The sequence below is a fragment of the Lynx rufus genome, unplaced genomic scaffold, assembly GCF_022079265.1.
Source record: "Lynx rufus isolate CCGP_SWC_20201006 ecotype Redwood Valley unplaced genomic scaffold, mLynRuf1.p SCAF_7, whole genome shotgun sequence".
In the NCBI taxonomy this organism is placed as follows: Eukaryota; Metazoa; Chordata; class Mammalia; order Carnivora; family Felidae; genus Lynx; species Lynx rufus.
Genome location: NW_025814889.1, coordinates 93,011,120 through 93,083,208, shown reverse-complemented (window position 1 = coordinate 93,083,208; position 72,089 = coordinate 93,011,120). Strand labels below are relative to the sequence as shown.

Sequence of the window (72,089 nt, the reverse complement as noted above, 5' to 3'; positions counted from 1 at the left end):
TATATACATAACATATATATATATATGAAGGGTGCTTAACCTCATCACTAATATGAAAAGGCAAGTTAGAAGTGTAATCAGATATCATTTTACTTCTAATTTGACAAAAATTAAGAGGTCTGATGGTACTAAGTATTAGAATGTTTATTAACACTGTATTGGAGGAAGCAGCGTAATCACTTTGAAAAGCAATTCTGCATTGTTTTGCAGAGGTATGTATATTCTTTGACCCATGAGTTATACTCATAGGCATACATCTTAGAGAAGTGCTTCTCAGGTTTTAATGTTCATACAGATCATCTGGTGATCTTGATAAAATGCATATTTGCATTCAGAACTCAGAAAAAGATTATGTTTTAAAAATCCATAATTGGACATTTTAGAGAAACTGCAAAATACTATTAATTCATTCATTGAACAAATACTTATTGAGTTGAACACTTGCTATGTGCCAGATAATTTTACAGCATTAAGGACACAACAATCAAAAGAAAAAAGGAAAAACAAAACCCTCCGTATGGATCTTATATTCTAGTGTGTGTGTGGTCGGGGAGGGAGTGTTAGACACAAAATAAATAAATAATTAAAATATACAGTATGTCTGAAGGTGATAAATTCTATGTAAAATATTTAACAGAGAAAAGAGGTAGGGAATGCTGGAGGGGTAGTCGTTGTAATTTTAAATACAGTTATCAAATAAAGTGTCCATGAGAGCCTGAAAATTGAGCAAAGGCACAGAAGAGGTGAATAAATGAGTCATGTTATTATCTGAGAGATGAATGGATAGATACAGGCCCTGAGGGATAAATATGCTTTGTGTGTTGGATGGATAGCAAGAAAGTTAGTGTGGCTAGATCCAAATGGTTAAGGGGAAGAGAAATAAGAGATAAAATCAGAGAAGTGCAGGGTGCCAGATCATCTAAGAGTTGTGTAGACCATTGAAATGACTTTGGCTTTTACTCAGAGACAAAAGGAAAGCCACTGGGGGCTTTTAAGTAGATAAGTGATATTATCTGACTCAGAGATAACAGGATAACAGCATCATTATTTTTAAAAAAAATTTAATGTTTATTTAATTTTGAGAGAGAGAGAGCTCAAGTGGGAGAGGGACAGAGAGAGGGAGACACAGAATCTGAAGCAGGCTCCAGGCTCCGAGCTATCAGCACAGAGCTCAATGCGGGGCTCGAAACCACAGACTGCGAGATCATGACCTGAGCTGAAGTCAGACACTTAACTAACTGAGCCACCCAGGTGCCCCCAACATCATTCTTGTTACTATGTTGAGAATAAATGCATTGGAGGGAGGTCAAGTATAGAAGCAGGGAGAACAACTAGGGAGCTATTGTAATAAGCCAAACAAAACATGATGGTAGCTTGGAGCAGTGTGGGTGGCAAGAAGTGATTGAATTTTGTATAAGTTTTGAATGCTGAGCTGATGGAATTTCTGGAGAACTGAATGTGGGGTCTAAAGAAAATTATTACTTTCTGTTCTAAGATCATGGAAAAGTAGTGTTGCTGTTTAGTGAAATGGGGAAGACTGCTGAAGAAACATGTTGGGGAAAGGGGTGAAAATAATGTACTCAGATTTGGGCATTTCGTATTTGAGATATTTTAAGAGAAGCCGTTCAGTAGACAATTGGGTATGCCAGTCTAGAGCTAGAGAGGTCTGGATTTGAGGTATACTTTTGGGGTCATCATCATGTAAGTGCTATTTGTGGACATGAGACTGGCTGAGATCTCCACCACAGGGGGTGACAGGAGAAGGGGTCTGAGCCCTGAGCATTCCAGTTTAAAGTAAATATCTTAAAGACAAATATAAAGAAAAGACAATTTATCTACAAATGATCAACAGTTGGACTTACAGACAGCTTTTCAAGAGCAACAATGGAAGCCAGAAGAAATGGAGTAAAATCTTTAACGTGATACAAGAAAGAAAGGAAAATTATATTTTTAGAATAAAGATGAAATAAAGATATTTTCAAGAAAAGCTGAGAGAGCTTACCACCATTCGACCACTCTTAAGTAAATGTCTAAAGGATGCATTTCAGGAAGTAGGGAAGTGTTTCTCAGAAAGAACATCTGAAATGAAAGAACAATAGAATGAGTGGGGAATAAAGGAAGCCCCCAGTGTGGCTGGCAGCTGTCTCAACAATGATACTTTAGGCACCAACCCATTTGGATGAAATTGGAAATTGCTTACATGGTGTATTAGAACTGGTCATTTTTAGAGACTAAGCTGCTGAGAATGTAGATTTCTAATTGATCTTAACATCAATCCCCTCTTACTGTCTATCTTTAGCATGATAAGCAAAATGTTTATGCGGCCTTTAGATGTTATTACTCATTAGCGTTACTTAAATAAGAAAATATAATTTATAGGTGTTTTTCTTAATAAATGGATGGGAAATTTAAAATAGAATTTTTAACTTAAAATTTTAACTAACTTAAGCTCCCTTCAAATCACTTGCCTGCTAGGAAAGAATTTTTTTTTAAGCTTATTTATTTTGAGTGAGAGAGACAGCGCATGAGAGAGGGGCAGAGAGAGAGAGAGAGAGAGAGAATCCCAAGCAGGCACCTTCTGCCAGTGCAGGGCCTGATTCAGGGCTTGAACTCATGAACCAAGAGATCATGACCTGAGCCAAAATCAAGAGGGGGACGCTTAACCAACTAAGCCACCCAGGTGCCCTGGGAAAGCATTCATATAATAAACTGTGCGCCTATTCCAAGGGGGAATTTGGAAAATTCCTGCAAGGCAATAAATAAGAAAAGGCAAGTAATGATCCATACATAATTATCTACATGGATTAGATAATGATTTACTATTTCAGGAATGCGATGTTTTGGGTAACCATTTAAATAGACCAGTAATGCCAGGTTAAGATCTTGAAAAAAATTGCTGATAGATTAATAAATTGTATTAGTGTTTTTGTCAAAAGAAAAAAATTACTAGTGAAATTCCTTACATTGACTAGATGAGAGGAGGAAAACCATTTAATCAATATTAAACTTTGTTAAACTTCACCACTGATCCAACTTTTCTATGTAAAAACTTCTTAGCTAACTGAAAACAAAAGAAAATTCTTAGAGAGTACACTAAAACCTTAAAATTAGTATAAGCTTAAGGATACCACATTCAACTCATTTCTATTATAGTTAGAAAAAATGTCAAGATGCCTTGTATCGTAGTTCTGGTTAATTCTGTACTGGAGAGCCTATGCAATGTAATACCAAAGTAAAAATTTAATGTAAGACACATAATTGTTATCAAGAAAGACACAAGGCATTATTATTTATATAATATGTATGATAGTCTATGTAGAAACTTCTAGGGAACCAATAAAAACATTATTAGAATAAACTGGAGAGATTAAGAAGGGGTGTTGAGTCAACATATAAAAATCACCAGCTTTGAAAAATTCCAGCAGGGAACCCTGGGTGGCTCAGTCGGTTGAGCATCTGTCTAACTCTTGATTTTGGCTCAGGTCATGATCCCAGGACCATGGAATCAAGCCCTGAATCGGGGCTGAATCTAGGAATAAACCCGATAAAGAATATGCAAGATATTTAAGAAAAAAACTAATAAAATTTATTGAAGAAGACCTTATATACTTAAAGTAAAAAACATATACAACGTCTGAGAGTGGTAAAAGATGTCATTTCTATCCCCGTTACATTGCGAATTTGAGAACATCCCAATCAAAATCCTAAAAGAAATTCATCAGCTAATTCTAAAATCAATATGGAAAAATAAATGCACGAGAATAGCCAAGGAAATTTAAAAACAAGCAAAATGAACAAAAAAATCATACCCCACCAGGAATCAAAATGTATAGCAAATCTCTGGTAGTAAAAATAGTATGGTATTCAAGTAGGAAAAAACCCAAGATCAATAAAACAGGATTGAGAGTCCACTAATGAGCCTGTTGTATATATGAGACAACTATTCATTTAAAAAAATACAATAAAATTATATCAACACCTAATACTATTTATTAAAAAGTCCAGGTGAATTAAATAATGCTGAAAACTATAAAATATTAGAAGAAAATAGAGGAGGATATGTTTATGACTTTGTGGTAGAGTGAACTTATTAAAGTAAATGTGTAAGTGCATTAAGAATAAAATATAAATTATTTTTCAGTGCATCACCAAACTTTTGAAGAATACAAAAGACCACACCAAAAAAATCCCATAAAAGACGATGACAAGGAGGAAAAAGTATATTCAGCATACCATAGACAAATGAACAATATTCAGAATTTATAAAGAGCTAATGATAATATATAAGGAAAAGACAAATAATCCCACTGAAAGAATATGAAAATAATTCACAGAGGAGGAGTTACAAATGGACCATAAACATACAAGATGACTCTGGTAATCAAGGAAGCGTAACCAAGAATGACATTCATTTACTGCATTGGAACATGTTTTAAGTTATGGATAAGTTAACCCTTTTTCCCCACAAAATAATATAATGCAGTTAAAAAAACAATGGAGAGGTGCCTGGGTGGCTTAGTTGGGTAAGTGTCCACCCTTGACTTCGACTCAGGTCATAATCTGACGGTTCATGGGTTTGAGCCCTGAGTCTGGCTCTGCACTGACAGTGTGGAGCCTGCTTGGGATTCTCTCTCTCCCTCTCTCTCTCTGCCCCTCCCCCCAAATAAATAAATAAACACTTAATAAAATGGAATAAATCTATGCATATCAATACAACATCTTTTCAAGAAAACTATTACTTAAAAAACTATCTGATGATAGGCACATTATGTTAACATTTTGTAAAACTTCCTCTCATATGCATGTATGGATATGTAGAAATACACTGTATTAGTTGTGGAAGCAGAGCGTGAGATGGTGATTTTTCTTCAAGCAATTCAGGGAGAAGAGGAGTGAGAGGAGCATGGTAGGACAGGGGGAGAACGTGACTGTGGTCCTGAGTGGAGACCAGTTGCTGATTCTGCAGGGGTGCTCAGAGCACAGAGTGCACCAAGGTGGGTCGTACCTAGAGGCCATTTGCATACCTGTGTCTGTCCATTATTGACCAAACGTGGCTTCCCCTGATCCCTCAGTCTTCTGGGGAGTACTCACTCACAGCATCTGTTTGGCCAAGGGCAGTTGTCCAGAGGAAAGGGAAGCTGAGTTATTATCAGCCAGCTCCAGCAGCAGAAGGAAAGGGGATCTAGGCTGGGCAGCAGTTGCATTTATCACACATGTGCACACATATACACACAGGCACACACATGTACACACACACACACACACACACATGCAAGCAAGAGACTCAAGGAATTCACACAAAACTGGCCAAATGGTGACTTCTGGTGACAGGCCCCAGGATTGAAGGGTGTTGTCAAGGTGGCTTTATGTTGTTGTTGTTGGTGGTGGTGGTGTGTGTGTGTGTGTGTGTGTGTGTGTGTGTGTGAGAGCGAGAGAGCGAGCAAGCATGCACATGAGAGCGGCAGAGGCAGAGTATATTTGTGTTTTTTTAAATAATCACAATATGTTATTGTACCCATGCAGTTAGAAAATAAGCTTTTTAAAAAGAAGCATTTTACTTTCTCACATAGAAAAGGACTCCATTGTCCCACTCCTTCAAGCCTTCCTTGACTTTTTTATACGTACTACAAATAGAATTTATTCGAGGGAACCACATTAAGATGCCAGTGAGCTTTTTTGATTCTTGAATTTCGTAAGTCAAGACAATTACATAACAGTCTTTCTTAGGCAGATGTCATCTCAATTTTCTATTTAATAATAATGTGATCATTGACAGACTAATTTGTGAACTGTGAGAAACATATGCATGTATTTAATGAAACAGAAATCCAGTGAATATACAGTTCCATTCTTCTAGTTCTCAGTGACTTCAATCAGAGTTTCTTTTTTTTTTAAGTTTATTTATTTTGAGGGAGAGCTTGTGCATGTGAGGAGGGTGGGGCAGAGAGAGAGGGAGAGAGAGAATCCCAAGCAGGCTCCACACTGTTAATGCAGAGCCTGACGTGGGGCTCAATCTCACGAACTGAACCGTGAGATCACGACCTGAGCTGAAACCAAGTCAGATGCTTGAGCAAGCCACCCAGGTGCCCCTCATTCAGAGTTAAGCCTTACAAGAGTAGAGACTTTGTACAGTCTATATGCTCAGCCTGTGTCAGAATGGATTCTGACAGGCTCCCAACACACGTTAGTTGAATAAATGGATGAATAAATGCATACAAGCATGGCCACGTCTATAAAAGAATTGTGGGAGACACACAATAACTGTAACAGTGGTCTCTGTCCCTTATGGAGCTTCCAGTCTGCTTGGGAGCCCAAACAGAAGAGGCCTGCATGGGAAAGCAGTAAGCTGTGTGGTATTGACCATAACTGAGACAGGGGTTCAGAGAAGAGTGTGGGAAACACAAGAGACCTCAGCTGGGGGCCTCTGTTCCAGTATTTGCTTACTGCTCCAGTATGCAAATCATTTAACTGAGTGCACAGAATTTCCATTCCCATCAGTGCTGTTGCAGCAGGAGTTGAATGGTGCTGACACTGTCCGGTGATCATTGGTACCTCAACAGCCTCTCCGGATAACTTTTACCGTGCTGTTTCATTCGAGTACACTTTTGACAGAAATATTTTGAGTAGGTTTTAAGCCTTATCCAAACTGGGTAAATAATTGAGCAAACTTCTGCCCTTGCCAAACAAACTTTGCAGGCTTAGGAAGACCTTAAAGACTTTTTATAGTAATTCTCAGACAGTAAGGAAGCACAGTTAAAATCTCATGGCGTTAGCGTGCCAAAGAACATTTGGCTATTCCTCTTTTTTTTTTTCTTTCACTTAATTGGCTTTTTGGGGCCTTAACTGATTACACTACTCTGGCTTTTTGAAGCACAGCCTAATTCTTTTTAGAGTCTGTTATTACTCATTTATTTAACAGACTATTAGAACTAAAGCCTCAGTGGTTTGGTTAGCCAATTCATTCTCCTGCCATTGGTCCACGTGGAACTTGCACTCAGGTCCCAGGGAGTTCTTCCTGTTTTATACTGTAGAGATAACCATGAACACAATTAAATGCGTACTCCTAAAGGCGAAAGTCATTGCCTTAATTTTATAGGTTCCTGTTGCAAAGTAAGGAAACAAGGTTTAAACAATCTGCCTGGGAGAAACAAGTGAGCACGTAAGACACTGGAAGGGGAAGCTCAGTGTTTCTGTATCTTCTCTTTTCTCCTGGAGTGATCCTAACATAGTGAGGGCTTCAAGAATTTACTGCTTTTGCTTTTCAAATAAATGACGGGTGTGAAAAGCACATCCGCTCTGTGGTTGAGCTTTTTTTTTTTTTTTTTTTTTTCTTTCTGTGAGTGGCTTAGCTCTGAAATTCTCTGTAGTGGTGGGCTGGTGGCACTCCCCTGGCCTCTCTTGGAGATTCCTCTCTCATTTTGTTACTTTCAGTTTACTGACAGACCCCAGGATGGCTGGAGGATGATCTGCTGGTCTCATTTTCTAACTTCCGACTGCAGCGATCACATCCTCAAAAATAGAATTCTGTACTTAGGAAAGCATGTTTTATTCTATGAGGAAGTAAGATCCCAGGTTATTGCACTTATAACTTGTTACAATGAAATCTCCAATAATAGAACCCACCAAACCCAAATCTTGCATTAACCAGTATACCCTCCACTCTAACTCTACTTTCAGGGAAAAAAGCAGATAGCAACTGTTTCAGGAATATATTTATTTATTTTTAAAGTATTCTATTATATGTACCCATATTATAATACATGTAGTCATATGTAATAGTTAAAAAATATAACTGCAAACAGTTCCTTTTATTTGTAATAAAGTATTATTAGCCATTTCCTTCCATCCACCAGGGTTCTAACTAAATAGGGTAACATACACCCAAGGATCATACTTGGGTAAAAAGTCAAAGTATTACTTTATTAATATTAGCGAAAGCCCTGTAATGCCTACAATGGAAGAGCTTCTCATAAATAAGCAAGGTCCTCAAAAACTGGTGTTTAATATATACTTTCTTTCCTACAAATTGATGAAAATAGGCCTGCAAGTTTGAACTCCCTGACTTACCCATCTGGGTATAAGAAGTGAAAGATGGTGGCTGCTTCCCATTTCTACTCCTAATCCAGGAAGGTCCTGACCAGGTGTGCAGAGACTTGAGGAGGACTTACTGCTCCTGGGTAGAAAGAGGGCCTCCATGAAATGGACAGTGACCTTCTCCAGTAAAATATGCAGTAATAAGTATTAGGCTCCAGCTGATTGCAGCAGGGTAGGCAGGATTCCTAGGGGTGGAGGTGAGAGGTCTCACACAAAAACTTCACCAGGTGCAGAAGGAGGAGTCGGGTCGCCAAACATAATGGCACAAGTCGTGCACCCCATCACTGTAAGGTGCAGAGGGTTCTGTTCACACCGAATATGATGTCACTGTATCCCTGAGGGTTGTGCGGCAATAGACCTATACAAGAAACTGGTTGTTTTTACCTTGGCCAAGTCATTTAATTCCAATTATCCTTGACTTCCTTAACTAGAGATTACTGTTTTCCTACCCAATTGTCATTCTCCCTTACTTCCTTGGCAGTAGACCTTTATGTTGATGGGGATAGATTTGTGTCCAGATTAAGAAAAAAAAATTCCAAGTACATTTCCTAGCTTTCCTTGCAGATGGGAGTGGGCAATGGAAAATCTCTAAATGAAAACTCAGCTGGGAAATATACCCTTTCTCCTTCCTTCTACCCGGAGCAAGATTATGATAACTGGAACCCCAGAGACCTAAGGTTGCCGTGAGGTCACCTTGAGGATGGAAACCACCCACTGAAAATGATGAAACAGAAAGAGAAGGAGTCTGGGTCCCCGATATCAATAGAACCACCAGATCAGCTTTGCCTTCACAGGCTTCTTGTTTACACGAGATAAAAATACATTCCTATTTTGGTTAACCTAATGTTGATTGCGTTTTCTCTTACATGTATCTGACGTAACCACAATTGATAGGTACTTTACCTGTAATAATACTTGTGTGGGTATAGAGGAATAAGAGAAAATATCGGGAAACATCTTGTGAACAATCAAATGCCATATTAATGTAACAACCTTGTGAGTATCTGGGCTCAAGCACTGTCACTTTGGGGCACCGATGACAAAGATTAACACTGAGCTGTGTCATGTGTCATTCTCTTCCTTCCCCCCATTTGGCCCCAGAATGTGATACAGCTTCCTGAGGGCTTGGGATGGTCATTCCCTGAAAACAGTTCTGCTGGACCCGGTGGTGTTTTCTGCACCTGCAGCAGAGTCTGCTGGGAGGCCCTCAGCAGGAGCCCAGAGAAAACAAAGTATAGGAGTCGGCAGGTCCTGAGAGCTGGGGATTCCTTCCTCGAGGGTTCCTTGTAGTAAGAGTCAGAGCTAGGGTAGCTGACAGGAAGGGTCCTGTCAAAATAATCTCAAGTGCGCAAAGGAGAAAGACATCTCTTCCTGGAGATGCCAGGGAAGCCTCACTCATCCTTGGTCCTAGATGGTAGTCAGTTAGTCCATCTGCCCTTGTAACAAAAGAAAGAGGGTATTCTGGTGTGGTAGAAGGTTGGTCCCCAAAATATTGCCGAGGACAGGCCATCAGGGTGCCCTGGAGACAGTTAACAGGAATCTCTTCTGCAGTATTCTCAACAAGCTGCCGTCTAACCTGTTTGCATACCAACAGAAGCTAAGAGGTTCAGGTAGTGGAATTTACTACCCCTTTAAAGAGAAAATGTGCTTTTGAATTTCTTTGCTTTTGGTAAAATGTTTCTCCTTATGGTAAGCCCAAAGAGCTTCTCTGCAGCTTTTGCTCATGGGATTGAGTTTTGTTTTTGAAGGCAACAAAGAAAGTCTAGTCTCACCCATCTGTGAGCTTACCCTTGAAACATCTGCACATCTTCTGCAAGTCTTCCCTTAAGGAAACATCAAGCAAAGAAGAAAAATACAAAAATGCAAAACCTGGCTTCTAAAATCAGTTTGGAGCTAAAATACGAGTTTTTCTTCCTAATGGCTATGTGACTTAATTAGTTTATCTAACTTTTCTGAGCCTATTCTGTCTTCTGAAAATGGAAATAATGATTTCCAACTCCTAGAATTATAAGAATGATGATGTTGAAAATAGTAGCTAACCCTCAATGGCTATAGGCTGTATGTGAGGCATATGTATTGTTTCACTTACTCCTGACAAGAGCCCCATGAAGTGGGGACCACTGTTAACCCCATTTTTCAGATGAAGAAATTGAGGCAGAGAAGTTTAGCAAGTTTCTGATGGTCATACAACTGCACTTAACCACTAATCCATAGAGCCTTCCTGTGAGATTGAGTTCCCATCAAGGATCAGGCAGGACTAATCCTGCTAAGCTTCAGAGATCAGATAAAATGAGGCATTCTAGGGAGGTAAGGCCATAGAAAATCAATGAGTTAATGACTATTGGTGCCTACTACAGAGCTGGGCACATTAATACACATGACTTCATCTTGCCTTTCTTTTCCTCTAGCGTAAGAAGCCACAGTTCCTCCGGGTCAGCATAAAGGGTTAGTACAAATTAATTTTACTTACCTTAGTGGGGAGAGTCAGGAAGATATTTCTTCCCTTAAGGCCTCATAATTACTCCTAAGTAACTTCAACTAACTATGTGGAGCCCCAATTATGGGCCAAGCTCTGTTCTACGTGTTGTTTGTATATGTTAACTAGTTTGATCGTCACCCCAACCCTAGGAGGTGGGTAATATCATTATCCTTGCTTGCCACTGGTCCAAGAGGCACATCAACTTTTCCATCTTTGCGAGACCACCATTCACTCAGCCTCCAGAGATTCTTCACCCACCCCTCAGCCTCTTCTCACCATGCTGTGAAGGGGGATGTAGTTGCTCCAGTGAAAATCTCTCTTCATTTTAAGGGTTAACTTTAATCACAATAGGGAGAAGTTGGAGGATAACAAATAAAACATGGGGCAATTAAAAAGCTTATGAAACTCCAGCAGACTTTTCCCATTATGTGCCCTAGTGTAATGGAGCCCAAGAGTTTTAACAGAAGCTTTATTGGACTCTACTCCTTGATTTGATTCTGGAGGGTGGAGATCTTGAAAGTGTCTGGTTAAGGCAGTGTTCATGGAGTTCTCAGGGGCAACAGAAGCTGAACCCTAGATGCTCCCCTGTCTCAAGATGTGACTTTCATTTCTGGAAACCTCCAAATAATACCCATTTCACCAAGTGCCCTTTGCACAGAGTAATGGCCTTCTTTAGGTATTTCCTTACGTTAAGAGAGTTTTTGTTTTATATTGTGTGTTTTTTGTGTGTGTGTGGGCTACCCAGGAAGCCACTAATTAACATTTATATAATGCTGTTTTCTCAGAACAAAAATTTTGATGTCTAAAAAAAATCAATTTTCAAATGAATGTTCGGAACTCGAATTGTGAAGTCACGGCATTTATATATTGATTCACTGTGGACGTTACAGACCTAGCTTAAAAAATGCCTATTTTAAGTTCATGTATTATGTAAATACCATCATTTTATTCTATTTATTTTGTAAAATTAGCCAGGACATTTGGATAATAGATGCCACCTTATAAAAATGACAGTTTTCTATCAAGTTAGTTCATAGCTTTAACATCAAACAAGATTTTTCACATTCTTTTCGTAATTAGACCAACTAGTTTTTTAAATTGCATTGGAAATTAAACAAGAAAAACATCAAGACATACTTCAAAGAAAATTAAAAATAATGGGAGAGGACGATTCCTAACAGATAGATTATGTTGTAACAATAATAGTTAAATAGTATAATATAAATGCTAAAATTATCTAATTATCTAAAATGTTTAGTGAAATATAATAGAAATTCTAATCAATTTAGTTTATAGCAATAGATTTATGGTCAAGTTTAGACTATAGAAAACTTGGTTAAATGTTAAAATAAGTAGATAGTAATGTGGAGAAAAATTAAGTTAGAGGTATGTGCCAAAATACAGCATAGGAGATAAAAACATTAAAATTTTTTTTAAGTAGAAGGAGAGTAATGCCCAGACATGTCAAAGAGATAGGAGCTTTTGAGAGAGAATTAAAGCAATAGAAGAAATCATGGGGGGAAATACAGACAATTTTGATGAGGTAAGATTGTTTGTAAAATTAAAACTGACCAAAAAAAAAAAAAAAGAGAATTTGATAAAATGGAAGAATGGAAACTGATAATGGGAAGGAAGAAGGTCTAGGAAGGGTGGTTAAGGCAGGGGCTTTGAAGTCAGTCCAGTGGGTCCAAATCCTGCCTTTACTCCATGTTGTAAACATGTTCAAGGTATTTAATTCATCAGTGTCTCAGTTTCTCCTTCTTGAGGCTCATAGTATCTAACCTGTAGCATTGTTGTTGGTGTGAAATGCAGGAGTATAGAATACACACTTAGAACAGTGTCAGACTTATGGTGACCGTTAGTGATTGATAGGTATTAACTGTTATGATTCATGACAGTGTTCCTTTACCTGGGGCAGTTTTGCCTCTAAGGGACATGTGGCAATTTGTGGAGACATTTTTGACGGTCACAACTTGGGGGGTGTGGTGCTACTGTCATCTAGTTGATAGAGACCTGCTTACCATCCTATAATCACAGGACAGATCCACAAAAAAACTGGCCCAAAATATCAGTAGTGCCAAAGATGAGGAACTCTGCTCTGTGGTATGTGAAAAGCTCACACAACTTTACAAGAACTGCAGCAATATTCCAATAGGTACATGGAAAAAAAGGGCATGGACAATTAACTTAAAAAGAAGTTTGGAAGAGTGCCTGGGTTGCTCAGTCAGTTAAGTGTCCAGCTTTAGCTCAGGTCGTGATCTCATGGTTCGTGAGTTCAAGCCCTGCATTGGACTTTCTGCTGGTAACACAGAGCCTGCTTTATATCCTCTGTCCACCTCTCTCTGCCCCTCCGCAGCATGGGTGCACAGCCTCCCTCTCACTCTGTCAAAAATAAACATTAAAAAAAGGAAGAAATCTGGAAAATAAAATATTTGGGAAGGCATTCAGATTTGCCAGTGGTTAAAAATAATTCACTCAGACAATGGAGGATTATTTGAAAATTTCAAGAGTTTATATTAAAATCCAAAGTCAGAGATTTAGCAGGGAAATGGGTATATTCTACTTTGTTCGTGGCTATGTGCGCATGCAAGTGGGGAAGGGCAGAGAGGGAGGAGAGACAGAATCCCAAGCAGGCTCCCTACTTTCAGCACGGAGCCCAACCCAGAACTTGATCTCAGGAACCATGAGATCATGACCTGAGCTGAAAGCGAGAGTTGGACACTTAACCAACCGAGCCATCCAGGAGCACTGTAACATTACATACATTATATTATTATATATTATGAAATATATTATTATATATTGTACTATTACATTAGCAAAAAGCTAAGAGCAATTTAAATGAACATAAAAGGGAAATAGTTAAGCAAATTATATCTTATAGTGAAATGGGCTATTTAATTGCCACTGAATTTATTATCAAATAAAAATATAACTATGTGGAAAATGCCATGCTCAAAGTAATGTTAAGTGAAAATGAGTAAAACATTTTATTTGGTCTATAATTACAATTATATAAAATAAATACACATAAATAAATATGAAACAAAACGTGTTCAATGACATTGGTTGAATGAATTAAAAACAAAAAGGAATAAAAACATGATGTTATAAGGGTGATATATGTGCAATTTTTCCATTTAATTTAATATTTTTTGATGCTGTCCGAAAGTTGTCTAAACAAATAGAAAAAGCAAGCAAAAACTCACCAGGCCTGCCTACATTTTGTGAGTTAAAAAGTTAAGTCATGAGGACACAGGCACAAATGGTTGGTGGTCTTCACATAGCCACCAAGCACATGGCCAGTGACCTTCCGGAGGCTGTGGTATTTCTAAGGACACAAGTATCTGAGTTTCTGCACAGTTGGTGGCAGAACTTAGCATTCAGCTTGGGGCAGGATCATTTTCATGATGCTTTTTTTTTCCATTTCAGTTGAAATCTTCAGGGATCCTTAAGGAAAGGATGTAAACAAGTCACCAGACTTATTAAACACATTTTAAAGGATTAGCAACAAGACAATAATCTGTTTGTGATTGTATGAAGTTGGTCATGGGAAAAATTCTTTTTTCCTAGGGAGTTTTGAATAATGGTCCTTGGATAAGAATTTAATTCGCAGGTTAATTTTTTTAATTGCTTACTTTTTTTTAATATATAGAAGTCAAAATTCACTTTAACAGCAGTTTTCTTTTTTCATCTTATGTTTAAGTAGGTTTTTTGGTTTATTTGTATATTTATAAATTTCCTAAACTTTTATCATTGGGAGAAAGAGCTTATAGGTAAGGAAAATGGCACAAAGTCAACCTGGTCCTGAGAATCTGTAGTAAGGAGAAAGTGCTGCTGATCTTGTGTTTTGTCCCAAGACTGGTGTTTTATGCTACGTATCACGCCACATCATCATCTTCCAATCCCTCTTCCCTATAGATTTTTCTTAGGTACAACAACCCATTGGTTGCCAGAGAAAGACTGCAGAAACGTGGTTTTTGTTTTTGGGGGTTTTTTTGTTTGTTTTTTTGCAGGGAGTGAGAGAGAACTTTGACCAATTTAGCCCTGGCTTCACAAACAGGTCTTTGTAATCTTAAATCAATTAACCCTTTTGGCCTTGGATTTCCTAATTATAAAATATCTCTGTGCTTCCCACCTCCCTGAAATGTCAAATCATAGAGGAAAAATTGCTTTTTTCCAGAAATGAACTTATGGCAATCGGAAAGCCATTTGTGGGGAAAAAACTGAATCTATATCTCATTCTACCCATACACCAAATAAAACACAGATGGATCAGTGTTGAAATGTATGAAATGAAACTATAAGTTACCAGAAGATAGAATCTTTTTATAATTTTGGAGTGGCTGTTGGGTTTTTAGTATTTATCTTTATTCATTTAAACCTGAATGCACATATGAGGTGTTCTGGGTAAAAGACAGGTTTCTTACAATTACTTTGCAGTAAATATTGTGAGAAAGCTTACTCATCCCAGCCCTTACCCCTGGGGTATGTGATGAAACCAGATCAAACTCCTACAAGAGCAGGACACAGTGAGTCAGCTTTAATGCATTTTTCTTATTTATGTACAGGAGGAAAGACAGCCATCCTTCTCCCGTCCAGAAAGGAGAGAGAGAGAGAGAACAAAATCCTTTGCTCCTTATAGAAGGTGTGGAAAGTGTTCTGGGCTCTGACTCTAATCTTCTGGAATATAAATACGTCTTCCAAAAGAGCACAGAAATGGTGGTTTCTGCATCTTTTATGACCTAGATATGTGTTCTAAGTCTGGGCTTCATCCTTCCGCAAATGTAATTACCTAGGGAGAAAGAGCTCCCTGACCCCTTGAGGCCTCTCCTAGGTACCTAGCCCTGGCTAGAGACATTTGGCCCTTTTGGAATCGAGCAGTTTACTAGACAAATGGTTACAGATCTAATTCTCATGGTGTGTGCAGGGGAAGTGAAAATAAACACTCCCTATCTTATACCATATATATTTCCATGTCTTAGGAGACTTAGGACTTTTTTACAAAAGCACTGAGAAATTCAGGCAAATTTTCTTTTCCCAAAGTGGAGAATATTTTTCTAAACAGAACACAAAGGCCAGAACCCCCTCCATCCCCCAGAATTGGACAGATTTGACTAGGTAGTAAAAAAAAAAAAGTTGTGAACTTAATGATGGCCTGGAAACCCCCCCTCCCCCCACTTAACTGGATATATGCAAGACAAAGGTTTAATATCTCCTAACTCTTAGAAAAGCTAACAAAAAAGACATTTAAAAATTGTGCAAAGGGTACAAGTTTTCTTCACAAAAGAAGAATGAAAGTTCATCTATATATTTAGACCTATTAGTAATAAAGAAGGTGCAAGTAAAAACCATGTGTGATATCATTGTCCACTGACAAATTGCCAAATGAAAAAAAAAAAAAAACCCACAATGCCTAGAGCTAGCAAAGTAGTGGTGAATAGTCCTTTTCATGCTAGATTGGATGTGATGCTTCTATAGGACACCTTGGCATTATGCATTCTGGGAGGCAGAATGTTAAACCCACAGATAGATGTCCACATCCTAATGCCCGGCAGCTGTGAACATGCTGCTACAGGGCAAAAGGGAATTATGGTTGCAGATGGATTTAAGGTTGCTAATCAGCTGACCTTAAAGGGATGATTCTGGATTACCCAGGTGGGCCTAATGGCATCACATGGTCCTTCAAAGTAGAAGAGGGAGTCAGAAGGAGAGGTCAGTGATACAACGTGGGAAGGCTTTACCTGTGTTGCTGGTTCTGAAGACAGAGGAAAGAGATCTCCAGAAACTGGAAAAGGTTAAGAAAACAGATTATTGCCTTGAGCCTTCATAAAGGGACATGACGTTGCTGACACAGTGATGTTATCCCAAGGACACCTCTGCCAGATTTCCAGCTTATGGAATGGTAAGATCATATATTTGTGTCGTGTTAAGCCCCTAAATTCATGGTAATTTGTTACAGCAGTGATAGGAAACTACTACAGCTGGACTTCCAGAAGCCTTTAAAAAGCGCATGGGCTGTGGGGGTAGCAGGCCATGTAAACTCTCTCGTTAGCATCCGTGTTCGACTCTCCTGTCTCTCTTTTGCCTTTTTCAAATTCACTGGAAAAACTAAAGTCCCGCTAAAATCCTGTTCTCCTGTCTTTCACTCCTTCCTTAGCACCGACTGTGGGAGAAAAACTCACAGCCCTGTGATGGTTAAATCTCAGAAGGCATCTGAGGGCTGCCCTGTGGCCACACTACATTTGCCTAGAGCAGCATTCTCCCAGTCTCTCGGGTGGGCGGTTTGCTTTTGTCCTCTCTCCAGTTACCTCCAATACCTCCTCCTCGGGCTTCATGTTCAACCATCAACTTGCTTGCTTTTCACCGGCAAAGTTGAAGCACTGGAAGTGAATTTCCACCCGCTCCCACACCCCATCTCCTCCCCATCTGCTTCTGTGCTCCGGTACCCTCCCTGTGCTCGGAATCCTTTCCCTCTTGCTGACTCCGTGATCTGCTCCAGCCCTTGTACTATCCTGCTCCTTCGTCTGCAACTTTTTCCTTAATCGTGAATTCTCTCTGGCATGCAGTAGATTTTCACCATCTTAAAAAAAAAAAAAGTCTTAAACCCCACTTCTTTCCTTGGCTGTAGCCCCAATTTTTGTTGACCTTTAATGTGAAACCTAGCAAAGGAGTTGGCTATACTCGCTGCCCCAATTCTTCCCGTTCCCTCTTGAACCTTTCCAATCAAACCTTTCTCCCCACTGTACCACCCCCCAGGAGTCCCTGATAAGTGCCAGGTTTTCCAAATTCAATGGTTCTCTCTCCATCCTTATCTTATTTATCAGTAGCATTTAACATAATCCATCACTCGTTGCTTCTTGGATTCTCTTCAGTCCTTTCAAGACGTTAGTTCCTGGTTTTCCTTCTACCTCAGTGACCACCTTCGACTCCTTTGCTTGGTCCTCTGTATTTCCCCAATCTCTGAATCTCCATGTTTGAATCCTCCCCTGAATTAAAACTCTGCATGAGAGTCTCCATTGTATCTCAAATTCAACATGTTCAAAACAGATCTATTCTAACGTGCTCCTCTCCTCGTCTCCCCCATTCACTCAGGGGAAGATTTGACTCTTATACGCCATGTCCTGTTCCTTAACAAATCCTGAAAGCTCTAATTTCAAAATATACACAAAAGCTGCCCAAACTCTCTCTCAAAAGCTTTTTAACTCTTCACTGCTAACTTCCTGGCGCCCAGAATAGAGCCTGGCACATAGTAGATACTAAAAAAGGTCTATTGGGAGTGCCTGGGTGGCTCAGTCAATTGAGCGGCTGACTTTAGCTCTGGTCATGATCTCACAGCTCGTGGGTTCAAGCCCCGCATCAGGCTTAGAAGTGCAGAGAAGGGTTACCTAATCCAGTCTGGTGGGAGCCTTCTGGAGGAGGCCCTTCCAGTGGTTGGGGAGGGGGGGCGGGTCTTGGAGACCCAGGCAGAGAGGAATCATGGTTAAGTTGTTCTCCCACAGGCTGAGTTGACAACAGAAACTGATAAACAAGTTTACTAAGGTTTAAGGCAACTTGAACATGCATAATATACCACTAATCAGATATAACTGAATAAAAAGGTGTGCAACCAAAATTTCTCCAGCTTTCATTATTAGACAGCATTAGAAAAGACCCTAATTGTGTAATATTGAAATCCCTCTGATGAATTGTCCCCAGTTTCTGGAACAAGACCTGAAGTCCCTGCTAAGTTTCCTCCCTGCTAGGCTTTTGGGAGCCCTCAGGGAAGGTATTCAGAGATAATTGTGCTCACCTGGGACCTGCTAGCTTTCTGGCATGCACCTGCCCTCTCAGGAGATTCTCCATGGTCTCCTGGGTGTCAGACTCAGTGAGCCTCCCTGCCAGGCACCATCACCGAGTCCTGAAGATGTACTTCAAAGTGGGCTTAGGGATCTACTGGGGCCCCCAGTGAGCTCCAAGTCCCACTTTGACCAAAGCAGTCTACTTCTAGCTAGTTCGTAAGGGGTCTTTTTCTAGCTTGATTCTACTAAGGAAGAACTTGAACTTCTAACAGATGTTTGAAGACTGTTTCCCTAGAGCCTCCCTGGGGCCAGGACTCTGCTGTGTTCCAGGGAAAAGTGGACAAAGTCTCATTTTCCTGCTCCATGTAGAACTTTGTCACCTGGGGAACAAAGCGTTGCTGTTCAGACTCTGAATATCACAAAACTTCTTAACACTTCTGCCATTCTAGCTTCTAGTTCCTTTCTCCAGAGGTGTCAGGCCTGATCTGTGGGGCAGCCTGGGAGTAAACTCCCTGCCTGTTACTCAGTTACTACTAATTGAAATTTAGCACGAACAGAAAAGGAATCCATTGAAGAATATAATTTTTCCTAGGAGGCCTGATACCAGGTTGGGAGGCCCTGGCAGGGACAAATGCCCAGAACCATACTGAAGAACTGCTCTGGCAGAAACTGCTTTGTTTCCTCTGCCAGGCACAGACACATTGCTGGCATGTGACCTTGACCGTCCTTCTCCTTGGAAGCTGATTTACTTGCTGCCATTCTCACCAGAATGGACCCCAGATGGCACCTGTTTCTCTGCAACTCATGCTTCTGATTAAAACCCTGCTCAGGTGTGTGTAATTGTCAGGGACTACGTCCTAGCCCAGTGTCCTAGCTGCAGAGAAGGTGGGCCGTTCTCCAAACGTAGGAAGCATGTTCCATTGCACTGAGAAGCTCAGAAAAAGTGGGCCTCAGCTGAACTCCTAGCCAACAGCCAGCATCAACTTGCTGGCTCTGTGAGTAAGCCATTTAAAAACGTGCTCCCAGATGAATGCCTAGATCCTTCTCATTACCAGACTTGCTTGAATCATTGCTTTTTGTTTAAAACTTTGCTGTCCTTAAGTATCGACAAGAACAAATAGCACGCTATACATGACCCTAAGCTCAGCGTCCATGTTGCATGGTTCATAGAAGGCTTCTCTCTTTTTTTCTTACCAGGTTGTTTATTTTCTTTGACAACGAATGTGAATCTGACACTTTGTGCTTCCCCTTTTTTGTTCCTTTTCCTCTGCTGCCCTCTAGGGGCCCCATTTAGATCTTTCGTGTGCCTGGCAAAAAATTTACTGCCTGGTGGGAACTATTCTAAACGTCTCGTATACACCTACTCCTTTTATTCCTGGCAATTTTGTGAAGTGTGGGTACCACTTCTAGTCTCCTAAGAAAATAGAGCTGCAAGAATCAAGTAGCTTTTCCAAAGTCCTATAATGGCCAAAGCTGGCGTTTGAACCAAGGCAGTCTTGTTCTACATCTGTCTGCTGCACTATTGCCCCTCTCCTGACGTGGCAAAGTAGATCCGTTAGGCATCCATGTGAGACTTGTTTATTTACATCACTTTAAATATAAATTTGCAGTGTGGGTTTTTACCTCTTGTCTGATTACGGCACTAGCTGCCTTACTGCTTTCTCTAATTGTTAGTCTTTTCCCATCTGATCATCTATTCTCTGCACAGTAAACTGAAGGATCTTAAAAAAAAAAACAAAAACAAAAACAAAAAAAAAAACCCTCACACATCCTTTGTCTCTTTACCCCTTCTCTACATAGGAAAAATAGAAGAACCAGTCTTATCAAAGGGGTAGATTAACCAGCTAAGCAAATGAAGTTCAAATATGTGCACACTCTAAAACCACAATCTAATATGGAGTCTATTGATGTGTGGTTATAACACTTAATACGCAGTGTTTATTTCTGAGTAGTTTTGGTGTTTATCTTATTCACCATCACACTTATTCTGCAAGGAAAAAAGCACATGTTCTGTTTTCTGAGACGAAATGCTACTAGTGCTCTGGCTTAGAGTCACCCAATAAATGTGGTACCAGCTTGGCACTGTTACTTAGAATAGTGACCTCAGGAATCTAAATGCTTTTCAAAACTTGAATGAGGTGCAGGCAGTGGAACCCTTGAAACACAATCTGAAACAGAAAGCTCTTACGTAAAACTGGTAAAGCTGCTCAAGTTGAATAGGGGGCCATAGATGTAGGGGGTATGTGCTTGGCCACTTGCAAAGACTTTGGAAGCATGGCCAGGAAACCTCTCGAGCTCATCTTCAGAAATTCCTGGAAAGCATGTGTAGTGAAGAGTCATTACCAGCAATGGAGATGGGGACCAAGAAGTTGCCAGCCCAAGCCCATAATCACTAGTTGTACTTGTTTCCAACATTCTCAGGTCCTTTCTTTATCTCTGGGCATTCTAGTTTTCTATGGAACATGAAAGAAAAATGAAAGCAAAACATTGAAATTCACACAAAGTTACCCTTATGATCTCACCTGCGGCACTGTGGCACCTGCCAGACAGGACCTCCAGCTTTACTCCTTCTATTTTCCACTCCATGTTGAGCATCAAGAGACCTCAGAGATTTAAGCTCCCTTGTCTGGTGGGTGGGAATGGGAGGTACGTAAATGCCCTCACACAAGTGGGTAATGTTTTTGTCTAACTTCTAGGTCCAGGGCTATAGCCAGGGGGTGCCAGTGAGGAGGTGGCTTCCCAAGTTTATGCACAAGGGGGTCTTTTCTGGAATAAGAGCTGTGTACCTGCTGACCTGTCTGCTGATATGTAACAAGTGAAGAGTCAAAAGAGGCGGTAAGATACTCAATAAGAGTTCTTAGATCAAAATCCCATTTCTCAAGCTCCTGCCTTTCTAGTCCCTGTCGCTGAGAGCAAAATCACCATCTTCAGCCTCAGTGTGAATCTAGATCACTGGGGGAGAGGATTTTAGGTGAAGATTCCCTTATGATTAACTGGATTTTCATCTGCTTGTTTTTGTTGTTTTAAAAGCCTTCCAGGGTGATTCTGATACAAGCAGGTTTGGTGCAAGCAACACTGGCCTATGGGTTTAGCAGGGAAATTGGAATTTATTAAGTAGTAGTTACATTATTTCCCATATTCTTTTAATATTGGTCATTTGGATTTCTCCCAAGTCTTGTTTTTTTTTTTTTGTTTTTTTTTTTTTTGTTTTTTTTTTTAAGTGAACAAAGCTAGGCTTGAGACCTGTGGGGAAAAACCTATTTCTGTGATCACATTGACCCTGAGGACTGAACTATTTCTGCATCCATCTACTGTGACAGACATAGTAATTGTTCTTGTTCTATCATGTAATCTACCCTAGATGCATTCACTTGCCATGCCATTTCTGCCTCTTCATTTTCTACCTGGAGATTTAAAAACCTGTAGTTATAAATCTGTCTCCTGACTAACGTCATGGCCTATTCCTTGCTCTGCCTTCCAGCATTGAAAGAAAGTGATGATCTTTGTGACAATATAATTACTCCCACCTCTGACATCCCCTGATCCATGGTGACATTTGTAAGGAAATAACCTGGCGGGGGGGGGGGAGGTGGGGGGATACACATGTTCTGGAATTAAAGGCGTAGTAGGCCTTTAAAGTCTCAGAAAACTTGAAATGTTGAAGCAGCTGAAGACAAAGTTTTATGAGTGTCGTGTCATGAGGAATTTTCAAAAAGTCTTAATGAAACAATTGTTTTCAGTGTTTCACTACACTTATGAATCTGTAGCTCATCAGTGGAAAATATGATGCTTTGAGAGCCAGCTCTGAGGGTGGGCTGGGGTAGAGTGTTGGGTTATCTCTAAAGACACTTCTACTCCACTTATAAGTGTACTTCCCAGCTATTACACCTCATTTTTATAGAGCATAGGGTTCCCAGACCCCTAGTCTGATTTAGAGGCGATACTTCAAAGGTCACTGAGGCTTAGGAAGTTCAAACAGTAGAATCTAATTGGGTAGCTTTTAAATTTTTTTTTTCAACGTTTATTTATTTTTGGGACAGAGAGACAGAGCATGAACAGGGGAGGGGCAGAGAGAGAGGGAGACACAGAATCAGAAACAGGCTCCAGGCTCTGAGCCATCAGCCCAGAGCCTGACGCGGGGCTCGAACTCACGGACCGCGAGATCGTGACCTGGCTGAAGTCGGACGCTTAACCGACTGCGCCACCCAGGCGCCCCCTGGGTAGCTTTTATAGAGAGGAGCTCAGATTTAGTTGTCAACATTAATAGGTAGATCCTTTCATTAAAGTCAGCCAACCAGCAGACTAGAACACAACATAATCTAAACTTGAAAATTCCACTTTGTGCTCAATCAAGTTTTCTTTCACCTGGTCAAGTGTGATATAGCTTCCCATTCTTACCTATTTGCCAGTTGTTAGTCACATGAGGTCTTGCCTCAAGGCAAGATTGGTCTGGAAAGTTCTAAACCATTCAGTTTGGAGTTCAGCTGTCTGATTTCCAGGCTTATTTATGAATCTGTTGGTCCTGACCCACCCAATTGGAAGAGGAAGTAGAACTGTTATCGGTTATCAGCATTCAGGACAACAAGCTCGCTACAGGGGTAGGAGTTCTAGTTGTAGGGCAGGTACAAATAATGGAGACTCCAAGCCAAAGGAAATTATGTTGTTGTTTAGATCCTTGAGTTCTCAAACATTCATTAATTGGAAAAATGTTTAGTATGTTCTACATGCCAGAGATTAGAAATGCGTAGAAACTTTAAAAATTTAGAACGCTGACTTTATAACATGGATTGAAAAATGTACTTCTTGTGTCCTCTCATGTATGATTTACCTCTGATGGGGTAAGTCTGTAGAAAGTTAGAATGGATCACCCTAGAGTTGGATAGCTGGATACCTTCCTATTTAAGGCAGCCTTTGGCAGTGTCTTTTGGGGTACTATTTAAGCAGTTGATTTCTATTCACTCTGGGATCTAGCTGTCTCTTTCCTGAGTCTGACTCAGTGGGCCAATCTTAATGTACTAATTTATAAAATTAGAATAACATCACCTACTTTTGAAGAGTCATTGTAGATATTAGAAATTGTTACGTATGATAAATAGAAATATTAACAGGATCCCAAATGTCCTTTGTCTTAGGTTGAGCTCTCTAGAAGCAAAGCCAGAGACCAATTTAGGCCAAGTGACTTATTGAGAGAGTGCTCTTCAGGAAAAATCTGTAACCAAGAAAGGGAGGCAAAACAAGTATGAGCAAACTGCTCATCAAGGATGTAGTCACAGGTAAAGTCTCCTGGTCTGACCAAGGGTGGACCCTGAAGCCTAAATAGTACAGTAGAATTACCATCATTTGAAGCAGACCAATCTTCTGTATTTCATGCAGTCAGCCATTGGCTGATGGGGAACGGTGGGGGCAGGTGACAGTTGTGTTGGTGGTCGGGTAACCTCCCAGGCGTACGTAAGTAAGGTGACTTCTCTCAGCCAAGGACCATTCTCATGTACTTCTAACTTCTCAAATAGAAACTCCTTACGACTGTGTCCTTGAGGACCCCATTCTGTCCTTAGTACTTCCTCCTCTGGTGTCCAGTTAGAAGGTATCTTTGTGCCTCCCTTAGAGTATTGAGTGTGTGAAACAGAAGCAGTGTGCTTCAAGGTATTCTAGCCCAGTGCGAGGCAGATAGGGGATCTATAGATGCCAGCTTTTCTTTTATAATATTTTGTCCCTAGAACTGTCTGTCATTGTAGATCATCACTGCTAAAGGATCCTCCTTCCAAGTCATTCCAGAGCTTTAAAAAAAAAAAAAAAGACTAATCAAAGCAACTGGCACATGTTACATGTTAAATAAGTGGTGGGTACATTCCTTCCTTCCCGTTAACTGGCTTTGTCTCAGGATCATTTACGTGTTTTGAGCTTTCTTATGGTGTAGAAGAACTTGTTTAGTCAGTTATCATGGACATCATCAATAATCACCATAAATACTAAGATCCAAATAAACTTGGAGTCCTAATCATTTTGGGGGGGGAACATATTTACAGAAAATAGCCAAATTTTCTTTTTAAAAACTTTTAATCTATTTTCTCTGATCCTCTTAAAACCCGTATAGTAGACCCTGTCACCCAATTAGTACTTAAACACCTGTAAAAAAAACATTCTTTACTTTTTTTTTTAAATGTTATTTTTGATAGAGATCGAGACAGAGCATGAGCATGGGTGGGGCAGAGAGAGAGGGAGACACAGAATCTGAAGCAGGCCCTAGCTGTCAGCACAGGGCTCAAACCCATAAACCACCAGATCATGACCTGAGCTGAAGTTGGACGCTTAACCAACTGAGCCACTCAGGCATCCCCCAAATTTTCTTTACTTTTTAAAAACAGTCTTAAGAGTAAGGACTTTCTACAGTATCCCTTGACCATCCCATGCCTTCTGGCCCAGTCCTTAGTTAACTGTCAGAAGCAAGGAAAGTGCTTAATACTTGTTATCTTGATCAAGTAGATCAGTGGGCAAATTAAGACATCCATAAATCAACTGAAAATAATCCCTTAAAAAGAAACCACATGAAAAATGTCTTTCAAAAATTTGTGCCGGAAATTTAGCAATAACTAGTAATATTTTAAATGCTCACATTTTTTTTTGCCTAGTAACTATGCTTCTAAGAATATATCCTTAAAAAATTGGAACCAACCCTTGTGTCCATTAAAAGAATTAAACTGTTACATTCAAAGGCCATTAAACAAGAATGAGATATATACTGATGAAAAAAGTCCAAGATGCAAATGAAAAAAATTGCATATGTATACTGTTTGCACACATATACATATATATGATATATATAGAATTTTTTTGTATTTAGTATTTAGTTGTGAGGTAGAGATTAAACAATTAAACTTTGCTTTCTTTTAGATGAATCAGCAATCCTAAAACTATTAAACAGATTGAATTTTCCTCACAAAAGTGAAAATGTTAATTTTGCCCTATATCAAGTTACCATAGATAACTGTATCGTTTTCTGGATGCTACTAATTTGTCTCTTCCTTCCATGGTATCACAGTAATTTGATCACAGTACCTTTGTAGACAGTCTTAATAGCTATATAACAAGTATCTCACCCTACTTGGCTCAATTTTCTTTATAAAAATTTACAGGCAATCTCTTACATTTATTTAGTTTTCTTAAATTTTTAACGTTTATTTAATTTTTGAGAGAGAGACAGAGCATGAACGGGGGAGGGGCAGAGAGACAGGGAGACACAGAATCTGAAACAGGCTCCAGGCTCTGAGCTGTCAGCACAGAGCCCGACGCGGGGCTCGAACTCACAGACCTCGAGATCATGACCTGAGCCGAAGCTGGCCGCTTAACCGACTGAGCCACCCAGGCGCCCCTCTTACATTTATTTTTATATTAACTTACAACTTTTATCTGGTTTTTAAAAAACCAAAAATATTTTAGTGTGACCTAAGTCTCATTAAAATGAACTGAGCATAACTGATAACTTTATAAAAATGTCTTTCTGTTCACTGTCCCTCAGTATAATTTTATAGGTTTCCTATCCTTCTTCCCTATTGGGGGTGGGGGAGGGGATAGGATGTTTCTCCTTTTATTTTCTAACTGGTTAATGCTACTATATAGAAAAGTCTTGATTTTCATTTATTTTATATCAAGCCACTTAATAAACTTTGTATTCTGATTTCTGTCTTTCCTTTTTGTGTGTGTGTGTGTTGATTCTTCTTCAGCTTTGTTGGAAAATTTTTGTGGTTTCTTTTTAACCCTTCAACCCTGAGTTAGATGCAGAAAGGATATAGTAAATGAAAACCCTTCCTACAGTCAGGTTCAAATTAGTTTCACTCTTTTTCTTTATTAATCACCATTCCTAAAGCACCTTTCCAACCTCCGAGGTAGGAAAAGAAGGCAACATATAAGCTCTTGTGTGATCAGGTCCTCCTGCTCTCACTGCCTAGGACAGCATGACCACCAAACTCCTGAACTGGAAATTCCTATGGTCAGTGGAAGAAAAATATAGCAGCTGATGCATGAGGACCCACTGTCTGGCAAGTTCCCTGTGTATACAGGTGGATAGAAGCCAAGGAAGGTAGGTTTATTTCAATTTTATAGGATGGATTTACATGGTCCAATTAAGTACCTGGGGGGCCAGCCTCAACTATCCCCGTATTTCTGACTCCTAGGTTATAATCAGGGTTATAGTGGCCTGGTCCTGATGGTTCTATATTCTACAAAACAGCTTTATAAGACCGTAGTCTCTAAATAGGTTTTACAAAAAGACAAATGTAAATTTATTCAGTGTAGCTGGTTCAACAATTTTGTGAACGAATTTTAAAAGAAGGACCTTGATTTCTCATATGTTTTATGCAAGGTGGGACAAGGGGAAACTCATTAATGGTTTTTAGCTCAAGGAACTAGCATGTGGAGTTTTTTGTGACCCTTCATGACCGTTCTCTTGCCCTAACCCCTTCTGTTGCTCTGTCCCATCAGCACATTGTATTTCCCATCTAGGTAAAATTATCTATCCACATCGTGGATTTCCCCGAGCTGTTAAGAATTGCCCTCAGAGCACACCCCCACCACTGCCATGAGCACCACTGACAAACTGTAGAAGTGATTTTATAAGTACTTAAAACTATATTGAAACAAACTCAAAATGCTTCCATCGACCTTTTTTTTTTTTTTTTTTTTTTTTTTTTTAAAGAGCAATAGATGCTAAAATTTTCTGAAGCCCTCACACACATGAGCACTTCTAGGCAAAGCTCCTAGTGATTCAGTCACCCTGTTCACAGCCTAGAATTCTGCAGCACAGATCTCTGCTGGATATATATATTTCAGTTATTCTTTTCTCAAAACACCTGTTTTGACCCAAAATGTCTATATAGCAACAACCATTTTGTTAAGCATTTTGAGCCGATAGATCACTGAAAATATTTTTCTTAATTATTCTAGATACGTCACTTCTATTTTTTAATTACAAAAGTTATACATCCTCATGAGACATTTAAAAAAAAAAAAAAAACCAAGAAGAGAAAAGTAATGGCAGCTCCATTTTCCAAACACCAAGATTATCCACAGTACCATTCTATATCTGTGTTGAATATTATTACAAAAATCCTATTCATATCAGCAAGACATCTGTTTTATTGTGCTTCTGTTACTAACAATAGAAGTTGTAGATGGTTATTGATTAGTTACAATTAGTAAATACAATTTTTTTAACTTCCCCTTCATATTTAGTGAATTTTGCATTTATTTGTATTTCCCCCTTTTATTCTGTGGAGTTTTGGTCAAGTTAATACAGGCTCATAATACAGTAAGCTATTGTTTTTAATATTTTCAGCAGTCATTTTCACAATTTGATACTAGTCTCATGATTTTTTTCAGGTTATATACTGAAGTTTTATATTTTCATATAGTGTAAGCTTTCATTTTTTTTTTCCTTCTCTTTCATCATTTCTAAGCTTAGTAAATCCTTTTGCCTCTCCACGTCTGATAAATATTCATTTTACTTTTTTTCGACTAATTTCTGTTTTTTTCATGTTTACTTCTTAATTCATCTAAAACGTATTTTGTTGTGTGACGTGAAATGAAGTTCTAAATAGATTCCCCCCCCCTCCCAAATTGCTAACTGATCAGATGACACTTACTGGCTAAAGCTTCACTTTCTCATTGATTAGTGGTGTCTCCTTTATTGAATACTAGAGTGCTACATATAATAGGTTCTAGTTCTAAGCTGTACATTTCTTTAACCTAGTAATGCATATATATTTCAGATGCTGTAGAACGTAGGATAATAGGTTCTGAAAGGATTAGTCCAATCTTAGTTTTTGTACTAGTTTTTTATTATCTAATGTCTATTACTTTCCTGATTTATTTTAGCATAACTTAGTTTGTGTATGTGTTTTATTGAAAATTTGAGAGGAATTATTTAGAATATATAAACTTATTTTGAAAGAACTGGTATCTTCATAGGAAGAAAACCTTCTTTAATCTCTCAGGCTCAACAGAGAGCCATAATATATGCTAGCACTTTATCAGAGTACAATGAAGGGTTGAGAAATGGAAAATGCAAGCAGGTTGATTAATATGGTGAGTAACTGGTTAGCACAACCACCTGGACACTTTGCTCAGGCCCCGTAGCAAGATCCTATTTTGTCATTATTATTATCACCATCATAATTCCATAATCAGAAAGTGATCATATTTTTAGTCCATAAGGTCAACAGGTTACAATTATTGGTTAGGTGCTAGACACTGGGGGTACCAAAAGGCAGAAGACTTCTTCAGTGTGGCAGAAGGCTTACTGTGCTTTTCTACCTCCAGGCTTTGTTTCTTTCATTGTTTCAGCTTCTCCGTTTCGTAAAATGCTTCCAATCCATTAGGATCCCAGTCCTACATCACTCTTTGTTGGTCTGCAAAGACCCTGGCAGTGAGTCACTTCCTTCTTTTTAACCCCAAGGACTTGTTTTCATTTCTCTGATCAGCTTGTCTCTTTGACTTGTAGCTACTCACATATGCTTTCTGTCCTTCACTAAGTTGAAGTCCTTGAGTGCAGGAACTTACGTTTTCATTGTTTTAAGCTGAGTGCTACATATTGAGGATAGACTTCAATGAGTGTTCACTGAATGAGCGTATGAATGAATAAAAGAAAAACATTTCTGTTTCACAAACCTTTCTATCGGAAAAATATTGAGATAAAAATTTCTCGGAAAGTCTTGATACATTTCAAACATTCCGAAGCCATTTAATAGAACTTGGTGAAACTCAAATATTAAAAACTGGTTGTGTGCGTGTACATGTGTTTTGTAGGCAGAATTTCCTCCTAAGATTTCAATATGACATATGTGGGTTAGTTGGCTCATCACTTTTGTTTTCCAAATAATTGTTAGCTTTAGAAAATGGCACTATAAAGCACAAAGCAGCCAATAGGTAAACTTTGTGAGCTGGACCGAAATGTCATTGCCAAACTGGACTTTCCCAGGTGGAAGGCCCATGTGCTAAATAGAAACTGCAGCGTTTACCTATGAAAAACATCTATGTGTCAGCAGAATTGACTTTGTGTGGATGTGGAGGTAAATACCTCTACGGGGTATTTACTTCCCACAAAAGAAAATCTTCCCTGTCCACCTGCAAAGAAGCCAGATTCTCTTGCCATTGGATTGTCCTTTTAAGAGTGTTAAAATCAAATCATTATAATGTAAAGCACTAAATTAAGCATGTATTGGATTATATAAATTTTTAAACCACTTGGTACCAATGGCCATCCCACCCTCAAACGTTTCCAGATCCTTTGTTTAAAAAAAAATTCTATTGTGTATTCGATAGTCACAACCTTTCCCATGAACACAATCCTGATTCCAGTCCCTCCTCGACATGAGCTTGTTATCCACTGGTGCTTCATGTCTTGGACTTGATCTTTGGTTCCATTTACCTGGTCATAGCCTTAGCTCTGTTTTCTCAGTCTTTCTGGTTCTCTACTTGCTGAAAGGTTTAAATTATCTTGGGCCATTGTAGATAAATAGCATAGCCAATATCTTCAGGTCCTGGGAAATTTGTGCCCAGTAGTGGATGGGGCTTCTTCTGGATTACTCTGGCACAAGTAGGAATTAAACCCTACAAACGTCCCTGATAGCATCAGTCAAAGTAACAATGACTGCAGGTGGGTGGTTCAAGGAAGACCAGTTCTTTGGGAAAATATTAAATACTATGTATTTCTGGTATTAATCAAGTCAGGACCAAGCACATCACATTAAGGAATGCCATATTATTCTAAGGTCCTAACATTTGGCATGACATTTTGTTTCTGACCATGAATGATGAGCTCCGTTGTATTTCAGTACACATCCAAGCAGGGTTCCCCGCATGCCCCTGAGAGCCCTCCCCACCAAAATGTATCTTAGCAAAAGACTGTTATTTGTAAGAAGTCTCTGTAGAGCAGCTTATCAGAAATGGCACACTAGGGGGGCACCTGGGTGGCTCAGTCAGTTAAGCAGCTGACTCTTGATTTCGACTCTGGTCATGATGTCACAGTTTGTGAGTTTGTGCCCCGCATTGGGCTCTGTGCTGTCGGTGTAGAGCTTGCTTGGGATTCTCTTTCTCCCTCTCTCTGCCCCTCCCCTGCTTGTGTGCACGCGCACTCTCTCTCAAAAACAAACAAATAAATAAAAGACATGGCACACTAGGAAAACAACTTATTGCAATACTAATTATTAATATTGACTTGTTTATACTTTACAAGTGCTTTGATTTACATATTACTAATTAGCCTTCCTGATTCTAACCTTGCTCTACTAAAATATGTTCTCAACAAAATAGACTGTTAAAACACAGTCAAATGATGGTATATCACTCCTCCGCTCAAAACTCTGCAATGGCTTCCTAGGTATCTCTTGCTGGTACTGAAAATCCAGGTCCTTACAATGAGGTTGAGAATTATGATATATACTCTCCACCCCCCCCCCCAAATTCCCAATAAAAGGGTTTAAAATGGTCACCATTAGTATTGTCTGTTTAGTTCAGGGTCATTGGAACCAATCAAGTCAGATGATCTGGAACATGTTCCATCCCTTTACTGTTCAGATTTCTTCCCACTTCCCCAGCTCATTCAGTCCAGCCACACTGGTCTCCTTGCTCTTCTTCCAGCCCTGCACTTCTGGGATAAGCCCCACCTGGTCTTGGGCTGTGGTCCTTTTTCTATATTGTCACATTCAACTTGCTAAAGTTTTGTTAAGACTTTTTTCATCTATGCTCCTGAGGGATATTGATCTTTAGTTTTTGTGACTGTCTTTGTCTGGTTTTGGTGTTAGACCAATGCTAGTCTCAAAAAAATGAGTTGGAAAGTAGTCCCTCCTCTTTAGTTTTCTAGAAGAGTTTGTTTAGATATTCTATCTTAAGTGCTTGGTAAAATTCACCAGTGAATTTTCATTTTGGAAAGTATTTTCATTCAACTACTTTAATAGATTGCAGTGAAAAATAGATTTAACTTCTTAATAGATACAGGACTATTCAAAATCTAACCCTTCCTTCCTGATTGAGCTGTGGTAGCTCATGCTATTCGATAAAGTTGTGCGTTTTTTTTTTTTTTTTTTTTTTAATTTTTTTTTTTTTTTGATGTTTATTTATTTTTGGGACAGAGAGACAGAGCATGAACGGGGGAGGGGCAGAGAGAGAGGGAGACACAGAATCGGAAACAGGCTCCAGGCTCTGAGCCATCAGCCCAGAGCCTGACGCGGGGCTCGAACTCCCGGACCGCGAGATCGTGACCTGAGCTGAAGTCGGACGCTTAACCGACTGCGCCACCCAGGCGCCCCAAGTTGTGCGTTTTTTTAAGGTGGTTGAGTTTATCGGCCTAAAGTTCATAATATTTATTTTTCTTTTAATATTAGTAGAATTTGTACTGTCACTTCTCTAGTTCCTAATGTTGGTAGTTTGTCTTTATTCTTTTTACACCTATTCCCCAGTTTCTGTGTTCCTAGGAGGAACCTCCATCAGTGTTACAGTCCTGACTTCTCACTGGTCTCTTAGTATGTCTTTCTAGGAGGGGGATTGACATAAATGATTGAGTTTGGGAGAAAGAACCAAGTTTCATTAATTTTCTTGTATCTTTTTTGAGATGTCTGCCTTCAGAGAATATAAATTTTCTAATCTTCCTGCTGTGAGTTTAAGACTCCATTTGCGTTAGAAGATGCCTGTGGTTATCCAAATGTTTCTATGATTGAATAAGAGAGTCAGCAAGATATTAGCAAGTCTAGTTACCCTCTGACTCAAGGGGGAAAATTGTTCCACAGAGTTCCAGGCAGAAGGACAAGGGCCACCACATGCAATGGTTGTCACCTAGAATTGAGCTTTGCCTGCTTTATATTCTGCAATATAAATATTTCAAAGTCCAGTAATAGAGGTGACATTTTGATCTCTTTGACTCTGTATCTACCCTGAAATTGATTGTGAACTTGAGGGTTTACTAGATAAGATTATCTATTTAATAGATAGGATACCAAGAGAGAAAATTATAGGGTCAAACAGAAAGTTGGGGCTTGCCAATAGTAAGATGGTGGGGGAGGAATCATTAAAGGAGATTGCAAAATTAAGGCTAGAAGAAACCTGGCGAGTGTAATGGTTGGAAACTAAGTGAAGAAAATATTCTAACAAGGAATGGACAGTCATCTGTTTCAAAGCTGCTGGTAGGTTGACCTAAATGAGAGTTTATGAAATTGGTGGTATGACCATCTCCTCTCTTTCTGGTTAATTTTGTGAAAAGAGAAAAGCCATAATTCCAGCTGGCTTTAGTGGAGGCAGGACGTCAGCACAACCTCCCACACTCAATCACTTAAACATCTCCCTCATGAAGGGTCTGCAGACCAAAGAGTGAGCAGTTTTTTGAGATACAGGACTTTTGTGCTAAAATAGGAAGAGTTTAGGGCAAACTGGAATGAGTTAGTTACCCTTCCTACCCTCTTCAAGTAACACCTTCTACAAACACACACTTACACACAGGCACTAACAATGACACCTAATCATAATCATACCACTATGACTAATTATCTTGTACCTTTCAAGGTAAGCTACCTCGCTGACCATGTATATTCATCTTAGTAGTGATGTAGACATGGATTGGGGGGAAAGAAAAAGGAAAAAGGAGAATGACTGACCCATTCGATCACAGGTAAAGAGACTAACATAACAAGCCTACTTGAAATTGTAGAAGATAAAGACAGTGATCTCCTGATATAAGGCAATGGTAATGAGATGGATGAGAGAGCACAATTCCATAGAATGTGGCTTCTCACATGTGCAGGAGTTTTCGTTGGGCATGCAAGTAAATGGTAATCACTTACCAAGTAGGGAAAATGAGATTTGTGAGAGAAAAACGGTGATTTTTGTTTTAAACATGTAAGGTTTGGAGTGCCTGGGGGTCACTAGTGAGTGTAGTATAGCACAGTGTAGTTTTTAAGGGCATGGACTTGAGCCTTCCTGCCTGGATTCAAATCCTAGCTCCTCACTCATGATTAGCTCTGTGACTTTAAGTAGACTTAATCAACTGAACCTCAGCGTTCTCATATAAAATGAGCAGAATGATGGTGATTCTTCCTGATAAAGTGATGATGAGGAACAGTTTCTGACACATAGTAAGTGATAGTTACTCTTCATGGACTAGAGGAGGTGGATCTGTGGGAACAGGGCTAATTAGAAAACACTGAGCTGGAAATGCACTAATATTGACAGTGAGAAATGAAATGCCCAAAAGAACATATGAACAGAAAAGGTGGGAGATTAAAAAGTGTGTGTGTGTGTGTGTGTGTGTGTGTGTGTGTGTGCAGGAGGAGGAGGTGTAATAGCGGAAGGGCAGTTAGATAACATAAAACTTTGGTGATTGTTAAAAAGATAGTATGTTGTATCGTGGTACTAGAAGGGGTATTGTTTCTTGTCTCTATTTTTCAAAACAAACCTTGCCAAAACTTACTTTAAAAAATATGTTTTCTGCTCATAAATTGCTGTGTGTTAGCAGTTTGGTCAGGGATCAGCTGAGCGATTCTTTTGCTGGTCTTCCTGGGTGTCACCAATTTGGCTGTAGTCATATGGTAGCACAACCAAGGGTGGAGAGCCTACCTCACAGATGTTGAGGTTGGGTCTCCCTGTTGGCTGGGAGTCTTATCCTCATGGAGGCTTGGCCCAGGCTTTCTTATGTGGTAGTCTCAGGGCAGCAAGAGCCTGAGCGCAAAGGCTGAAAGGCCTTTTAAAGCCAAGACTCTGAAGTCATTTGGTGCCCCTTCTGCTTAATTAAGTCACAGGGCCAGCTTATATTCTAGGGGAGGGGAAAAAGACTCTGTCTTAATGGGAGTAATGACAAAACTCATTGCAAAGAGGTATATACACAAGAATTGAAAGAATTGTTGTATCCATCTTTGTAAACTGTCAAACAGTGGGCTGTCAAACAATATATTTCTCATGTCATTATTGAAGGCCTACCAAATGGGACCTCAGATGCATAATAAACTCCCTATCCCAAATTTTGCCCAGAATATGCCTTGTGCATCATACACAAGGTAAGTGATGAGTATGGTAAGAGTAAGAATGCATAAAGGTGAAGTTTATTCCAGAGTTTGCACTCTGATGTGATATTACCTATTGTGAAACTCTCCCTTTGTGAGAATATGGGTAGCTGGCCAAGTGGACAGCACGTGATTGTAGGGATGAAACTAAAGAGAGCGTTCTGAGACCTGAGAGCTGGAGAGAAGAAGCCAATGTATCTTCAATATTGGGGAAATCGAAGTGGAAACAGTAGACTCCGTAGAAACACAAAGTCTCAAAGAACCAGGACAGAATGGAGACTGTACCTACAGCACTCACGGCTCAGCTGTACTTTCCAGTGGGGTTTGCTGTGTGGGCTAACAGGACCCAAAGGCAGGCAAGCACTTACTGTAGTGGTTGACAGGGGGACTTGGTACCAAAGAACAGTGCCAGACTGATGATGCTCTGTTCTCTGCTCTGAAACCTCCTGGGCTATTGAGATCTTTCCTCCTCCCTTTTCTCACAGGCCAACCACAGCTCTTAACCAGAAAGTGAGAGAAGAGGTTACTGTTTCAGTAAGGAATAGAGCTGTTTTCTGTTGGGGATGTTTCTTCTGCTTGCCACCACTGTATCTACTTTACTCACATTTACCTTCAGATCCCAGTGAGTGGCAGCAAATTAAGATAGAGGCAGAGGTCCAGGACGCCACGTTTCCTTTGGTGTCGATGCCAAAGATGACCCTGTACTATGACGGGCCACAAAATCTTGCAGAGACCATAGGAAGATTGTTGCCCACATTTTTAAAAAGCCAGACCTTACCCCATCCCCAATTTTATCTGTAGTTCCTAGCTAGGCCCTCAAATTTTCATTTTTTTTTCTTTCTGTTTTTCTTTTGGAATTTGAATTCAAGAAAAATATATCGAAGGGTTCTTTGGAGCACAGTTCTTGTGACAGACTGCCTGAGATCTTACATTTACTGGCTATGTGAGTGTGGTAAAGATAATTAGCCTTCCCATGCCTCAGTTTTTTCAAGTGTAAGCTGGGGGCAGTGATGGTATCTACCTCCTATCCTTGTAATGACTAAGTGAGTTAATACATGCACAACTCGTGCAACAACACTGAGCACATGGTTAGCATTCAAAAAGTCTCAGCTATTATTTTACTAGTCTTTTGTTGTTTTTTGATTTTTCCATGCCATGTAAGGCATGATGATAAAATTACAGGAATAGTCCCAAATACTCCCATTTTTAAAACGTTTGCAATTAAATTGAGGAAATAAAGTATGCATACATAAAATATTTAAAGAAGTGTTAAAAGGCCATGTTTGAGAAAAATACACAGACGAATCGCCCACACAAGTACATCTGGGGAAAGATATTTAATAGGGGACATACCACTTAAAGGAGGGTCTTGAGAGGGACCCTGAAGAAATGGTATTTAGTTTGGGATGATGTGGGGGAATCACTGGTCAGTGGGGACAACCACACTAAATCACCCAGCTCCCGCACCCTTAACATCGAGTGTGTCTGGTGGGGAAGTCGCATGCTGTTTTCTACTCCTCTTGCTTGATTCTTCTGAAACATTCTTCCACTCCACTTTCTTGGGTGTGTGGGTCAAAAGTTCAGGAACTTGTCACTTTGACATAATAGCAGTTTCCTCATATAGAGTTGCAGTTTTTGTCGTGATTTCAAAAGCTGAGTTTTCCACAGCACTATCTGCTTCTCTTCAAGGGCATATGAAAGCTGATTCAAAGAAAACAACGTTGGCCGTTCTTGGTGACAAGTAAGGCACTTCTTGAGCTTTGAACATTTTGTTTACTTCTTTGCTTAGTTCACACGCTTTGTCCAGATTCCATTCTCTGGTGGAAATATGTGCGTAATTCTACAATTACATTTCTTCTTACATCTGAAATTTCGTGTGGCAGTTTGCTAACAGCAATGACCATGTTTTAGTTGAGTCTTCCTTAGTGGTTGTAATGCCGTGTTTCCACTTTTTTAGTCCAGTGACATAACTTTTGGCCCTTCTCTCTTAAGCTTTTAGGATATTGGTGTATTTTGCTGTATATCTTAATATATTGGCAAAAAAGAAAATCAAGTGTTCTTTTGTACTCTCTACCTCAGAATCGGTCTCCCTGGTATCTGTACTCTTCACTTTAATCCACACACAACGCTACACAATTTGTCTCACTAAAGCACAGTTCTGATGATATCCTTTCCTTTAAAAAACCCTCGATGGCTCCGGTGGCACAGAGTGAAGCCCACATCTGTCATGTGACATTCAAGGCCTGCCAGAGCCTCTTCCCAAGCAAGTTTCCCAGGCCTCCTTCACTCTTGCTGCTGTTCAATGCTCGCTCACCCTCTCTAACACTGTCTGTAGGGAGTTCTCACACCTCAGTGCAGTTGATCATGAAAATTCCTTTCACGACATTGGCCTTCTCTCCTTTCTTCCTGGAAATGTCTTGACCATGCTTCAAGGACTTTTCTAACTGGCCCTTCCTACCCTAAATAATTGGTCTCCATCTGGGCTCTCCAAGCTTTTGACTCCTTCCTCTGGCTAGTTGTTACCCATTGGTGGGCTTCTGTCAGTAAAAGCCAAAGTTTATTTAGAAGTGTTGAGACAGTGGGCTTCAGAGACTGACTGCCTTCTAAATCAATGAGAGTTTGAGGAAAGTACATTTTAAAGCCTCCCATTTGCCCATTCCACTCATTACATTTGCTGTTCATAGGCCCTGTAGATTCTGACTTTGATTCGAATTTGTCTAGAATTCTGATCATATGTTAGGAGCATACAAGTTGAAAATCAAAGGCACATGACCTAGTATGGGTGCCCCTCTGGGGTCTAGGGTCCTATTTACATTATCGCCTTTAGGCCTCACTGCAGTTGGCCTCATTAGTCTCACTTTACAGACAAGGAAACTCAGATTCCGAAAGTCTGATGATGTGCTCCTGAGGCACCTGAGGGCAGGGAAATGCAGTGGATACATGCATAGGTGCCCGGAGACTACATGGATTTAGAGCTATACTGCTTGGGTTTGAATCCTGGCTCTGCTGTTAACTAGCTGTACCACTTACTAAACCTTCCTGTGACTTAGTTTTCTTCACTGTAAAACATGATAGTAGTGTTGGGGCGCCTGGGTGGCTCAGTCAGTTGGGCGGCTGACTTCAGCTCAGGTCATGATCGCACAGTCCGTGTGTCGGAGCCGCATGGCAGGCTCTGTGTTGACAGCTCTCTCTCTCCAAAAAACAAACGCTAAAAAAAATTTAAAAACATGACAGTGTCTTCCTCGTGGGTTTTACCTTTCTTAAGATTGAAGTAAGTCACTACGTATAAATCCCATAAAACAGCATGGTGTGGTAAACATATGTAAGTGTTGGCTACTTTATTAACAACTCTAATGAGCACAGAACTAAAAAGTGAATGAGTCAGGATGTGGACACAGGTCTGTTTGGCACCAAAAACTGTCTGCTTATACCGTCAAACTGCCTCCTGCTCTGCCCATTTGCCTTGAGATGAAAGGGTAGAGTGAATTTTTTTGCTGCCTTTTCCCTCAGAAATTCAAACCATTTATCACATTATTTTAAAGTGTATGACTGGTACTTCTCTGCATAATTTCTGGAGATTGAAGTCTCCAGCAACCTTAGCATGAGAGAGACGAAATTTCGAAATTATTTTGGTTTAAAATGCACAGCCAGTATGGCACACATACTTCCTGGGGTTTGAAAACTCCAGAAGCATTAGCATGAAAGTCCTACAAAGCTCGTTCCGGGGTGGCTCCCTCCAATATTAATATTGGTATTTGCCTCCTAGTGTTTGGACTGTCTACACCAGACCACACGGTAAGAAAGCATTCAGAGCAGCTCGAGCGTGCTTGTTCTGGCACATATATTTATTAGCAGTTCTCTCTACCTTCTTTCCCCCATTAAGGGGTGAAGGAAAGTTTTGTAAAGTTGTAGGAGTATGTCTTCCTCCTCACCCTTCTACCCCCTTCTGTTCCACAGAAAGGCATGGGCCCCACATTGCTCAGGAAGAACAAAGCAGAGGTGAGAGGCAGATAAGAAAGGTGTTATGTTTGGCATGACTGGTTTAGGCTTAAGGTTGGGCCTAAATAGCCATTTAGGGTGAATGTTTTATATCCCTTGGGTATAACTTGCTGTGTCTGCATCCATATGATACCATATAATTAAAGAGACTTAGTTTGTGAGATGCATTCTTTCAGGGTGTCTCGCTTTTAATTTAGCGAAATTCGTTTAAATCTGACAAATTCATTTTGGGCCTCGAGCCATGACATTAGACTAATTTCTGTGGATAGAAATCTATGTAAGATAAGACCAGCTACTTCCAGGAGTTCTAAGTCTTATTCAGAAGGCAAGCAAATACGTTTAACTGTAATATGACGTGTTAAGTTTTATGATCAGGCAAGTAGGAGAAATGGCCCAGATGACTGGCTGGGGTTGGTAGTGGTAGGGGGAGTAGTCAAGACAAGCTATCCATGAAGAGAATATAGGAAACTATCACATGGAAAAAAGAATCCATCAACTAAAGAGCAGGGCAAGACCTTAGAGATGTGAAAGCACCTGGTTTATTCAACTGATCCCAAAATGGTAGTTTGAAAGTGTTCCAAATGTTTTAGAAGACAATCACCTCATGGCACCTATGAGGCAGGTTCTGTTCTTATTTTTACTTTAGAGGTGAAGAAACCAACTTGCCCAGTAATATAGCCAGTAAGTGACAAGACTTAGACAAGGCAAACTACCCCAAAGAAAGATACAATTGTTACCATTAAATTTGACTATTATTCTCTATACCACCTCTCTAGGTTGCCCATTCTCAACAAGGGCTAGCCATCAGAATCACCAGGGAGATTTCTAGAAATGTACAGATCATGGCATTTCCCTTAGGGAGTGATCTCCTGCCTCTTCTTGGTAAATGGCTCTACTATCCCACCAGCTGCTCAAACCTGAGCTTCAGAGTGGTTCGTGGCACCTCTTTCTCTTCTTATTTTTCCGTATTCAATTCGTCTCCAGATTTTCTCAATTTTCCACCAAAAATTTATCTTAAATTCTTGCATTTGTGTTCACCTCTAATTTTAGCCCCCAAATCCAAGCCATCCAAACCAACTGTTCTCTCAACTTGTCTTCTGTCCCTCATCTAATCCATCCACATCACAGCCACAGCGATTACATCATCCTCTGACTCAGTCTTCCAATGGCCTCAAGTTGCCCTAGGACTTCAGTCCAAACCTTTATCATGGCTGACAGGGCTCTGCATGGCTGAGCCCATGCCTGTTCTCCCAGTTTATTTCCTATTGCCCTTCCTTTTGTCCAGCCACGTGGATGTTCTTTTACTTCCTCCAGTGTGACCAGCTCTTTTCTACCTAAAGGGTCTTCCCACATCCTCCTGTTCCTTCTGTGACCATGATCATTTTCATACCTGGCTCCTTCTCAGGTTTCGGACCTTCCCTGACCCTCTTTGATGAAGAGTTATCTCTTCCATCATTTTCTTTTAGGACAGGCTGTTCTTTTATAGTACCATTTGTTACTATTCATAAATATGATTACTTATTGAAATCTATGTTCCCAGCACAAGCTTGAAAGCTCCATGTGGGTAGGTATTGCACCCACTGTATTCATTCATTGTGTACCTTCTACCTGGCCCAGTGTATGGCCCAGGACAGATGCAGGATACAATCTTAATAAAGAAGTGATGAATAAAATAGATTCAAACCTACATGAGATTGGAAAAGAGGTCACTACATTTAGCAAGGAGGCCTCTGATGATATTTGCCTGGCTTGTCTCAGTTAAGTGATGGAAAGAAATCAAAACTAATGAATCCTGAAGTTGAATGAGGAAGCAAAAAGGAAATCAAGTTAATGTTATGTGGAGGAAATAATAATTACTATGTTCCAAACCTTGAACTTGGCACTTAGCATTTGTTAGTTAATCACTGCAGTAAACTTGTGAGTTTCTATTATCTACACATTTTGGATAAGGGTAAAAAAATCTCAGAAAGGTTAATAATATATGCCCAAGGTCATTTACCTAGAATATAGCAAAACCAGGACCAGGCCTGACTTCAGAGTCCATGCTCCTAGCCAATAAACCAATGGCTCTTGAGTGTGCAGAAGAATCATGGCAGTGCGTGGATTATTAAAACCACTACCACCAAGAGATTAAAATTCTGCTACTATCAAGACAATGAAATAAAGCAGGTCTCAAGAGCCCAGGAACAAGAATTTTAAGTGATTCTAAGGCAGGTTGACCTGGGGATCCTGCTCTGTGGAGCATCACTCCATGCCGTGCTTCACAAGACAGTAGATCTTAGGTCACTCACTCACAGCTTCTTTAAAAAAAATTTTTTTTTACATTTATTTATTTATTTATTTATTTATTATTTTTTTTTTTTAGAAAGGAAGCATCACAGGAAAGCTCTCTTAATTTTTTTTTTTTTCAACGTTTATTTATTTCTGGGACAGAGAGAGACAGAGCATGAACGGGGGAGGGGCAGAGAGAGAGGGAGACACAGAATCGGAAACAGGCTCCAGGCTCTGAGCCATCAGCCCAGAGCCCGACGCGGGGCTCGAACCCACGGACCGCGAGATCATGACCTGGCTGAAGTCGGACGCCCAACCGACTGCGCCACCCAGGCGCCCCACATTTATTTATTTTTGATAGAGACAGGGCATAAGTGGGGGAGGGGCAGAGAGAATGAGACACAGAATCTGAAGCAGGCTCCAGGCTCTGAGCTGTCAGCACAGAGCCCAGCGTGGGGCTCGAACTCCCAAACCATGAGATCATGACCTGAGCTGAAGTCAGACGCTTAACCGACTGAGCCACCCAGGCGTCCCACTCACTCACAGCTTCTGATCTAAGCTTAGGAGTCTCTAAAACTTAATTTCATTAATATATTGATAAAAAATTTTTTCTCACAAGCTTTGGTGATAAATGAGATCCCTTGTGAGGTGCTAACATATAGTCAGTTGGTGTACAATAAATGTTGGCTCTCTCTCTCCTCAACTTTTCTTTCAGAAACTTTCACAAGGTTAGGAATAGGAGAAATAGGCAGTAATTTGAAGTTGTGCTAATTTCTGGGAAAGTTTTTATTTTTTCTCCCCTGTTCCCTCCATTTTATGGGTAGAGAAAGAGAGTTGCACAGCAGTTGAATAATTGGGGCCAAGGTCACAGTAGGTAAATGGCAGCCCCCTTAACCTCTGTGCTCTGCTGGTCAAGAGATTAGATTTGGAGAGCAGTCCATAGTAAATGCTTGTTTAATTGAATTTCGAGTTTAGCTATTTTTTCTATTGCTTTTCTCTTAGAACATAATCTTCCCTCTCTCCTTTATTTGTTGACTTTTGTCTTTGACTCCTTTTTAAGTGTATATCCTTGTGTTTTTAGTATAAACATCAAATTATTTTTAGGAGAACACATAGTATCGAAATCAAGTAAATATAGTCAGTGTGTCAGGTAATAGGTGGACCATAAGCACAGTCAAGGAGAATTCTGCTGTGGGGGCTTAGAAATTGTTAATAGAAGCTCTAATAACTCTAGAGGCTTCAAGGTAGCATGTGTAAGAAGAAGGTGAATGAAGCCTTTGCCCAGAAGGGTGGGATGACTTCCTCCTGGATCCTTGTCTCATGCTGGGCAAGATCAGTAAGGACCCTGGGACTTTGTCTTGGGCCTTTCCCTTCCAAACGTAACACTGACTCTAAGCTTCTGGTGGCTTTTCTTCAGTTTTTCTCTGGCTGTGCCTCTCATGCAGAAGCATGTGACCCCAAATCCCCTTTCCGTAGCCTTGATTTTAGAGCATGAACACCTAAGCCAGACCGAGTTGAAGCCTCTGCCTGCGTGTCAGCTCAAAGCTTTATGTCTGTCTGGCTTGCCTTGGATAAGACCTCAGGAAGAATCCAGTATTTTATTTTTTCATTTGATGTTTTGATCCCTCAGTTCTTACATTGGTGCTTTTGCTTTTAAGATTCACTTTGTTTGTGCTGACATGTTTTATGTTTGGTCTCAGTGCCTGGGTTTTTAACTGCCCTTTATCTCAAAATCTTTGTATGGCACATTAAAAATATATATGCTTCTCTTCCTCTTTTAACCAGGAATAACAATTAATCTGACTACCTGGAAATGGACTCCATTCTATTTTCCAAATTTATAGTAATGTAGTGTGTTAGGGTTCTCCAGAGAAACAGAACCAACAGTATGTATAGATACAGAAATTAGATATAGATTCATTTTAAGAAACTGGATCATGTGATTGTGGAGGCTTCAGGAATTGAAAATCTTGAGAGGAAAGGTTGTCAAGCTGGAAGCTCAGGAAAAGGCTGCAGTTCAAGTGTAAAGGCAGCTTTCTGGCAAACCAGGAAAAGCCAGTGCTGTGGATGAAGTCCAAAGGGCAGTCTACTGGCCGAATTCCTTCTTGCCCAGGTGAAGTCAGCCTTTTGTTCTATCCAGGTCTTCACCTGATTAGACAAGGCCCACCTACATCGTGGAAGGCAATTTGTTTTACTTAGTCTACTGATTTATTTTTTTTAATGTTTATTTTTGAGATAGAGAGGGAGAGAGAGAGAGAGAGAGAGAGAGCGAGCAGGGAGGCAGAGAGAGAGGGAGAGACAGAATCTGAATCAGGATCTAGGCTCTGAGCTGTCAGCACAGAGCCCAATGCAGGGCTTGAACTCATGAACCGTGAAGTCCCAAGTTGGACACTTAACCAACTGAGCCACCCAGGCACCCCAGAGTTTACTCATTTAAATGTAAATCTCTTCCACACATCCTTACAAAAACTTCCAGAGTAATGTTTGACTAAATATATGGATGCTATGGCCAGTCAAGTTAACACATAAAGTCAATTGTCCACGCTTACTATTTTTCAAACTGGATTCAACAGAACATTATTGTAGATGTTAATAGACTGGCATGAAAAACAAAGGGAAGGAGTTCGATGGTTAAAATTCTATGTGACGTGTCACCTACTCTGTCTCCCTCTTGGAGTATCCTATTGTGAATTCATCTTTTAAAGACTTCGAGAATTCCTGAGGTCAAGAAAATTGCTTACTTTATGTAACTGCTGCCCAATGAAGGCAGGGCACCCCTAACTCCGTGGTGCTTCGCTTGACAGCTGCCTCCTCTACCAACACATCGGGAGGAAGCTGTTTCTCTGGAATTCCAAGCCCCGAACCTTGGTTCTCAAGATCCAAATTGCAATGAAATGTTTGTCTAAGTGTGAAAGATATGTGCTACCAACTAATGCGATAAAATAGGACAACCGGCTGTCCACAGGCTTTCAAATGCATCCCAGGCAAAGGCGTAACTTGTCCATGTTGCGATGAGGCTGAGCTTTCCCGAACAGTGCTTGGTGGTTCCAGTTCTACCGTCCTCCTCTCCCTTGAGAGTCCTTTCCATTTTGTTTTCACTTCTCTGTGCCACACCATTTAACCTCCCTCTTTTGCCACATCGTGTTTCTTAATACCTCAGGGAACCCAACGGAGTTATGCCACAGAAAGAGCAAAGCTTTCATTGTTTTCTTTATACATGCTTTCTTCCTTCTTTACTTGATGGCAAAGTCTTTCTCACCCTGTGCTATGTGCCATTAGTTGTCCTTCCCTAATTAAACTACCCACAGGCTGGAATTACATTGTGTACATGAAGTGATAACAGTAGATATTTTTAGTAGTGCATAAACATATGCTTGTTGAGTTTTATTGAATTAGCAAAAGTTAAACCAACTTGGGGAATCCAGACTTTCCACCTGCTCTAACCACTGGCCCAGGTTAGGTCCGTGGCTTTGACATGACTTCCTTTGAAATGCTTTCTGGAGGAAGCTAGTAAGCTAGTCGTACATGTTCTTCTCATTCCTTCCCTTCCCTTTATTTTCGGGAGAAGTAGAAGCAGCATTTCCTTGAGTTTAGCATCGCCTGTTGCACCCCCCAATAGTAACTTCCCTGTGGAGACGGACCCATCCACATACACGCCTTTCCTCTACTTGTCCCATGGCTGTCATGTATCAAATTCTAGGTGACTCCTCTGAATGTAGAGGCTCTTCCATCCCAGGTCTGTCTGTTGACCTGGATGCCTCATTAATCGTGAGGATGAGTCACCCAGCCCTGTGGTTCCTGATGGCTCCCATCTCTATACTATAGCAGCCCATTCCTATGATAAGACACTGAATTGCAAACAACTTGGAACTCTTCCATCTCAGAAATCAAAAACCTCTCTCATTAGAGACTGTTTCTCCGGTATTTATTTTTCTTTTAAAAATGTAGGTACCCTAAATGGCTTAAAACTGCTATCTGTTTTCAGAGGATCACTACGGGCCTTTCATTCCCTAATCCTAACCACCTCCAGGATAGGTGAAGAAAGGGCCATAGAAGACTTTTAGTAGAGACATTGGAACCCAAATCCTGTGTGGTGGAAACCATCCTTGATAGCAGGCTAGAAAGACCAGGCTCCTGGCTTCCACTGCCTTCTCTTCTGTCTCCAGGCTAGGAAGGCAGTGGTGCAGATGCATGCTGTTTAGAGGACTGAGAGTTGTAAATAATAGAAGGGGTGGGGGGTTAAAGTCTCCTGAGGCTTTGAGACGAAGAGATCCTTTGGGGATCTGGTTTGGCCCTGATCTAGGGCTGGTGCTGGCTGGTGCCAGGGTCAACACAGAGCAGGCTTCTCTGATACCAGAGGCTGGGAGTATGGCACTGAATGGAGGAATCGGGAGTCTTGTGGCTTGTTAGTTTTTTAGATCAGGCCTTTCAGGAGGAGCAAGAAGCAAAGTATGTTTCCTTCTGGGTCATTCCAGATAGTTCATTAGTGTAGAACAAAAAGCAACAATTCAAGATTGATGCCCTGCCTTAGAATCAAGGGTGTGCTGGGGCACCTGGGTGGCTCAGTTGGTTCAGTGTCCAACTCTGTATTTTGGCTCAGGTCATGATCTCCTGGTTTATGAGGTTGAGCCCTACATTGGACTCTGTGCTGGCAGTACGAAGCCTGCTTTGGGATTCTCTCTCTCCCTCTCTCTCTGCACCTCCCCCCCCCTTACACACACACACACACACACACACTCAAAGGTTAAAAAATCAAGAGTGTGCTAACTCTGGGAGATTATGGAGCCAACCTAGTATGGTGGTTATGGTGTGGACTCTGGAGCCAGACAGTCTTTTGTGTGATGTTGGGCAAAGGTCTTTACCTCTCCTGGCCTCAGTTTCCTCCCTTGTAAAATGGGAATACAAATAGTAATAGGTTGGGAAGCATTAAGATATATCCAAGTGCCTTGGCCACTGTTGATCTGCATTCTTCTTATTTTCTTATAGTGGTGAAGCATCCAGGGCAGGCAAATGATGAATACTTGCTGAATGAGTCAAGCAATGCTATTTGGTTGAGAACACTGACACAGACACAGAAAAGTCCTTTTTTTTTTTTTTAAACAAGCGTTGACATGGAACATCTAACATTTTAAAAAATATCAATTTCTCTCCCGCCTTTTATGGTCATGCAAACTGCTTAGGGTCCCAAGTAGAGGTAATTGCCAAGTAGACATGACCATTGTTGAAGCTTCAAAGCCTCATATGTTAGGCACTCCCAGGACAGTCATTGCTGCAAGGGTTGGAAAAGATAAGTCTAGGAAGTCTGGATAAGTCTCCAGCTTTCCCTGAAAGATCAGTAGGAGGCAATGGATTTAGCCCTCTGAGATTAGGGTGCCATGGAGGTAGGGGGCAATGCTAGCAATGCCCACCATTCCAGGAGTATCAGCTAGAGGGCCTTCCACGGGGCAAAACATCTGTAAACCCATCTGTCCAGTCCCGGCAGGAGGCTGATCCCAACTTTCCCTGTTACTTCAAAAACACTGCATCTTTAGTTAATGTGACTTGAGACACTTGGCATGAAGAGTAAAACCAATTAGAAAGAAATAAAAAGCAAAACAACCTGGAAACCACAATCTAACGAGTGGGGCTCAGGAGGCAAAAAAGAAATGTCAGAGTAGGATGTGCTACATTTCCACACTACGGTACTGACAGCAGAAGGCTGGCTTTTTTTTTTTTTTTTTCTGATAAAGTGAACACCCCCACATAAAGGAACATCAGACCTTTCCAAACTCAAAACTCATTGCTTGTTCTAACCTTCCAGAGTAGCTGAAGGAGGTCTGTGACCTAAACAGGAACCAGGAAAGCAACAGCTCGCTCTTGCATTGGAATCTGGTGTATAATCTTTGTCTATCATTCAAAACTCCTCTTGCCTTGTAGATTGAGCTAGGGTGTGGCCAACAGGGCAGGGGCGAGTCTTGGCTTGCACAAGGTCAGGCCACCTCTGATCCTCGTACTTCAGCCCCATGGTACTGGTAGGGGAGGGAACAGCCAGTGGGTGTCAGCTTGCTGTGGTCTGACTGTCCTTTTGACATTAGCACTGCTGAGTTCAGTCTGCCTTCCTCTCCACGTGGGGTTGACTGCTCATTAAATAGGAAGGAAATAATAGAGACTATTATTCACGAAGATCAAGGAGCCAAAGCTACTGCCAGTATACTGCAGACAATACACATAAATGCTAACATTTGGGACTTGGAGATGAGCTGGAATGTCGTCTCAGGACCCATCCCATGATGCCTCTTTAAATCCACCCCTTGAAATATGCGATCTGTGAGGATGCAGCTCCCTCTGCATTTGAAGGTTATTTGGGAGGAGTTACAGGGTATACATGGCAGTGAGAAATGGCAATGTTAGTTTCTGAGAGAGACCACAAGAGAAAAACTGCATTTATAGTGGTGGTTAGACACTTTAAATTCTTAGTAACCAATTGTCAAATAATTGAACCACAGCCCACATTTTGATTAAACTAGGTCAAATTTAAGTTTGCATTGCCTGACTCTTGGTAAAGTGGGCTGGTGTGGCAAAGAACCACCACAGCAGTGCTGCTCCAGTGAGTACACACAGTGAGACTATGGCATTTATTGTAAGTGTGCTTCTAGTCATAGCAGCTTCTGTTGTTACTGTACTTTCGGAAGCAAGTAAGTGAACTGGGTTGATATCAACTGGAAACTCTAAGGCTCCGAGGGCTATTCCCAGATTGATTGAGCTGCTTACCCTTTATTTGCCTCAATTTGTTCAGCTAGAAATGTGGGCATGATACTAAGAATGGGGCCAGGCATAAGGATTAAATGAGATAATACATTTAACACCTGATAGAAAACCAGGCACATAGTAAAAACCTAAATAACAAGTGGCTATTATCTGAGCCTAGAAAATTGTTACCATCCCTATTTTTCAGAGGTGGGAAAGGAAGCTGAAAGGGTCCAGTAATTTCCCAAGGACACCAGACAATAAATGATGCCATGAGGCTTGGCACATGGATGGTACCCGGAGTGACCTTCCTCCCTCTTCCCTAATATGTGGTCCAGCCAAGGTAAGAACTCAGAGTCAGGGAAACGTACTGAAGTGAGAACATGGACTCCATATAGTGAATAAAGCATGTGGGGTGCAGGGCACAAGTTCTGATAGGTTTATCAGGTCAGCGAGAGTTCATCAAACTAGAACAAAACCTAAGAGGTAAACTTGGGTAGAATCAAGGCAATTGGATGGACAGGGATGTGTTCTGAGATGCTTATTGGAGAGGACAGCACAAAAGGTCTGTGAGTGTGCCAATGGGGTACAGGAAGTGGGATTTGAAATCAGGGAGATTGGAATACAATGAAGAAACCAAGAAGATGAGGCATGCAGGGCCATATTTTTCTCTTTTGAGCAAAATACATCCTTTGATTAAAGATGTATTCCTCAAATTGGAATCTGAAGACCAGAAAACCATGGATATATTCTTGTGGCTTAGTGAAAATTAGTTTTCTGTGAAAGAAGTATGTACATAACTCAACTTTGGGAAATGCTGAACAAGGGCTGTTCTCTGCCCCTTGATAGATAACTGCATTGATTAGACAGCATCTTCACAGTAATCCAGACTTCAGAACCACTCTGTAAATTACTCCTTTCAATTATACAGAATTCAGCTTATCAATGATAGTGTCACTTGCGTCAGAGGATAAGCAGTGCTTGGCTCAGGTCCAATGGTGGACCTGAGTGTTCATGGGGTTTCTTAGGTATGTGGATACACATTTATTTTATCTTTTAAAAAATTTTCAAGTTTATTTTTGAGAGATGGAGTGATGGGGGGGGGCGGTGGCAGAAAGAGAGGGAGAGAGAATCCCATGCAGGTTCCACACTGTCAGCACAGAGCCCCATGTGGGGCTCAAACTCACGAACTGTGATACCATGACCTGAGCTGAAGTGAGACGCCCAACTGACTGAGCCACCCAGGTGCCCCTGATGGTACACATTTATATGTGGCAAAAGTTAAATCTAAAAATATCCAAACCTGAATCAAAATATGTGATAATTAGATTATTGTGAATCTCCTGCTTTAGAGCTATACTATCAACACTTTCAATTCCTTAATATTTTAAGGTTTCTTTCATTTTATTTTAAAATTATAGTAATTTTTCTCTCTGTGAGCTTCAAATATTCTGTTGAAACACCTAATTGTTATCTCAAATCACATCACCTATTGCTTCCATGGTTAATCTCTACACATTGGATAAAATGATGATAAAGACCTAGGGACTAGGAAAACCACCAGATGGACAAAGACTGGATCTCTGAATTATTGCATGGGAGGAAGATGCTTGCTAATGTGAACACTTGCCCAGGAACTTTTACAATAGCAAGAAGCAAACTTCTATTGTGTGAAGATTCTACCTTTTAAAACCTTCTCAATCCAGTAACTCAATTGGAATAATTATTCTGATGCTGATACATTTGATTTCTTAGCTCAAATAATAGAACATCTTGCTTCTTGTCTTCCCAAACCAACAATACAGTAAGAATGACATATGCATAACTATTGAATAAATGCCAATTGTTCTAATGAGTTTGGACATACCTCATCTCAATCTCATAAGAATCTTAAATTACAGGATTTTCAAATCCTCATTTAAAAGATTCAAAACTGGTAAGATTAAGGCACAGAGAAGGGAAATATTTTGCCTACGATCAGACAACTGTCAAGTGGCTAAGTTTGGAAACTAGATTATTTTGACTCAAGTTATATTTTCTCCTGTAAATTTTCAACCATGTACCAGTTGTACATCCAAATCACAGGTGTGCTTATGGCAGAGACTGCTTTCTGCTCACTGAAATCCACTTCTTCCTACTGGCACAAGAGCCACACTGTAATTTCCTTCCTCCTTTGCACTTAGGTGTGGCCGTGTGACTGACTTGTCCTCAACAGAATGAGAGCAAAGGGAAAATTCATGCCCTTTTCAGTCTGGTCCATTTAAAACTTCCCGTGTGTGTTCCTCCATGCTAGTTCTCCCTCTGTTAGATGGAAGCAAAAAACAATGAAACCTTAAGGTGTGGAGGAGCCTGCAAGATGGAAAGGGTCTTGCTTACTGAATGAGTGTATGGACAGGAACCTCCCTAGCAACCTCCCTTTAAACCATTTTGTGAGCAAGAAATGAATTTCTATGTGTTTAATCTGCTGACATTTTGGAATCTGTTTGTTGCTACAGCCTACCTCACCTCAACAGATATAGAGAAAAATACAGTTTCCTGGTCTGTTTTCTGGTCTCCAGACCTCCTGGGTTAGAATCTTTGTGATAAAGCTTAAGTATCTATAATTCTTAAAATTCATTCTCCTGAGTGATTCTGATGTATCTGGTCTTTGACAGTTATGTACTTCATTCCACAACTGACCTTTTCCCCCCCCTTACCTTGCTAAATCCTTTTAGTTGTATATCTTGGGGAAAGGTTTTTCCAATTTCAGTTTTGTCTGAATTTTAAAAGAAGTTATAGGCCAACAATTTCTACTGATTCAGAAACAGGTTCACCTATTTTTTGATATTTTCTTTAAAATTCAATCCATTTGGGCCAGGGAATTTATGATGTTTCTTCTCATGATCAGTATTTCAGGTCATCTGTTTCCTTCAGTCCTTCCATCTGTCTGTCCATCCATCCATCCACCTACCTACCTATGTTTCTTTCTACCTACCATAGCTAAATAGCTTTCCTCAAAGTATTTTCCTTCAATTTTATTGTATAGATATAGACTATTTGCATTGTACAATTCCTTGCAAATAACATACAGCAATTACAACACAAGAACTCAGTAGCTATTTATGTGTTTTGGTGATTACTTTGAAACTGTAAATGCTCCCTTAAAATTTGGATATCAGTAAGAGTTCCAGATATGGTAAGGCCTCCCCCAGCTATTTTTGTAGTTTAAAATTGAGATCACATTTTCTTATATTATTATTTATTTTTTTTAATTAAAATTCAAGTTAACAGACAGTATAGTCTTGGCCTCAGGAGTAGAAGCCAGTGATTCATCTTGTACTATATGACACCCAGTGCTCATCCTGGAAAGTACCCTCTTAAATTCCCATCACCCATTCAACCCATCACTCCAGCAACCTCTCCTCCACCTCTCCTCCAGCAACCCTCAATTTGCTCTCTGTATCCAAGAGTCTCTTATGGTTTGTCTCCCTTCCTGTTTTTATCTTATTTTTCCTTGCCTTCCCCTATGTTCATCTGTTGTTTCTCAAATTCCACATATGAGTGAAATCATATGGTATCTGTCTTTCTCTGACTTATTTTGCTTAGCATAATACCTTCTAGTTTCATCCATGTTGTTGTAAATGGCAAGATGTCATTCTTTTTCATTACTAAGTAGTATTCCAGTGTGTGTGTGTGTGTGTGTGTGTGTGTGTGTGCGCCATATCTTCTTTGTCTATTCAGAAGTTGATGGACATTTGGGCTCTTTACATAATTTGACTATTGTTGATAGTACTACTATAAACATTGAGGTGCATTTGCCCCTTCGAATCGGTACTTTTGCATCCTTTGGATAAATTCCTAGTAGTGCAATTGCTGAGTGATAGGGTAGTTGTATTTTTAATTTTTTGAGGAAACTCCATACTGTTTTCCAGAGTGGCTGCACCAGTTTTCATTCCCACCAGCAGTGCAAAAAGCTTCCCCTTTCTCTGCATCCTCACCAACATCTGTGGTTTCCTGAGTTATTAATTTTAGCCATTCTGATGGGTGTGAGGTGGTATCTCATTGTGGTTTTGATTTGTATTTCCCTGATAAGTGATGTTGAGAATCTTTTCATGTGTCTGTTAGCCATCTCGATGTCTTCTTTGGAAAAATGTCTATTCATGTCTTCTGCACATTTCCTCACTGGATTATTTGTTTTTTGGGTGTTGAGTTTGGTAAGTTCTTTATAGGTTTTGGATACTCTTTATCAGACATGTCATTTTCAGATATCTTCTCCCATTCCATCAGTTGCCTTTTAGTTTTTTTTTCTTCTTATTGTTTCCTTCACTGTGCAGAAGCTTTTTATCTTGATGAGGTCCTAATAGTTTATCTTTGCTTTCATTTCCCTTGACTCCAGAGACCTCTCAAGTAAAAATTTGCTGTGGCCAATGTCAAAGAGGTTGCTGCCTGTTTCCTCCAGTAGGATTTTGATGGTTTCCTGTCTCACATTTAGGTCTTTAGTCCATCTCACATATAGGTCTTCAGTCAATTTTGAATTTGTTTTTGTGTATGGTTAAAGTAGCCCAGTTTCATTCTAACACATGTTGCTGTCCAGTTCTTCCAGCGTTATTTGCTGGAGACTCTTTTTTCCATTGGATACTCTTTCCTGCTTTGTTGAAGATTAGTTGGCCATATATTTGTAGATCCATTTCTGGGTTCTCTATTCCACTGATCTATGTGTATGTTTTTGTGCCAATACCATCCTGTCTGGATGATTACAGCTTTGTAATACAGCTTAAAGTCCAGAATTGTGATGCCTCCAGCTTTGGTTTTCTTTTCAATATTACTTTGGCTATTCGGGGTCTCTGTGGTTACATAAAAATTTTAGGATTGTTCTATCTCTGTGAAGAATGCTGATGTTATTTTGATAAGGATTGCATTGAATGTGTAGATTGCTTTGGGTAGTATTGACATTTTAATATTTATTCTTCCAATCCATGAGCATGGAATGTTTTTCCATTTCTTTGTATCTTCTTCAGTTTCTTTCATAAGCTTTCTGTAGTTTTCAGAGTGCAGATCTTTTACCTCTTCGGTTAAGTTTATCCTTATATTATTTTATCCTTTATTTAACCTTTTTTTTATGACTGAAATTGACTATGGAAACTCAATGCAGTGATATGTTTGATCTTTTTATCAGATGCCTTGAATATTTGTAATAGGATGATACTTAAGAGGTGGTGTGCATGAAGAAAGCCTTTGCTATATCTAGATTCATTGATAATTAGTAGAAAGCATCATATAAAGATAACTAATGTTTCATAGTGTGCTTACTGCATGCCAGGTGCCCTTGTAGGGACTTTGCATAAATTAAGTCCTTTAATCCTCAAAATGATCCTATGAGGTTAAACCCTATGTTTATCCTCCTTTCGTAATGAGGGCATCAAGGCATGTAAGCATGAAGAAAGATGCCCAAATTACATGGCAAGTAGGTGATAGTGTTGGGATATGAATCCATGTAGCCTTTAACTATATCCACACAGCCTGTTTTAATAGGTAAATATCGATTCTATGTGATTTTCCTTTCCTTCCATTCTACAGGTATGTTAGCTTCTATTGCCTCATAACAAATTACCAGAAATTTTAGTGCTTAAAACAGTATACACTTATTATCTTACTGTTTCCACGGGTCAGGCATCCAGACTTGGTTTAGCTGGGTCTTTGCTTAGGGTATCACAATACCTATAGTCAAGGTATTGGCCAGGTCATGGGTTTCATCTGAGTTTCAGGTTACTCTTCTGAGCTCACAAAATTGTTGGCATGATTCATTTCTTTATAGCTGTGGGACTTATTTTGGCAGCTTGCTTCTTCAAGGCTAGGAAGAAGATCACTTTTTGACCTCATTGAAGTCCAAAATCCTTTTAAAGGGCTTCCAACTGATTAAGTCAGGTTCACTCAGGGTAATCTCCTTTCTGATGAATTTGCCAACTAATTTGGGATCTTTTCCAAAAAATGTTTATTTTGAGAGAAAGAGTTAACAAGTGTGTGGGCTCATGTGTGGGTGCAAGTGGGGGAGGGGCAGAAAGCGAGAAAGAGAGAATCCCAAGCAGGCTCCACATTTATCATGAAGCTCCATGCAGGGCTTGATCTCATGACTGTGGTATCATGACCTGGGCCCAAATCAAGAGTTGGACATGTAATGGATTGAGCCACCTAGGCGCCCCTAATTTAGGATCTTAATTAGATCTGTAATATCCTTTCACTCTTGCCGTAAAATGTAACCTAATCAAAGATGTAACTGAATCGTGCATGTAACACCAAGGGCATAGATCACGGGGGGCCATTTTAGAATTCTGCCTACCACAAAGGCACAATGTCTGATCCCTTCCTCTTTGGGTGAAGGAGATGGATAAGTACTGTCTTACAAGATGATATCTCCATTAGAATCAATTCATCAACCTCAGCTTACAAAAATATCATTTGTTAAAAGTTTTATACATAAAACTTTCCCTCTTTAACTCCTTTCCAGAAGAATTTTTTGCACACTGAAGGAAGGTGGATGGTATAAACAAATAACTTTCTTTGAGTTTATTATAAATTTACTTTGACTAGTTTTCCAGGACATTCCTTAAGATAACCTAGTTACTTTTGTTCTATGATCACCCATTGGATAAAAATCAAACTACTTACTGTGGCAAACTAAGATCCCCCCTGCACTAACCAAACCTACCATGTTGCCCTGATCTCGTCTCACTGCCTTCTCATCCCATCATTCTATTCCATTTCCCTCATGCCTCAGATCTCTGCACATGATGTACCTATATATATGGCCAGTTTTATCTAGTACCTTTTATATCTCACCCTCCACCCCCTACCCCCCACCCTCCACCCCCCACCAATCTGCTGGTATCTTCTCTGGTTCTTCAAGACCTGACTCTGTTATTATTTCTTTTGTGAAGCTCTCCCCAGTTTCCAAGTAGAAATATAAAAGCTGCAGAAAAAGGATTTGGGTTCTAGGTTTAGCTGGAGGGTAGAATGGGTGATAATACTGATCTGAACCCCTTCTGAAGGGTCCTATCTCATTCTGGATTTAAGTATGTTATAGAAAAAAATACTTTAGAAGAAAATAAAATGGACTTAGGAAATCAAAGCTAAACTAAAAATATACATGTGGACTCTTAACATATTCTATCACTAAAGAGGTTGAGAAATAAATGTCAAATGTGTTCTCTAATGTCTGGGACTTTGTTCTTTTCTAACGCTCCACTAAAAGGAGCCAGAGCTCTTTAAAGGCTAGGTAAACGTTTAAGTCTTGTGTGAATGCAGGGATGCTTTAAACATACCTAGCATAGTGTTGAAAGGACAATGGAGTCCATTTTGAGGTAGTTCCACTATCTAACTCAAAACCATTTGAGCATTAAAAAATAATTAGTCATAAACAAGGTTAGTTCATGATTCCATGAATCCATAATGATAGTCAAAATGGGAACAGGTGAAGTTCACAAAAGACATCGTGATGTGAAAGAAGGTTGAACATAATTAGATATGCTTAATTTTTATTGATTTTAAGAGAATTGTGGTATTGACATAGGTGAGTGTTTGGTTTCTTTTATTGGATATATGGTCCTTTATTAAATTTAGATCTTTACTTTTCCTGTATGTAGGCAAGGTAAAGAGAATTACGGGTAATACTAGGAGTTATGAAAAAGTAAGAAGCATACCAAGAATAAGAAAGGTTGTGAACAGAAGTGTAGGAAAACATGTGTAGAAATCGAGGGTTGAAAGGAGATAGATTCGTCACATACCTAGAGTAAACTCAGTCTTTCATCTTCTAGGAAACAAAGCCTCTTGGATGATTGGACTAATTATCAAGAGATACTAACAAGCATAAGTTGATTATAATGCTAACAAATCATGCCAGAATTGTTTATAATAACGAAAGGAAAACAGTATGTCTTGTGGGCCAAGTAAACCTTTAAGAACGTATCATTTCAGGAAAACATGACAGATTGCCAGAAACCAAAACTGTGTGAAAGATGTGGTCTTGGAAAGACCCACTGACAAGTACCCTGTGACTCTAGAAAGGAGAGAGGCAGGCAGGGAAGGCAAAAAAAAAAAAAAAAATGGCTACTGGATTAAGTTTAAATCACTCTGGAAATTTCAACCAGGGCCCAGGATTAATTAATTGATAATAGCCTGGAAACTGTAACATTTGTCGTCTGGGACAATATTTCTTCCCCTGTTGGTTAAAGGTACCTTGACACTAGAAGGTCTGGACTAACTGAGAAATATGAATAGGTGAGCCAGTAATTTTTAATATGCTAAATGAGTATACAACAGTAACTATCATTGTAACAATCTGTATTCTACTTTTCCTGTTAATCTACTTGTCTGCTCCTAATGTACAATATTGTTTATGTATGTATACTTTTAATATATTGCTTATCATCTGCCTACCTTTTTCTCACCCTTTTTCCATTCTTGTCAGATATAAGCGTAAGGGTCATAGCCTATTTTTAAACTGCTATATTGATGTATGACTGTCCAAAAATGTAGATATTTAATGTATACAAATTGATGTCTTTGGAGGTAAGTATACACCTGTGGAACCATTGCCCCAATCAATGCTATAAACTTATACATGATCTCCAAAAGTTTCCCCCTGCCTCCTTTGTTTTGTTGTGGGTTTGGGGTCTATTTTGATCACTGATGTATCCAAGAACCCAAGACAATACTTGTCACATAGTAGATGCTCACAAGATATTGAGTAATTGTCTCTCAAAGGTTCTTGTCTTTGTAAGTTGTATGTTTAAGGTTTTTGAATCATTTAAGAAAAGTCAACTCATTAGACTTGTAACTACATTGAAATTTTAACCAGCATCTTGCTGTTTGAGCCTAACACAGGTTGAAGGACATTTCCAAAGAGAGGGAGGGTATAAGTGGAGAATGGTTCCGTGTGCGTGTGTATCTGTGTCACATGCTGTTTTATGGCTAACCTGGCAGGTAGGATTATGTGCTAGCATAGACTTTCTGAGAGGGCAAGCCCTCTATGAAATGGATGTCTATAAAATTCCATTTTCTGGAGTTTTTATCCAGATGGATTTCAAGAGGGAGACAAAGTTCTTTACCCTTGGAGGGTGGGTCCAGGTATTGTTTCCTCCTTTTTTCTTTCTTCCTTTCTTTTTTTTGTCTGAGGAAACAAACTTATATACAAGTTAGGTGTGACAGGGAGAATATTTTTGGAATCTCTCCAGATGCATCTTTCTTTGTTGATGAATTAGCTTCTCTCTCTGCAACCTGTCTACTGCTATGCCTTTAGAAAAAGAGACTTACAAAATACCACCTCAAAATATATAAAAAGATGGTATGCAAAGAAGATATAAAAAGTTCCTTATAGGTAATGGGATGTTTTCTCTTCCAATCTGTAGCTGCTAAGCAAGAAAGGAAAAGTCAGGGACTCAGGTTTTCAGTATATGCATCCTGCTCAGAAGGTTCAAAGAAGACTCCAATTTTTCCCCTATCACTGCTTGAAATTCTGGCAAAGGCTCTTTGCCAACATATGAAGTGATAGAATAACCATGGTGTTGGCAAGTAGCTAGATGGATGAGGCAGAACTTTGACTCCTGGGGTTCTAAAAGGTCCTTTAGGCCTCAATGAGTGGATGTGTTGGTGCTTAGAAGACCAGAGAATTGGCAGAGGCCCGAGGATGCACAAAGAGCTGTAGTGGGAGAAGATACCCCAGAGGCAAATGGTCAGGACCAGAGTATGTGCCAGGAAAATATTCAAAAGCCCCATCTAGACCCAGTGACCCATCAGCTGGGAGGGGACCAAACTGTTCGCTGAGGATCTAGAGGGCTTTGTCATGCCTTGACCTTGCTGCCATGTGATCACATCAGCCCCCTCCTCCCCATTTTGGAAAGAGCAGAGGAAGAAAGGGGAAGTTGGAAAGAGAAGAACCCATTTAAAAGAGAAGAACCCATTTGAAAGAGAAGAACCCATTTGAAAGAGAAGAACCCATTTGAAAGAGAAGAACCCATTTGAAAGAGAAGAACCCATTTGAAAGAGAAGAACCCATTTGAAAGAGAAGAACCCATTTGAAAGAGAAGAACCCATTTGAAAGAGAAGAACCCATTTGAAAGAGAAGAACCCATTTGAAAGAGAAGAACCCATTTGAAAGAGAAGAACCCATTTGAAAGAGAAGAACCCATTTGAAAGAGAAGAACCCATTTGAAAGAGAAGAACCCATTTGAAAGAGAAGAACCCATTTGAAAGAGAAGAACCCATTTGAAAGAGAAGAACCCATTTGAAAGAGAAGAACCCATTTGAAAGAGAAGAACCCATTTGAAAGAGAAGAACCCATTTGAAAGAGAAGAACCCATTTGAAAGAGAAGAACCCATTTGAAAGAGAAGAACCCATTTGAAAGAGAAGAACCCATTTGAAAGAGAAGAACCCATTTGAAAGAGAAGAACCCATTTGAAAGAGAAGAACCCATTTGAAAGAGAAGAACCCATTTGAAAGAGAAGAACCCATTTGAAAGAGAAGAACCCATTTGAAAGAGAAGAACCCATTTGAAAGAGAAGAACCCATTTGAAAGAGAAGAACCCATTTGAAAGAGAAGAACCCATTTGAAAGAGAAGAACCCATTTGAAAGAGAAGAACCCATTTGAAAGAGAAGAACCCATTTGAAAGAGAAGAACCCATTTGAAAGAGAAGAACCCATTTGAAAGAGAAGAACCCATTTAAAAGAGAAGAACCCATTTAAAAGAGAAGAGACACTAATACCTAATATTGGCAACCCTAAAGGGGTGCTTTCCATCCCCTGGTACCCAATGAGGTGATGTTAATGAAGATGTGTAAATATATGATAGAAAATAAAGGAGCTGCATATTCTTCATACATCTAGGTAGTATTCGGAGTTTCCAGCCCTGCTACCTGAGGGACATATTGAAGCCTACCCAGGTGTGAGGGGTGTAACTTCAGTCTCAGTCTGGATCCTTAGGACAAGATTCTATCCAGTTAGATCCAGCATTTAACATTTTGTTCTTGGATGTCAGCAAAACCTTGCTGCCCTACAAACAGTTGCTACATAAAAACTAACTCAGCCTTGGAAAGTCCCAAAAACAATAGAATTCTGTAAGCATTGGAGCAAAGGTGGCATTCAAGCTGGAGAAAGAAAGAAATCCATCTGACCTGAGTTCAGGAAAGGAGGAATGTGATCTGGGATCCTGAGGGGCACATGGGCAGACAAAGGAGTGATGGGAGTTGGTCAAGTGAACTCTGTTAAGCTCATGGTGTGGTTTTGTTTTTTTTTTTTTTTCTCGGTGTCATTTCCAATATGGACTCACAGAAGTGAGATGCTTAAAGCAAAAGAATAGGATTAATTTCCGTGGGCTCACACTGAGGTCCTGGGTCAACCAAAATGTGATGAAGGCAAGTTTTGTTTTTGAAAACTCCACTCAACTGCATTAAAGAAGAATTTGGCTCTTAAAGGTATCACAGCAGTAAGAACAGTCAGAATTGGCAGATTCAGAAGATGATTTTCATGTATCAGTTAGAGCCAGGGCTCAACAGCTCTCATATCTACAGAAGAAAACTTAACCTTATGACTGAAGATGATAAAGTAGAAATGAAATAATGAGCTCTATTAACAACAATAACAAAAGACTTTAGTATTTTTTAGACAATGCATTTTGGGACTACTCTGAAAAAGTAAAAAAGCAACAGTGCAATGATCTCAAATATGTGAGAACAGTATAAATAAGTATTCCAAATAACGCACACCATCCTTCCTGACCCTGAGCCCTTATATCGAGAATACTTACACAGTTTTGGGCTAAATTGTCAAGGTAACTGCCTCAGCTCTGTAGTTTACTTTTACCTTTTTAGAGCGATTTGAAAGCATCAAGGGAGGAAGACATGGTACACTGGTATTTCCAGCTATACAAGTGCAGTATTAGTCACGATCATCCTCAGACCAACATGGATGGTTTGGGATATAGAAATATCCTATTGATTCCAACTAACATAAACAGTTTCTCTCAAAATTCCTCATCTATGAAATGAACACTAGGTATTTTTATGCACCGTGGAGGAAATGACCTGAGTACAAAGACCCAAGTAAGGTGCCGTGTCATGCAGAGGTTAGAGATAGACCAGTTGGGTCCAAGTCCAAGCCTCCTATCACCTGCCCATTCAGACTGTTTCAGCAAAAACTATTGGCAGAATTGAAATAACTTTTAAACCATTAAAATTAAAACCATTCACCTTTTCCATGTATGTATCAGTCAAAGAAAAAAAGGGGTGGGGCTTAGGTGAGAAAGGAAGTAGAAATAAGAGAGTTGGGGGAATGATGGTAAGAGGAATAGGAAAATTTAAATTTTTACTCCAAGTAATTTCTAACTTCAAGATTAAAATACCATACATACGTAAGGAGATTTCATCAGCCTAACATCAGTAAGATGAACACTCATTTTGATTCAGTTCTCCAGTTCAGGGCTGGGCTGGTGCCTGTGTATATGGACTCTCTCTCCATTCCCTCTGCACCCCACAGTGTGCATCTACTGGTCAGAGTGATTTAGAGACATGTTCATTGGTCCATATACAAACTGAACTCAAAGACCTTGGCCTCATTGATTCTGGACTAGTTCATCCCTCATTTTCTAGATTGGATTGCATTAGCCAGCCAATGTTTTTCTTAAACATCACCAGGAGAGAAAACATCACAATTCATTACTTCCAACCTATTTCAGTGTTGAATGGAGTGCTTAATCTAAATCAATAATGTAATTAATAAATGGATGTAGGTGAGCACTTTTGAGAACAAGGTTGAGAATTTCATTCTTAACAAAAAAATAATTTTTTCCTCCTAATCTCATCCTGGCCTCAGGACTTATTGTTTTCCCAATAAGTTTATTTCTGGAAGTAGCTAAAGAGAGATTTCAAACCACAAAATCAGAGAATCTCAGAAGCCAGTGTGCTTTGTTTGCCCTATTTCTTAATGTCTTATGCCCTCTGGTGGTAAAATCTGGGGACTTGCTGTGTTTTCACTTGAATTCTTATATATATACACACAATATTTTTCTATGTATATTTTTTACCTTTTCATAAAGGAAAATGTTAACATTTTTATTTTGAGAAAAAAATATCCTTTTATTTTGAGAGGGTGTTAAGTTGTCCCTTTAAAACAAAACTTTGGGGGCACCTGGGTGGCTCAGATGTTTAAGCATCTGACTTTGGCTCATGTCATGATCTCACAGTTCATGAGTTTGAGGCCTGCATCTTCAGGCTCTGTGCTGACAGCTGGGAGGCTGAAGCCTGCTTCCCATTCTGTGTCTGCCTCTCTACCCCTCCCCTGCTCTCACTCTGTCTCTCTGTCTCTCAAAAATAAACATTAAAAAAAATTAAAAGATAAAAAAATAGAAACAAAATTTTGTAACCAGAGATGGTAGGGGGTTGGAATGGTTTTTCTTTCTTTTTAATATACATTTTTTTCAATTTTTCCTTTGAAATAGTTTCAGATTAACGAAAAATTACAATTGTATAAAATATAGTATAAAAGTTCCATAACCTTTTATTTGGCTTCCCTAAATACTAACATTCTACTTAAATACAGCACAGTTCTCAAAATTAAGAAATCAACGCCATTCCGAAAGGCAAGAACTGCAACTTTACCAATGTCAATGTCTTGAAGTTGTCTGTGTGCTCCTTACCAGTGCTCCTACCTTCTTCCTCTTTGAGGAATATACTAACTTGATTATTTTATAATTTTCTGGCTATTTATTTTGCTTTTACTACATATCCATATATTGCTAAGTAATAAGTACTCAGATTTGTTTGTTCTTGGGTGTTTATAAAAATGATATTATACTGTGCGTGGCCCTCAGAGACCTGTGGTTTTCATTTAACATTATACACCTACGATTCATCTCTCATAAAGTATGCAGCTGTATTTCCTTCACTTGTGCTCATATATAAATTCTATGGTGTGATTTGACAAAAGCTGACTTATCTATTTTCTCTTGATGGATATTTGGGTTGCTTTTGTCTGCTTTGTTTTATTGCAACTAAGAACAATGCAGGATCGTTCTTACATAGATCAACATCAGGAATGCAATATTTTGGGTAGCCACTTAAATAGACCATAATGCCACGTTAAGATCTTGGGAGGGGGGAAGCTGATAGGTTAATAAATTATATTAATGTTTTTGTCAAAAGAAAAAGAAATGACTAGTGAAATTCCTTACACTGACTAGATGAGAGAAGGAAAACAAACAAAAAAGTTCATACCTCATTCTCCTCCTCTTTGTCTACTGTGGCAGCTGTATCACTAATTATAGGGAACTGAGTGGGAGTCTGACAAGGACTGACTGATGGGTGATAGCACTGGACTGGACCAGCAAGCCACATAGATTTAAAAGAGAGTGAGTTTCACTGCATTTTACAGACTTCATACGCACAGAAAACTACACAAGATTTTTGGCTATAAAATTCATAAACGCTCAGTTCTGGTCCACCTTCCAGTTTGCTTCCATGGTGCAACCCGTGTGATCTTACAGAAATAAAGATAGTTAAATGTCATCCCCCTTCTTTAAATCTTTCAGTGGGTTCCCCTGGGTCTCTGAATAAAGGCAGAACTTCACACGGCCCCTCCTTCAGTCTCCAGGTGCAGTTCCATGCCATGCTTTCCCACACTGACACTCTAGCCATAATGAATACCTGCAGTATTTCGTCCCCCTGCATCCCATCCAGACAGCATCTTCTCCAGGAGGTCTGTCCGAATCCCTGCCATATATACCCCTTGCATGCCTTCTGGAGGGACGTGTTCTAACCCTCATTACATTCCATTTTATCCCTGAATTGTCATTAAACTCTTGAGGGTACAGACTAATGTAAGATTCTCGATCCTAGTGCCATGCTTTACATAGTAGGTACTTCATATGTTTGTTGACTGAGTGAATGAATAGATATTATTTTCTTACCTTTTTTGGCTTCTTGGCGTACTCATCTCTCCTATAGGACATCTTTTTTCTTCCTGCAGGGGAAATGACTTTCCTATATCCTCAGGATTGTCACCATCATGAGCTGTGGATGGTCATAAACTTTTCAAACTTTCAAGAGAAACCTCAAATAAGTGATCTGAGATGTTTTTTAAGAAAATAATCACCTGACCTATTTTTTCCACTTTCTTTTCTGTATGGGAATGATTTGTAGCTGTCATTGGGATGAATAATCCCTGGCCTTTTATAAAATGCAAACCCAAAAATGTTCTTTGAAATCTGATCATGCCATTTCTAAAAGGCATCACTTTCTGTCAAAACCCTGGTCCAATCCTGGCAATTGATATTTTACAAGTATCAGATGTATTCTCTGAACTGTTTTTCTTTACCTTTGGCAGTGGTAAGAGCCAGTTTTTATTGAGTACCATCTATGTGTCAGAAATTCTTAATACATGGCATATGGATTACTTTATGCAGCAGATTTAATTTTTTGCCATTTTACAGATGAAGAATCTGAGGAATACAGAGACTAAGTATCTTGGCCAATAGTAATAAAAGGAATGGGACTTATATTTTCAGGGGAGCCAAATCCAGAGTTTGTATTCTAAAATTGCAATAGACCACTTTCTTCATCAAAAATTCACCCTACCATACCTCCTGGACTATGTAATATTGTTTGTATGCCATGTACATGTGTATTGTTATCTTCCCAATAAGGTCCTAAGATCTTTCTTTAGAGGGAATGTCTTATCTCTTTAGCCTCCACAATATGTAGTATAGTGCTAGACACATTTCGTAAATACATGCTCAGTTGCTTTGCAAAATTTAAATTCTCCCCTAGTCTTAGGAAACTGTACATAGGGTTTTAATAAGTTAAAATAAAGTACCATATTTTAAAAATCTCTAAATTTGTTGATCTAAGAAATGAATTTATGATATTTTTTATAATGCGATAAGAACTCAAGAAGGGGAGGAGATCCTCATGACATCACCTATCTACTATCTCTCTTCTCTATCGGGCCTCTAGATGGATGTAATGGTGTTTTGATGATATTAGTGAAACTGAGTGACTTTTGACTTATTTTCTTTGTATCAACTGATTAATAAGCATTAATTTAACTCATTATCTTTCATAGCTTCCTCTCCTGAGGGCAATGGCTGTTCTCTGAAGGAGTAGGAAGCTTGTTGTTATTGTATGAGGGTGTAACTGAATTCTTTTTCATTCCCAAGGTCACCCCCAACTAAGCTTGTGTACTCTAACTCTTGTAATGATGTGCGTCTTTGTCACCTGGAATGCCACCCAATGCCTGAGAGATTAAAATATTCCCCGATGCCACAGTGAATGGGGTTTGGGGAGGGCATTGTGGAACCAACCGTCAACTCCAAGGAAATAATAACTTTTCATTACCAAGACCCTCTTTCCTTCATGCAGAAAGACCCAGCAGGCTACCAGACTTGCCTGTACATGTCTGAATTTACTGAATGTATGTTTACAAAACATATCTGGTAAGTTACAATTCCATTAGTATTCTCTCAAACCAATGTAAAACTAAAGAAAGCAAAAGAATAAATAATTGTATATATTAAATTACTGCCTCAAAGCTTCCATAGTATAAGAATGTCTTCCCAGAACTTTTGCCATAGTATTTTTTTATTAATAAGTACTTCTTTTCTAATCATTTTGGATTACAAAAATACATGTTCATGGTCGAACTATTGGAAATCAGAAATGTATGTTTAAGTGTTTACTAATTCATAATCTCTTCACTCAAAGATACTCACTGTTAATATTTTGGTATATTTCCTTTCTCTAGATAGGTGGATAAATAGATTTGTAAGATAGAAACATAACTGACAAATATCTATAGATATAGATACAAATTTCCACTGACTCCTTTCCTTATTTCATGGACATTTTTCCTCAATGACCTTTTTAAAAAGGCTTCAAAATGTCTATTGATCACTATATAATGTTCTATTCAATCTGACATTGCTGGATACTTTGATGCTTTCACTGAATTGAACACCAGTTTGTGCTTCCAAATCTTGATAAGAGAGGAAAGTCAATGAGGAGCTACATAAACAGAGAGGGAGGCTTTCTAAAGGAACAAAGCAGCCTTCATCTGCCCAAAAAATCCTGGAACTAAAACATAAAGAAGTTCTTGTTTTGAAAGAGGCCCTAGAACTCAGATGCTTACCTGAGATTTATCAAAGCAATTCAAGTCCAGTGGAGCTCTGTTCATGTCTAAAATCTCTCACTGCTGTGCAAGGGTAGGAAAGTGACAAAAACACATCTTTATCAGATTTACAGCAACTTCATTTTCTTAAGCTAAGTGGCATATATCACAAATACAACCTTAACACACGGCTTTGGCTGCTCCTAGTGGTTACCAGCTGGTGGGAGGACATTAGGGAACAAAAATTGTAGACAAAATCAAGGGACGTTCTCTGAACCTTAGAATAGGCACAGCCATATTACCTCTACTTACGCAGACAATCTACCTTGTCTGTTACTGTGTGAAGTAAACACCTGCTTTGAGGTATATTTACCCGGAAAAAAACTGGTGACTAATTTGTCAGCTGAAAGATCAGACTGAAAGGAATGAGATTAGTCCTAAAAGAAATTAGGCTGAGGGATGTAGCACAAAAAACAAAAAACTTCACTTCAGTATTGTGTACAATGAAGCATGCAAGGCTTTTATAGCACAGAAGTGCAAATTAAAATATATACTATTTTATACCTGTTAAACTGAAAAGTTTAAAATGAATGTGGCCAAGGATGTGGAGCAATGGAAACTCTCACACGGTGCTGGAAAAGCACAGGGCAGTTATGTACTCTCTCATAAAGCTGAAAGTATATATGCCTTTAAATGGAGCTTAGGGAAAGCCAGAGAAAAATTAGGGTGTTTTTTGTCATTTTGAAAAACATACTGAGATATAAAAGGTGATGAAACTTCAGGGTTAAATGTCTTGCACCCTCACTAAGGCTCAGGAGAAAGAACGTGGTGTGCTGGTGTGCAAGGACCAAGCAGTGGGAGCATCTTTCTCAGGCACAGGTAACGCGGGGTGCATTGTCTATAGAGACTTTAAAAACGGAAAGATAACCAACTAAAAGTCATTCTGCTTCCTTATTATCACCCTACGCTAACATTTCTAAACAATATTCCTCCCTGAATCAAAGTCTTTTGTTTGTCTAATTTCTTTACAATTATTGTAGTAATTGTATATTTTTGAACTACCTCATCCTTTCATTATCATTGTTTTCTATGGAAGTCAGTTCAGAGAACTTTCAGTGATTCAATCACTAATACTCATGGACTCAGCTACATAGTACCTCAGGGGATAACGGGATTGGAGGGAAATTTTCTAAAATGGTATATTATACCAAGGTGGTAGATAAAGGGAAGGCGTCAGTAGAATGGGAGAGATCAAAGAGAAGGGGTGATATATAATTCATCAAAGTCTGTAGGCTTTTGTAGTTGTGGTTCCCTTTGGTGACTCTGGGCCTGACCGTGACTGTGCTTGAAGAATGGGACAATAACACATGTGAGGCAAACAGACACATGTAAAGTGCTTGCACACAGAGGCTCGCTCCCTTTTGGCCCTTGAGGGGGACCCTGTAATCACTAATGGATGTTCTAGATGATGAGTGACACATGGACTAGCCACTTTTGTTACCCAGCTGACATTAGGCTGATTTCCAGACATGTAAGTCTATTCTAGACCATTCTGTCCCAGGCAAGCCTCCAGCTGGTCATGTGAGTGAATACAGCTATAATTAGCCACACTGGCCCACGCGAGCAGAAACATCCAGCTTACCTTTAGAGTTGTGAGCAATGCTGTATGATTGTTGTCTTAAGCCACCAAGTTTTGAGGTGATTTGTGACACAGCAGTTATAAAGTCCTTGAGTTGATGAGTAAGGATGTCGTACAAGGCAGAGGAAGAAGAGACAGATTGATCTTGGATATAAGATAATATATATCTATCTATGTTCAAATCCCACCCCCCACCCAAACATAAACACTCCTTCTCCCGCTTCCCCTCAGGGTGAGGAGAAAGAATGTAGGCTCTGAGCTGCAACTGTCTAAATTTAAATCCTGGCTTTGTTCCTTGTTGGCTGGGTGGTGTTGGGCACACATCTTATTCACCTGTAAAATAGAGATGATGGTATTTACTTCACAAAGTTGTTGAAAAGACTAAGTGATGTATCATATTATCATGTGGATCACAATAAATGATCTTAATAAATGTTTTAAGTGTTAGCTAAGTAGGTACCTGAGTGAAGATATAGCATAAATTTGAGGTGAAATGATAGGAAAGGTTGAGAAAATATGTATCAGGTGACATCAAAATTTTTAGGAATACGGGATGTAAGATACCTTCAGAAGTAAAAGAACAGTGAGAATCTGAGGATAAAGAAAATGAATAGTGGTGAAAATTTTAAGAAGGTAATTATGGAAGAATTTCAAAAAATGGTTGAGTGTCAGCGATAGTCTAATTGGAGTTAAAAAGAACAAATGCATCAAAGACACACTCGGTACAGTTCTGATTTTCTACAACCGTGCTCGGTAGCTCAGGAGTAGAATTAGCAAGAACAAGTAATGGGATCGTTGGGTGGCAGATAAGCAAAGAAATGGGATCATGGGAGCTAATACTAGAGATAGTTGGCCATATAGCCTAAGTTGACCTGGAAGCAAGAGAGATCGTAAAGGAACTGACTGAGAGAACAGAATGGGGTCAAAGGGCAAGGAGTAGGAGTCATATAGACCTACTTGAAAGCTGGAAGCTGCAGGGGTGTCTGGGTGGCACTGTGAGTGCAGGGCCTGACTCGGGGCTCGAACCTGTGAACCGCAAGATCATGACCTGAGCTGAAACCAAGAGTCAGATGCTTAACTGAGCCACCCAGGCACCCTAGAATCAATACATTTTAAAGCTAGGAAAGGTTTCAGAGAATACCTCATCCAATTTTCTCATTTTGCTGATGAGAAAATTGAAACCCAGAGACATTTAGTGACAGAACCGAGTGACTAGGATCCTGTCTGCCTTTGTCATTTTTTTGTTTGTTTGCTTGTTTGTTTTTTCCTGTGTTACATGTATGTCCAGAGAGGAAGTCAGGTTCCTCAGGACAAGGACTTCTTTGAATCTGTAGCATTTACATGTTGGAATTCTCAATAGATACTCTCGCCAGTAACAAGATGCTTTACCAAACTACATGAGACAGCAGGAAGAGGAATAAATTCTTGTGAACAGATTTTACAATTTAAAAAATCATTGTTTTTCGGGGCACCTGGGTGGCGCAGTCGGTTAAGCGTCTGACTTCAGCCAGGTCACGATCTCGCGGTCCGGGAGTTCGAGCCCCGCATCAGGCTCTGGGCTGATGGCTCAGAGCCTGGAGCCTGTTTCCGATTCTGTGTCTCCCTCTCTCTCTGCCCCTCCCCCGTTCATGCTCTGTCTCTCTCTGTCCCAAAAATAAATAAACGTTGAAAAAAAAAAATCATTGTTTTTCAAACTCTTAGATGTATAAAATTTTCCAAACAAAAGGTATTTGAAAGGTTTTGTTTGTTATATAAGATATTCAGGTGTTTCCATCTTTAAAAAAAATTAATTTAAATCCAAGTTAGTTAGCATATAGTATAATAATGATTTCAGGAGTAGAACCCAGCGAATCATCAGTTACATATAACACCCAGTTCTCATCCCAAGTGCCCTCCTCCTTAATGCCCATCATCCATTTAGCCCATTCCCCCCACCTAACACCCCCCCAGCAACCCTTAGTCTGTTCTCTGTATTTTAAGAATCTCTTATGGTTTGCCTTTCTCTCTGTTTTTATCTTATTTTCCCTTCCTTTTCCCTATATTCATCTGTTTTGTTTCTTAAATTCCTCATGAGTGAAATTATATATTTAATCTTTCTCTGACTGATATTTCACTTAGCATAATACATTCTAGTTCTTCCGTCTTTGTTATTGCAAGCAAAAGGAAGTTAATCAGCCTTAGTTTTGTTCCTTTAATTTACTGCTACCGTCTTTAGGATGTATGTGGACCAATTCAGTCCAGTGTAGGTTACAGATACTTGTTTGAATCCCAGCAGAGGAAACTTCTCCCATCCAACCCTTTTGCCAATTAACTGGAAGAAGCTTACCTTTGGGGTTACTGATTTTAATTTCATTGTGGAAAAAAGAGCATTAGAGTCAATTTAATAAACAAAAATCTTTATGCAGTTCAACTTAATTTGATAGTATAGATTGGGGAAAAAAGTGGAAAAAACAAAAGTAAATATAAAACTTGGGAGCTAAACCAATATTGTTGCCAGGAATTACTAATTTCTTCAGTTTTGAATTTTAATTCCAAAAAAAAAATCAATCTATTACCCAAGATTATTCCTTGCCTGTAATATGTGATTTGTCATTCATTACCTTGAACAACTTATTCTCTGAACCCATTTGAAAACTGAGTACGGAGCCTGCCATTTTCATTCCAAGTCTACCTGCGACCATGCTAAGCACGGTCACAACATAGTTTAATCAAAGCTCACTGTGAACACTATCACAATTTAATCAACACTCTACATGATCATTTCAAGATGGTAGCTCTGAAATTTCAGGACAAGCTTGTGAGCATCCCGAACTAGAAAAGCTCTTCTAGTAATTCTTCCCCTGAGCTTAGTTGGGGCATTCCAGACATGCAGCCATCCTTCCCACTCTCCACTTCACCTTCCTCCTTCCCCTTCCTCCCTTACAACAGAGAAATGACAACCGCCACCCACTTTCAGTCAGTTCTCCTAATTCCACCCACAGCAGTCCAAAACATAAAGAAAACACATGTATTTGTTTAAATACGTAACTTGCGGACAGCATTTTCACAGAAAAAAATATTCTCACCCTCTTGGTGCTAGTCCTCTGTGTATTTTTCTTCCAGACTTATTCTTCCCCAAATGACTACAGTTTTTGCTGGCATTTCTCTGAAAGTATATTCAAGCCCTCGTTAAGACTCAGAAGGGCTCCCTGAATTTGCAGGCAGCTTCCTGTGGGGCTGACGTTTTTCAGAATGCAAGCCTGGTGTGCAGAAGGTGGGCAAGGTGTTTGAAAAAACAGGAAGCACCTGTAAATGTGTGACTTTATTCCTGGAAGCAGAAGGCTCCCTCTGAAATGGTTGTAGATGCTTCCTGCTGTTTCACCTATGAGCACTTTTTCAAAGCCTTTAAGTACTTTAAAGACCAAGAATGGGCTTCCAAATGGCAAGATTATTTACAAAGTCTGGTGTATCCCTGGGCATGGTGGAAATCCATAGCTTTTTTATTTTTTTTCCCACGCAGCTTTCTCCTTTTGCTGGGGATATTGATACGCATGTAAATTCAAGTAGGCTTTTAAAAATTATTGTGGCAAAAACACAATATGATATCTGCCCTCTTAATACATTTTTAAATGTAGTGTATAGTATTGTTAATTATAGACTGGATGGAGAATAGTAGATCTCTAGAACTGTTTCATTTTGCGTGACTGAAACTTTAGGCCCATTTAATAGCAACTCCCAGTTTCCCCTCACCAGCCCCCCGGCAACCAGCATTCTACTTTCTGCTTCAATGAGTTTGACTGTTTTAGATAACTCATTTAAGTGGAATCATGAAATATTTGTCCTTCTGTGACTGGCTTATTTCACTTAGTATAATGTCTTCAATGTTCCTCCATATAGTAGCATATGACAGGATTTCTTTCTTTTTTATGGCTAATATTCCATTATGCATATATACTATGTTTTCTTTATCCATTTATCTGTCAATGAGCAGATAAACGTTCATTGGGTTGTTTCCACCTCTTGGCTATTGTGAATAATGCTACAATAAACATGGGAGCGCAAATATCTCTTCAAGATACTGATTTCAGTTCTTTTAGTTATGTACTCAGAAGTGGAATTAATTGCTGGATCATTATGGTAGTTCTATTTTAAATTTTACAAGGACCCTCCATGTTGTTTTCCATAGCAACTGCACCATTTTGCATCCCACCAACAGTGCACAAGTGTTCCAATTCCTCCATATCCTCACCAACACTTGTTATTTTCTAGTGTGTTGTCGTTTTGATAATTTTAGGCTGCTATAACAAAAATACCACAAACTAGGTGGCTTAAACAACAAACATTTATTTCTCACAGTTTTGGAGGCTTAGATGTCAAAGACAAAGACACTGGCAGATTTGTTGTCTGGTGAGAGTCCACTTCTTGATTCATAGAAAGTTGTCTGGTCACTGTGTCCCCACAGGTCAGAGAAAGAGAGCTCTGGGCTCTTCATCTCCTAAGAGCACCAATCCTATCATGGGGGCTCTACTTCCATGACTTCATCCAAACCTAATTACTTCCCACAACCCCTGCCTTCAAATAGCATCACAACAAAGATTAGGCTTCAACATATGAATCGGGGGGTGGGGGGAGGGGAGCACACAAGCATTTAGTTACTAGCAGTGGCCATCTTAATAGCTGTGGTGATATTTTGTTGTGGTTTGCATCTCCTTGATGATTAGTGATGTTGGGCATCTTTTCATATACTTGTTGGCCATTTATATTCCTTTTTTTTTTTTTTTTGAGAAGTTCAAGTACTTTGCTTAGTTTTTAATCAGGTTATTGGTGTTTTTGTTTTTGTTTTGCTATTCAGTTGTAGGAGTTCCTTATAGATGTTGGAGATTAACCACTTATCAGATACATGGTTGGCAAATATTTTCTCCCATTTTATAGATTGCCTTTTCACTCTATTGACTATTTTGCTGTGCAAAAGATTTTCAGTTTGATGTAATCCCACTTATCTATTTTTGCTTTCGTTGTTTTTCATGTCATATCCAAGAAATCGTTGCCAAGACCAAGGTCATGAAGATTTCCCCCTATATTTTCTTCCAGAAGTTTCAGTTTCAGGTCTAATGTTTATGTCTTTAATTCATTTTGAGTTTATTTTTGTGTATGGTGTAAGATAGTGGTCCAGTTTCACTCTCTTGCATGTGACTGTCCAATTTTCTCAACATCATTTGTTGAGGAGACTATCATTCTCCATTGTGTATTCTTGGGCATTCTTGTTGAGGATCAGTTGATCATCCGCATGGGTTTATTTGGGGTTCTCTTTTCTGTTTTATTGTTCTATATGTCTGTCTTTATGCCAAGACCACGCTGTTTTGACTACCATAGCTTTATAATAAGTTTTGAAATCAGAAAGTGTGATGCTATGTCTGTTCCTTTTCAAGATTGTTTTGACTGTTTAGGTTCATTTGTGGTCCCATATCAATTTCAGGAGTGTTTTTTCTATATCTGTAAAATATGCCACTGGGATTTTAATAGAGATTGCATTCAATCTATAGATTGCTTTGAATAGCATGGCCATTTTACCAATAAGTCTTCCAATTCATGAACACATGATGTTTTGCCATTAATTTGTGTCTCTTAATTTTTTTTAGCAGTATTTTATAGTTTTCAGTGTACAAGTCTTTAATTTCTTTGGTTAAATTTGTTCCTATGTATTTTATTTATTTATTTTTGATACTCTTGTAAATGGGATTATTTTCTTAATTTCTTTTCTGGATTGCTTATTATTAGTATATCAAAATGCAATGGATTTTTGTATGTTAATTTTTTTATCCTGCAACTTTGCTGAATTTATTAGTTCTAATAGGTTTTTTTTTTTTTTTTTTTTTTTTGGTGCAACTTTTAGAGTTTTCTACATATAAGATCCTGTCTTATGCAGAGATAATTTTACTTTCTTTCTAATTT

The 72,089-nt window shown here is 39.5% G+C and overlaps 1 long non-coding RNA gene across 2 annotated transcripts; it reads right to left on the bottom strand.

Annotated features, from left to right (window-relative positions):
• Nucleotides 1-62,310: 62,310 nt before the first annotated feature.
• LOC124502290 (uncharacterized) lies at nucleotides 62,311-69,361 on the bottom strand. Of its 2 annotated transcripts, none has more exons than XR_006959893.1 (4): nucleotides 69,224-69,361; nucleotides 66,162-66,491; nucleotides 64,541-64,603; nucleotides 62,311-62,427 (listed from the first exon to the last, which is right to left on the bottom strand). It is a non-coding gene; the product is annotated as an uncharacterized LOC124502290 (long non-coding RNA). The 2 variants fall into 2 exon arrangements; XR_006959894.1 differs by lacking the exon at nucleotides 69,224-69,361 and adding an exon at nucleotides 67,116-67,182.
• Nucleotides 69,362-72,089: the final 2,728 nt, after the last annotated feature.